Source organism: Dryobates pubescens, chromosome 2, assembly GCF_014839835.1.
Source record: "Dryobates pubescens isolate bDryPub1 chromosome 2, bDryPub1.pri, whole genome shotgun sequence".
In the NCBI taxonomy this organism is placed as follows: Eukaryota; Metazoa; Chordata; class Aves; order Piciformes; family Picidae; genus Dryobates; species Dryobates pubescens.
Genome location: NC_071613.1, coordinates 28,815,367 through 28,887,455, shown reverse-complemented (window position 1 = coordinate 28,887,455; position 72,089 = coordinate 28,815,367). Strand labels below are relative to the sequence as shown.

Genomic DNA, 72,089 nt, shown 5'->3' with positions numbered 1-72,089 from the left:
TGGGCAGCTGGCTGGCTTGTCAGAAACAAATCATCTTTCCCCAGTACTTGCTGACTTCCTCTGAAAGCTGTAACTGGTACTGTTTTGCAGTGATACTCTGACTAGGAAGAGCAACGTGCTGAATGGCTGTGTTCCAAGCACACGTGGTACTGGCTTTGTTAGGACCTATCTACACACTATATGAGGCAGTGTTTTCAATGTGCAGTAATGACTTTTATGAGACAAATGTAATTGGAAAACCAGTCAAGTTTTCTTCAAGTCTAGAATAAAAGCAGCTGAATTCAAAGCTAAGCACAGATTCAGAACAATTGGTGTGTATTTAATTTTCAAATGTCTGTAAGATTCTTTGTTTGAAGTTGTCTTAAGATTTGTGGCTCCCTAACAAAGAAGTAATTTAAGATCCAAATTTGAGTGTCTGCCTGATTTTTCTGCATGCAACAGTTTTGCTGCCTGACAGCTGCTTTAATCTACAGGCATTAGCCGTACATGTGATATGCTGTTTTATAAAGACTAGTTATTGTACAGCACTTAATGTATAAAATCTACTCAGCTGAAACAAGAGTACTATGGATCCAGCTCCAAAGAACTCAGGCATTTAAAAAACTTATTCCTTCCAGCCTATGGTTCTGAGTAAACTGTCTGTGTTAGCAGGGTTTGAGTTCAGGCTTGTTCCTCAAGCTAAGTGCTGTAGAAGCTATAGCTATAGCTTCTATAAAAGCTGCAGAAACAAGGCCAAACTGGAAGGAGCACAAACTAGAAAAGGAAAACCTCTTTCTTCCCCAGAGGGTGCCTGAAGTGCACTACCATGGAGAGTTCACTACTCTGTAAATACAGAAGTTTCAAAGAAGTTATGTATTGCCCTGAGTTACTGGAAACCCATTCTAAAGCAAAAGAGTCATCCATTCTAAAAACATTAACACTGGCAGATCCCGTCCAAGTTCTTTGATCAAATAGTGTCAGCCCAAAATATTACTCTGAGTGATGCCAGCTCTATCCTGCACTTCAAGGGAACAGAAAAGCACCATTATTTGAATTACACATTTGGTCCCCAGGCCACATTAAGCTCTTAGAAAAAGGCTCTTAACTTCATATCTCTAAAAGCAGTAGATAAAGAGAAATATGAAGCACAGGGGAAAGAAGAGTGCTCTACCAATTGAGAAAAAGAGTATTAGACTTTGTTTCTCCTGAAAATGCTGTCAGGTTGGTATAAAATGAGGGTGTTCAAACACAGATCCACTCATTTACAAACCTCAAACCTCATGTAGTAACAGCTGTAGGATCCAGAAGTGAGGCAAGATCCATTTGTAATAATTCTGCTTATCATAAGTCCTATATTGTATTACATCAAGACTTTCTGTAGATGCTGCAAGGACAAGGAAGCAACAAAAATAATGGAGAAAGGAGGCCTTAGAACTTTAAAAACTGTGTTGAGCAACTTCTGCTTTTACTACAGTCTTCCGCACCCACAGTCACTCTTCTGCACGCACAGTCACTTGTCTTCCTTGTCTCTCATGAGTCAAAGACTAGATCAGATTCAGCCAGAAGGTGGCCTAATTAGATTGCTTTTATATTTAAGGTAGCACCACCTGGAGTCACTAACACTATGAGTTATGGGAGTTCTCTCATGATAGAGCATTACAGTCCTTGACGAATAGGAGAAGGCAGACCTGAGTAGCTTTAGAAATCAAACAGAAGGAATAAGATGAGCATGGAAGGCTTCTGGGGCTGCATCTCAGTGGGTTTTATGAAACAACATTGTGTATGAAGCATAAGAGGATGACTTAGACAACAGAAAATATCGTCATGGGTAGTGTTTATGCTTCATGGAGCTGGCATCAAGTTTTAGGCTCTAAATGTGCTTCCATTTTCAAAACAGAAGGGAAAAATAAAACAAAATGTATTTTGAATACAAAGTAACACTGCTATATAGGTATCTTATCAAAATGCCCAGGCCACATGTAGTCCCTTGTTCCTCAGTTGTTTAAAAAACTTCCAGTATGACACAGGAGCAGAGAAGGCAGATACAGAGTCTTTGGTTGTTATCGCTGCTCTTTAGAGGTATGGAAGCACAAAGATGTCACACAGCAAACCCCTCTGCAGGTGATAAGGCATGGACATTTTTTTTCATGATCTGATTTTAAAAATACCCTGGCATTTAAAAAGACATGAAAATATGGCCTTGTTTTGATGCATCTACAAATGCACCTTGAAATCAAGCCACTATTCAAACACATCCTTGCCGGGAACATTATTCACAAAGAGCTTATGCAAAGCACAACTCTTAGAAGTCTGGCATCTAACAGATGTGCATATTAGCCAGTCCATATATGAACTGGTTATCAACTAGATAGAAAACTGAGGTAGCTACAGAACAGCATAAGAAAGATAGAGAAAGGCACAAATGTAGGAATGGGTCTGAGGATGGAATGGAAAATACCTAGCCAAATAACTTTAACTGGTATGTTTTTATTAGAAAGCCAGCACAGCTACAGATAGAGAACTGAGACTCCATATACAGGATATTATTTGCATCACTGAAGTTTCCAAATGATGGAAGTATGGGATTATTTAAGATTGACAAGAACTGTGTGACCCTGCTACACCTTCAGTCATGTAGCAGATAATCATTCATCATCCCAGGCAAGAAGAGACTTCTGGGATTTTTTTTTTTTTTTGCAGTGTGGGAGCAGTTTATTTGAATGCCTGGGGGGAGAAAAAATAAATAACACTTGGGATCCACTTTCAACATGAAGTAGCTCTTTTTCACATAACACTAGTGGCCATGGAGATGACACTGAAGGCCAAACTGTGAACCCTGTCCATACTGGAACACAGCAGTGAGATGAAGAATGTCCCAGAGGTGAATTTGAGAAAAAAAAGAGGCATTTTTGATGCAATCAGTCTTCCCATACAGTAAATGATGTGGTCATTTTGAAAATTGTTATTAAAGAAAATGGTGCAGATTAGCTCTTTTGGTATTTTTCTTTTAATTCCATTTCCCTTTCATTTCCACTGCTAAATGTTATATAGTTTGAAATAAATAATAGCCAGTTCCAGTGTGCTCACCAAAGGTATTGCAAAGCACAGAAGGGTTGTCATGGAGACAGAATTTCTTAAACGAAGCACTCGAATCCCTAAAATATTTAAGCAACACTTACTCTGCAGGACAAACAAAGAAGAATATTTGTGACAAGAAGCTAGGTTAGAATTTCTTATGTTGAAGTTGATGAAGAAAATAAACCAAAATCCATCTTGGGAAATAAAACCAAGTGGCTGCTAACTGTGTTTAAATGAGAAAAAAATGTGCACAGACTTGTCTACACAAGAACAAGTCAACTCATTGCAGAAAAAGAAATAAGCACAGCTACATCTTTGATTTTCACCTGCTTCGTGGCTGAAGTGGTGTGATGTGTCTTTTCTGATGGGGAAAGCAGGTTTCTCTAGGTGGCTCAAACTGTCAAGAGGAATGAGCTGTGTTTTCATTTTGTCTGCTGTTATTTCTTGAGTGATTGCTTAACCTACTGGGTTTACGTAGTCAGTTGGTGATATATAAAGGCACATGTGTCTTGTGAGAACCTTTTTCAGACCTGAAACAACACAAAGAGCAGCTGCCAAAGGCAATCTGTTGATTGCCTTTTCCATCACACTTAATTAAGATAGCTTAGACTTGGTAATTACATCTACACGCAAAAGCCATGTTTTGTGGGACAAAAACTGGATAGCTGAAGTGCACCCACCAAAGTGTCTCTGTCCAGCGCTGCTAAGAATAATTAAGAAATTATTTTTGGCCAAGTTTGCAGTCCTTCCCATTACTATGGGTCCTTATTGCTCCTTTCAGGCAGGTTTCTTTTTCTTTTGCCTTTGCATTGTCTAGAATTTCCTCTCCTCACTTTGCACTAAGTAGCAAAGGGAGAATAACAAGGAATCAGAGGCAAGGAGCAAGATACTGGCTGAAAAGAAAAAAAAACAGAAATGGAAATCTGAACTGATTTCTCAAGCAAAACCCCCATGGACCTTTACTGGGATATCTGCCCAAGTAAGGGAGTATTGGGAGGACAGGAAACAGTTTAGAGAGATCTTTAAAATACTGCAAACCTTGTAGTTAATTCAGATCAAGCGTTCCTGGGGACAGTTTGTGGTAATGAGAAGAATGTACTGAAGGTGTAGGAGGTTAAATAATCATAGTTTCTGCAATATTGCTGCTTTCCCAGGCTCTCACAAGTCTGCAGTTTTCAGAGTTGTATGGAGAGCCTGGGGGAACACCACCTGGAAAATGAAAAGGTTTGGTGTGAGACAATTATTGCAGCCAGATAACACAAATTTATCCATTTTGCCTTGTAATAATTCACCCCACCCTCCCTGTCCCCTGATTGATGCAACCTCCTAAAGTTACTAATAAATGAGCCCTATATTCCCTCAAAGCACTGAATGGTTAAGGTGCTGCAACACTGACAGCTGATGTTCTCATAATATAAATGCCTCACCACCTCCTGTTGCTGACTTACAGATAAAAGGAGGAGATGGGCAGTAAGTAAGCATTCCTCATCTGATAGCTGGTCTACTCCCACATTAACCATCAATAGCTGATACTTGTCACCCAGTGCAGGGAAATATGGAACCCGGAACTTGTCACACCTCAGCACCCTCACAGTAAGTTTGTGTCCTCTCTTAATTCTAGCTTCCTACTTCCATTCCCTTTTGCAGCCAGCTCAAACTTCCTCTCCTTGTTTTCATGATTCTGAATGTTTCAAACTTTGCTCCTCTCTTTTTCCTTTTTAATTCCTCCAGGTCTTTCAAACAATGTCTTTTTTAGCACCAATGTTTATACCTACTGGTGGCAACTTGGTCTTCTTCTTCACATGCTGAACTTCTAACTCATCTGAATGCTTATTCTGCTTGACAGTGTCTTTTTGACAAAGCATTTGCAACAATGCTGCTCCCCTAAAATACAATGCCTTGGCACTCATTCTGTTGTTTTGTAGAAGGCTCTTAAGAATTTGGAAATCAATGGTTCTCTCACACAACTCAGGGAGCTGATAGCTTTTTAAAGTGCTGAGTTCTGTATGTGTGCAGATTTAATGCAAGGATCCACTTCCAGAGCCATGCACAACCAGGGTTCCAGGGGAAAAGTGAGCAGTTACATAGTGTCTTCACTAGTGTACCAATACTATGAGTCCTCTGGGATACTCAAGTAGTCCAGAGTAATCAGTGCATTGTATTCTGGGTACAAAGGCCTTCCACTTCCAGGCACTCCTGAGGCTGTTCTTGTGCTCTGGGGGTAGTGTGACAGACCAGCAGAATCACCCTCTTCACCATCAGCCTTTATGTATGAGGTTAGCCTTGAATGGTGGCTATGAGGTACCTCATCTGTCGGACACGCAGCACTCAGAATTGGGGGTCTGGATTTCAAAACTCACATGAGTTTCTGCAGGCCTTACCCAGGCTTAAAGCCAATGGAGCTTCTGGGCAGGGTCATACTTTGAGCTAGCCTGAGCACAAATATGGCACTATTTAAACAGTTATACCAATAATAAAAACTTTTGGTTAGTTACCCACCTAGGCAACACATCCACATCCCACAAAGCACTCTCTTCTCCTCTACACATCTAACCACTGAAATTTTTGTATTATGTTGATTCAGTAATGGATCACTCAGTAACCATTCACTAACAGAAACACTCATGTCCAAAAGCAGCATAGTATCTCATCTCTGCACCTTTAGAAACTCTCAAGAGATGATTAAAAAGCCCCAACTGCTCATAAATGTCAGTCTGGTAATCCCTTTGTTTTAAAGGGAACTAAAGATAAATAATTTCCCTGAAATCCTCAGCTTGTTCTGAATGTCTGGTTAAATCAAATACAGATATGCTCTATTCTTTTGGCAAAGCTGTTTGCTTGCTCAGAGACAAAGGACATTGCAACATATGTGCATGCAAATCTTCATATAAAACAAACCCCACATCCAGATCTGTGACCAGTTGATTGTCCCAGGGGATGAGGGAGTGTTTTAACAATGCTGTAGCTGATTGGAAGATAAAGGAGAGGAAGTGGAGAAGGCATGGGGCGGTAGAAAAGGGAGAACAGATTTTTCATTATAAGGATGACATTTACAAATGCCGTCCCCTTTGGGTGAGGTTACATTCAAGCTAGACAGTTCAGACAATATTAAAACTCAGATGAGGCTTCATTTCTGAAGTGCTTTTCTTCTGAGGAACCTGAAACACTTTCAGAGAAGTATGAATTAAGTCTCGTATGTAAGTGGTATGAAGCAATGATTATTCTTCGTTTAGTAGATGGGGTATAAAAATGAAAAGAGGTCACATGAGCAGTTCAAGGGCATACAGGAAGTCTGTGGCACAGTACAGAAATAGAATCCAGACCTCTTGACTCCTAGGCTTGTACTTAAACCACAAACTAATCCTTCTTCCCTTAAATATTCAAGAAGGTGAAAACTACACAGCATCAGCAAGTTGAAGATGTGAATGATGCTTGCCTTACATAATATAAGTATGTACCTAAAATAGTATATGCATAGACAGGAAGAGACAGTCACACAGGGCATTACGTAGTAAGTATAGCATGAATGATAAATTTGTTTTATTCCTTAGTGTGCTGCTGGAGTAGAACTTCCTGAGTTCATTCTTGCTCCCAGCTGGGACAGGATTTCAGGAAATGGAGTAGGGAGAGGACGGTTAGTGCCTGTTTGTTGGCCTGGACCTTTCTTACTTCAATCAATGACATTTTTACAACAAATGTAAATAAATATGCATGAGTCTTTTGTGCCCTGATAAAGATGATGCTATAAGGAGAATGCAGCAACAAAGGATGAGCATTTTTATCTGTAGTAAAAGCTTCTATAGGGTTTTTAAAAAATTGTGAAATTATAACAGAAAGAAACAACAAATAAGCCTGGAATGATTACTGCTTATTGTCATGTTTGAATGGAGGTATGGCAGCAAAGATCATCTGTTTCTAAAGTGTAATTCTTCAGTGCTAAATAGGAAAGGCCACTCTGAAAAGTTGCTTGTGTTTTCACTGGTTAATGCTTAAAATATGTGTTCTAGGTTCAGTGCATCAACTTAAAACATCACACAAAGAAAGCCAGTTTAGACAAGTCTAACCTTCCCTCATGACTATGGGAAAAATGTCCAGTCATGTTTTCCAGTATTTGGTCATGGCACAGGTTTGTGTGGCAGTGGCTATTTACTTTTGGTATGAAACGAGGCCCTTCACAGAGACTGGTCTGTGCTCTTTACTGACATATCTTTGAATTCCAAGACACAGCTGCATCTACAGCACTTTTTGTTTGCTCAGAAAGCATTAATCTCAAAACCAGGGAGAGACAGAAAATATTTGCGTCCTCAAAGTGGTTAGTCTTGGGTAAGGACTAGTAACAGTAAATGAAAATGGAGAGGAAAAGGAGAGAGCTCTTGCTTCTCTTTTCAGTTTTGTCTTAACTTTTAGCTTTGACATTTAAGGCCTATTTGTCTAAATGCATTTGTGTTCTGAGTCTTGATTTCTAGCCTCACTGTTTTACACTGGTACTTTGAAAAAGAAGTAATAGATTCCTTTTAATTGCTTGGCTCCCTTAGTGCAGGCTATTGCACTCAGTAATTGAAACATCAAATTAAACAAGACATCAATGCTTCAAAAGGAGTCCTCCAGCTCAGGGATATGCAGGAAAAATGCTAATTTCTGTGCAGCTCATTGGACCTGGAAAAACTGCTTTTTATACAGTGTTAAAGACGAGCCAGAGGAGAGAAGATGTGTGGCTGGCTGGTGTTGGGAGTCTAGTACAAGCATATTGTCTCTATGCCGGCATTCTCCTGACACTGAAGCAGTTACTGGTTTTGTCTATACATATATGCAGCAAAATATGTATCAACAAATGTGCTGGAAAGATAAACAGCCCAAGACCAAGCCATCAGAATAGCCACATCCGTTAGACACCTCCCTGGGGCAGAACTGCCACCCTTCATTAAGCTGTGGCTATCACTTGCTGCTAAGTTTATCTTGCTTCACTGGGGTTTTCCAGCTGTACAAGTACACAGTGTCTAAGGATTTGCTGGGGGATGGGGGAGACTAACTTTCACATCAAAATTAATCTATGCTAGTCAGACAGGCAATTGAGAATAATTTATATTAAAGAGAAAATGCACTGTCAGATACATTCAGGTAGCAGCCAACAAAATTAAAACTCATACATCACTGACTTCTGAAGTTTTGTCCATTTCTAAAGCCCCATCTTGATGCTACCCTAGCTATACCCTAGTTGTGCTTCATCTGTAGGCTACAGGTTAGAAAATTGTGCCTATTTGCTGCTCAGTCACTCACACCTTCAAGCTTGCTGTTCATTATAGTCCTGCAAGTAGGTGAAGCTCTAAGCTAGGACCCCTTGCAGTCTAATGGCAACATGAATTACTGGATTTACTAATGAGATGTTACAGGAAACTGATAGAGAAAATTTGTACAGAGAAGTAATCTGCACAGCTAAAAAGACTTGTGGGGTTGAATATTTGAACAAAACTCATTGCAAACCTGGAACAAGGTTTTTGTCACACATTATCTGTTTTTAATTAGAAGAAAATACATTGGCGATTTTCTAAATAGTGTGCATTTGTCTCTGTCTTACAGATAAAATTCTGTGGCTCCAAAATGGACTAGAATTTTACAAACCTCAGATGACAATAAGAAAGAGACTAAAGACATGCAAAGAATGGTCTATGGTCACAGGGTTAAAGAATATTCTTTGCTGTTTTGTTGCTGTTGTTCAAATCACTAAGGTGCAGAAAAGCCAAGGGGACTCTGGATGCATGTGTCTGCACTTGCACCAAGAGAATTATGATATTGTACTGTGACACATTAGTGTACTCAGAGGTCACATCAAATAGTAAGAAAAGGTTATGCTGTATCTGATTTAAACCTGGTAGAAAACAGTACCTTGAAGATCCCTGCTACACTCAGCAGATAGGGGCTGAATAAGTGCACAGAACACAACAGAAGTCTGACAAGCATTCATTCCTTTGTTAAAGTTATTGCAGTTTTTTGGTGCAGTACCAAAAAGACTGAAAGAAGGCTGATCTTTTCCTGTGGGATTTTATTAATTTTTTTTAATAGCACAATTTATCCTTTCTAAAGTAATTAGATTAATTAACTTTGCAGGTAAAAGCCAATGAATGATATTTCATCTATGCCTTGCAGATTTGACTATCATTTTCCTTACATTAGTCACTGAGAAAACTCTTCCTTGATATTGCCACTGGGTAATGTTTCCATATAGTTTCTGTAAGTTGCAGAATAGCTAAAATACATCTGTTACCCATGATATCTCGAATGTGTCCTATTACTTCTATTGTAATCATATTTAGGTGACCTGTTGCAGATTGTGTTCATAGATTCACAGATTGCATTGGCTTGGAAGGGACCCTTAAAGGCCATCTTTTCCAACCCCTCTGCAGTCAGCTGGGACACCTCCAACTAGATTAGGGTGCCCAGGGTGACTTCAAGTCTGATCCTGAATGTGTCCAGTGATAGGACCTCAACTACATCCCTGGGCAATCTGTGCTCCTCTGGGCTAGCAATTTCTCAACACAGAAATATCCTTGCCTGAAGAGTTGTGAGAAATAGAAGAATGAAGAAGGCCACTGAGACTTTGGGGCCTAGCTCCTCAGACTTTTCCTTACTGTAAAATAACACAGAAGTATTTTCCCTTGTTACCATGGCATTCTGCAAACAACTCCAGCACACTAGAAATTAAGCGGGAAAACCTCTAAAAATTTGGCAGTTTGAATAAACATCTGCAAGGAGCTGGCTGGACATGGGGACACACTGTCCTTTGCAAAAGAAACCACAGAAATTGGCAGAGATGCATTCCTTTTTCTAAGGGCCTCTGCAGAGTCTAGAGAAAAGGGTATGAGGCAAATTAATATCTATATCCAGAAAAGAAGAGAGACAGGATAGTGGCTGGAAAAATGTGTCCCATGGTGAGGAACACTACAGTGCAGAAAGATTGAAGGGATTATAAAACAAACAGATGAATGGAGGATATCAGAGAGGGGTGATCTCTATTCCATAAAGAAGAGCAGGATGCATATTGCAGACAGCAACTGTGATGACTAACGTATCATGTGTGATCCCATAGTCATGGGCATCTTTTGGGGAACCTCTCAGAAGGCTCCCAGGCCTGTGGGAGAAGGGCAAGTTGTCCTGAAGAACATTACCAGCCACAAGAGATGTGGAGAAAACATAGCTGTAAGCCGAAGACCTGCAGTCTGGGCAAAATATCAGAGTTCATTTAGGAAACCACTGGAGGCAGAGAGAGGCCTGCTGGAGTTGTCTGGCTTTCCCAAGGCTATTCTTATTTCTATTCCTAAAACTGAATATCACAGGCTATGTGAAAGTTTAAGTCAGTCTTTTGGGTTGGGAAGGGCATTTTTTTCCTGAATGAGCACTGCATATAACATTTATTGTTTCAGGTAGTGCCTCCCTTTCCTGGAAGAAGTGCTGCTCAGTGCTACCAGTGATAGTAGGGCCATTGGCTTCATCTCCTGGGTGACTTGGCTGAATGTGGCTGTGTCAGATGCCTCATCTGTGCACTTCCATTCTTGTACTGTTATGTACACATCCTGGTCTCAGCTGAGGTTGTAAGCAGGAATAACCCAAAATACCAAACACAGCTGTTTTGTTGGATTTTGTGGAACTAAAACCCAGGAGTACTGGAAATCTTCAAATAAAGCTTTCTCCCATAAAAGAAACTTCCGGATGTACAAGCTCTAAGTGTTTTTAAACAAGCAATGTTTGGCTAGTAACATTGCTCTTTTGATGTCTGCAACTTGCTGTTTGATTTATAATAAATATGTAGTAACTTGCTGAATACCACAGTAACTCAGGAAAACATTACTGCCTGATTTGATGGTAAGCGGGTGTATAATTTCATTGGAAGCTCACCATCAACCTGACAGCATACTTCACCAAGGTTTCCTTACTTGGATAGATTGTGTTTGAGTAAAACATTCCAAAACTTGAAGCAGTACTTACTAAAAACTTGCATGGGTTTGACAAACCAGTGAGCAAACTACATGTAATGTGTAGTATGTGTAGTATGTTAATTTCACCAGAGAGTCAAGGAAGCTCTTTTTATATGAAGTATTTCAAAGGAAGCCAGGTCATTTGTTCCACAGGTGGCAGGATGCTGTGTGCAAATACTCTCCTTATATTTAAGATCTTTGAGTAAGGCAAAGAGGCTTCATCTACAGAAGGTTCACAAAGCTTTACAAGTGATGTATCTGCTCACTGTGATGTGCTATATACTTCCAATTGGCTATAGAACAAGGGGCATGAGGGGATCATGACCCTAAGCAGGATTTGTAAGCCACCTAAACCAATGAAGATGGATGACTAACCTGTTGAAAGCCACCAGCACTAGAATAGTCACTGTGGTCAGTGTTCTCCTCTGCTTGGGTAGTTACCTTTAGAAGCTTTTCCTAATGCTGAAGTGTCTCTTGCTGCAGTGAAATACCATCACACCCTGCCCTACCTATGACAAATACAGAGGACACTTGATTCTTTCTTCTTTGCCCAAAGCATTTTGTGTCTTCAAGGACTGTTATCCTCCACTCAGTCCCTTCTTCTTTATTGAACACACCTTCTTCAATGCTTTCCAAATTTCTGATTGATCTTGCTGCATTCCTTTCACCTCTCTCCAGCCAGGCACAGCTTTCTGGCTACATAGTACTCCAACCATCACGTGCTAGTCTAAGTCACTACTGATGTAGAACCAATTTAAGGACAACTTCACATAACTTTCAGTCCAATGTGGGGTTTTTTTTTGCTTTTTCATGATATTAGTGATTCATATTTAGCCTGTAATCTATGGATGGGTCCTCATGGATTATTTTTCTTCTGCAGAGCTGCTGTCTCACTTGTTCCTCACTGTATAATCATGCTGCACACTGAACCTTGTACTCTATGGTATTTGTGTAAGGCCAGTCCTAATTTTTTTTTCAGATTTTACTATTTGAATCCTATCCTCACACATGCCTATAGTCCTTCCCACCCCAAGCTGTGTGAAGATTTGAAAATCAGACTCTATTAATCATCCAAGTCATTAATGAACATAATGAACAGTGCCAGGCCAGACCAGACTCCTGGGGAGCTCAGAACTGAAGAGCTCAGTTTATCTTTCTATTTTGACAGCAAATTGTCTGTAGCTACTGAGCCTTGTTTCCAATCAGTTTGATACTCAGTTTTCATCTGGTTATATTTCTCTTCCTTGCTTATATAAAGCTCTGCCAAATGCCTTATGAAAATTGAGATATATGGCATTTAGTGCTTTTCCCTGTCAGCATGGTAAGGCTTACCTCATCCAATGATGAAATTAGATGGTTTGACATGGGCTGTTCTTTGGAAAGCTGTACTTTTCCTTTTTTCCTCTAGGTACTTATGAATAATGTATTTTTCCTGCATTTTTGCAGGAACTGAAAGAAACTCTCCGTAATGCTCTGTCTCTTCTTTCTCACTTTTTAAAAAGAGAAGCATTACATTTGCCCTCTTCCTTTCTTTGATGTTTCACCTTTCTTGACAGAACTACAAATAGTTCTGAAATCATATCAGGTAATTCTCCAAGTAGTCTGGGCTATAATTCATAAAACTCAGTTAATTTGAATACAGTTGGCTTCTTAATGCCCTCTTCAAACCATTCACTCCTTATCCTATGTGCAGATCATACTACTTGCCATGGTGTCAGTTATGTTTACCTGCCTGCAGCTGGCTCCTGAAGCCTCTGAGGCAAAGACACCACACTTTCTTAGTAACGTTTATCTTTTCTGTTCAAAATTAGCCATTTCCTTTAATTTCATTTTTGTTTTCTCTGACCATGCCTGCAGAAGTGTTTCTTGTTACCCTTTAGGGAATTTGCTCAGGTTACCTCATTTTGTGCTCTTGCTTTTGTGTTTCAACCCTATATACAAGTATATAGGGCTGTATATTCATCCTCAGTAATCTTCTAGTTTCTTACTATCCATCTTCTCTTTCTTAGTAGCCTTTCCCTTGTAGGTCTCTAGAGTAGGATCCTCCCAAATAAGTCTCCAAGTGCTTTAAAATGTACCATCTTGAGGTCTATACACCTGATTTTTCTGTTTCCCTTCTTCAATTTCCAAAAGAAGGCCATGGAAGCTGGAAGTAGTTCACTCCTCTGAAAAGAAGACTTTAACTGTGTTTTTATTATTTTGTTCACAAGACCAGCATATTAACTGTACAGCAAGTAGAGCTCTAGTTCTCCTGTTTCATCAGCATTATTGCTAAAACATTTTCTGCCAGACTGCATTACAGTGCGGATGCCTCTCAAGCTTTCTTATCTGAGCCTGGCATCTGATGCAAGGTGCACAGAGCTCTTTGTGAAAGTGTTCAAAAAAATGGTAGTGTTCCAAGCTGATGAAGTCTCTTGTGCTTTTAGTCCCCTTCAGGAGAAAACAGTCTCTTATCATCAAGGTTTTCACAAATGCTGTGCAGAGGGCTGATTATGCCATCCCCAGACACTTCTGGCCTTGCTGGGAAACAAACCTCATGGGCTTTTAGCTACATCCCTTAAAGTGCATTTACCTAGGTGTAAATGACCTATGCAGACTGCCTGCAATGCAGCACAACCACATCTTTCTGAAGTCAAGTTCTATTTGAATACATTTGCTACCTTATAGCAAAGATAGCTTTGAAAATTAAGATGACAAACTAGAGAAGACATCTGCATGTGTTCTTTGGTGAGAGGGCACACTTAGAAGGCTTTATGGTGTCAAGAGCCAAATTTAGGATATTTTTCAAGTTCTGAACCATTTGGATTGGAAACTGATCTCAAGCCTTTCAACTGGTTCCTACACTTATGAAATGTAAGATTATGTCTGAAAGACATCAAAATTAAGCCCATGTCTTCCTTACTTGAATAACAGCAATGCTGACAGAACAACCAAAAATGAAATAACTAACCAACCAGCTAATCCACATCCTTCCAGCATCACTTCCTAAAATGGGATGTAGTCACATAAGCATACCGCAGCCTATAGCTTGCATGCCTCACACAAAACCTGAGCACCTGCAAAAATTAGGGAGCATAGATCTAAAGTCAAAATCTGCAGCTTTACATTAACTGAAGAATACATACAACTCTTACCTTGCCATTGTGTTGTGTCCAGAACTAGAAACAGGATTATTTATTATTCCAAGACCAGGATGGGATATAGCTGAAACCAAAATGTGGGGAAGCAGTCTTCTCACATGTTCCACAGTTTAGGCTTACCAGTTTAACAGAATTCAACAGGTCAAAAATTGAGCTGGTATGAAATCCTGGCCCAGTGAAACCCATGGCAAAACTCCCACTGATTTTTCTCAGGCCAGGATTTAAGTTTAGCCAAACTGTGTCCAGATGTTGACCTTATTTAAAAAGCAGCAAATGTCACACATTGGTTTGTGCATGAATGTATTCCTATTTAGGCAAACTGGAATGTTTTTGCACAAGAAAATATATGGGGGATGACTTTGCTGTCAGGTTGAAATGGGGTCTGGATGGCACTACTTCCACTGTAGATGAAAGGAATACTCTGCAGTGCAGGTGGGTAGTAGCCAAGCAGGGTGTTCTGTGGATTTTGGTATGAGAGCCCCTGACTCCCTAGATCCTTGAGTTTTATATTCAGCAAGATGCAATGAGATGAAATGCTTCTCAGCAACCCAAGAGGATCCCTGTCATGCAGATTCACAGAGGCTGGTGCTGTTTGGAAGAGATGAGTCAAGTCTTCTGAAACTCTGACACAGCGCCTGGGCCCCAGATAAGTTTTCCCAACTGCTTATCCCATGTTCACTTCTCTCTTTCAGTGGATGGGACAACAACAAACAGTATGGCTGCAACCTGAGTTCTGACTGTGGAGTTGTTCCTTCTGTTTTGAAATCTATACTGCTGTCTTAAACCAATATTTTACCACTTCAACTGCACCTTAGACTGTCTGTTTGTGCCTGACTTGTGTATGATGTGTGCTTTTCTCACTTCATATCAGTGTTTACAACCAGGTTGCAGCAGGAATTTGAGTGCTCCTGTGCTATCTCTTGCCCCCCACACCTTTGGAGGCTTCTGCCTGTCTAAAACTGATGTTGATTTTAGTACTCTGATATTAGCTTAGGTTCAACAGATTATTTTGAGCTAATGAACAAAGAAAAATGAACATAACCTACCCCCAGGGACAAAAAGAAGAGCCAAGAGCAGGTGTTGAAATATCAAAGTGATGTCAGTTAAACCTCTTCACAAAACAGTCAAGTGGAAACACTGAAAAGGAAGGTTGCATTTTTCCTCCAATAAAGGTCAAATAAGCAGCTAAACAATCCTCCTCTATCCCATCATTGCAGTACTACTAGAGATTGTGCTTTTCCAAGTAGTTTCCCTGATACAATCTAAAATTTTGCCTTCTTTATGTGAGTTTACTGCCCTCACACTGTTAATCCTCTTTAGGCAGAAAAAGAAGAATGTATTTCCACAATGCAATTTTCCCAGACCCAGAGATGAATGAATTGTTTATGGTAGAAAGTAATTTGTTTAATTTAGTCCATTTTTTCTACTTATGATTTGACCATCACATGATCCTGACTTCTCTGTTTGTAAAATTAACTGTAAATATTCATCAAACTGATTATACAAATACATTTCAATTGGTGAATTACTTGCAGACCGGTGTCTTTGAAGATACTCAGTTTGTTTTTTACCCCCAAGGGTATGCAGCTGTTTGCCTAATTCACATGCCATAATTTCTGACAGAGAAACTAAAACTATTAAAACAGGAGGAGAATAATGGTGGAAGTGTTTCAATTATTCAACAAATAATAATAACATTCCTGTATGATGACCATCCAGCTTAATATTAATCCGTGTTACAAATTATTTACAAAATGTTTAGGACTGACAAATAATTTGCTAAACTAACAGCTTAAATACACATTCCTGTAAACCAGGAGGGAGATCTGATCATGAGAATAGTCAAGAATCACTTCACTTCTGTTTCCAAATGCCCTGCTCCTCACTGATTTCTCGTTCGTCCTGCAGAGCTGCTCTGTGAAAACCTACTGCAGGATACTGCACGTAATACAGAACCCACATGCAACTGCTCATGGAATTTGACTAATTAAAGGAAATTTGATCAAACAGACAAAATGCTATATAGAATAATTTGTTTTATAAAAAACATTTACAAAATTACTTTGGATTATGAAAGGAGGATTGAATTAATGGTCATCTTTTTTATGTTCCACATGGACACTTTGGAGACTTATGGTATTATTTCTTACTAAAGAGAGTGTGAAAATACCCAAAGATGTAGAATAGGGCTAATGGAGTCATCAACAGTAATCTGCTGAATCCAAGGAAAATTTAATCGCATACTCCACTGTTATCATGAAACCTTAGTATGCCTGGCTACAAAAAAATGGACTTTAATACACTCTCAGATCATCCTGAAATCAGCAAAACCAGAGTTTTTACATCACTTTTAATAACTTCCAAAGCGTAGTGAGATATTAAATTTTGATTTTATTTTAATATCATCTAAAAGTTTAACCTGATAGCTGCAGTAAGCAATATGTAGTTTGACCTCTAGAGGGTCAAACTCTATGTATAAGGAAAAGACGAGATTATTCTGGTTTTATTAGAAAAGAACCCACAGGTATATGAGGCAGCAACAACATGAAGTGGAAGTCTGTACCTAGATTTCTAATCTTAATAGTTGCCTGCTGGCTTACATACAAGTTTTCTAGGTAGTTCTGGCACATGGTATTTGGTTAGCACTCTGTTTGGGGATAATCTCTGGTTTAAATGCCAAGTTTAGTCTGTAAAACAATACACCCAATCTACAGTCTGCTCTCTCCCATGAGCCCTTTAGTGGTGGTCATGCAGGTCAGCCATGCAATATGTCTGCCAAAGGACAGCAAAACGCCTGTTCACATTAACAGTGTGCACATGCCTGTTGGTTCATGTGGGCAGAAATAAGTCTGTGTCATTACATGCCATTGGTGTGTCTGGGGAACCAGACATACTTGCTGTCTGTGTCCTAAGATACATTAGAGGAGACATCTAAACATTCAGTACCTAGGCAGCTTCCTAATGGACTTTGTGGCTTGCACCATTAGACAGAGGGGACACCTCTGAAATAAAACATGGAATTTTTTTCTGCTTCTTTTGTGGATGTGTCTTCTAATACACCATCATATAATCTTCTATCTTTCTTTAAAATAGCAAGGATTCCTATGCCCTGAACCTACTAAGGTCTTTGTAAACAGCAAAATGGTTATTTTACATTTCCCATTTAAAGGAATGCTGACATGTGGAATAAAAGCAGGATTTCTTTTCTAAGGAAAAATCCATTATAAAATGGATCATCACAATTCATATGCATATCCAAATGCACAAGGAGATGGGTGATTTGATAAATGCTTCCTCCTGCTTTGGGCACTTTTTGCAGCTAAGAGTCAGGAATTTTGCCCCTAGTTCCTTTGTGGAATATTTGAAACTCCCTCTAATATATTTATGATGTTTTCCTATGTTGTCCAGCACAAACATTTCCAGTGTGCTATGACTCAGTACTTTTTTTGAAGTGGCAGAAATACAATGAAAAGCCTGTTTTCCATGGCATTTTGGCAGAAAACAACACTGTGGGCTGGTGCTGGCAACACCACAGTCTAAGAATAGGCCACTTCTTAGGCAGAAGGTTGTTGAATTTAGACATAAGCTAGATTTGCTTGGGCGTAAATAAGCCACTGTCTACAGGGAAAGGAGTCATTTGAAATGCTTATTCTACAAGCTAGAGTGCATTAGTGTCTACCAAAATAATTATTTCCTGTGAGGGCTACTCAGAATTAAGTAATCTCAAAGAATATATTCCGTTGTACAAGTGAGGCTGCTGGGCAGCCCCTTTGACACTTCCTCAAAAGGGCTCTCATTGTATGGAACACTCTCTTCTAGTTTCAATTGTTCATAAACATGAGTAATGCTTCCTTCCCAGTTTGTGTAAATGGGAAGAACTGTAAATGGATGGTGGTTTACTGTACAAAAATGGGCCTGATCATGACAACCTGCTGAACCCAGTGGAGGTGCTAGTGCTTTCTCTAGCTAATGGTCTACCCATAAATACAGGCTATGCAGACTGTTCTCTACATCTAAGGGCAAGGTAGATGATTTCCTAGAGACCTCACCTACAGCATCCCCTTACTACAGGTAACATTTGCCAAGAGACTTAAGTGTCTACACCACCAGTTTGATTTCGTATGTATTTCACCCCAGGGCTCTGGTTTCCTGATTATCCATACTGTTCACATCATGACTTTGGCAGCAATAATTTTGGTCAATTATTTCTCTCCAAAAGGAAATGCTGGCACCGTTGACAGACCAACCAGCTCCAGGCAGATCACACTGGATATGTATCTTCCATGCTTGGAATCCTGCTCTGTGTGACTGTCATTCAGCTTTCCTCTCTCAGCAGCCCTCTAACAGACTCTCACACCTTGCAGGACCTGTGATACTCCACCTTCCCCTTGGCTAAGAAAGCATAGCCCTAGCAGACAGAAATCTTGTAAGTGATGTTTAGGAATCTATGCAACTTCTTTGGACAAGCTGTGGATGGCTGGAAGCTGTCTTTTTGCACAAAGCTGAATTCTGAATTTGTCTGCTCAGGATTTCTAGGCCCTAAGTTCTTTGGAAGATGCTTCTTCTTACTTAAAATAGCTTGTAATATTCCTGCAGAGCTCATTCAAATCTTTTGTTTTCAGCAGGTTAAAAGAGGGGGAAAGAAATTCATTCTTAAAGAATTCTGAACTACCTCATATGTAGGCAATGCTGCTTTATTGTCATGTCTTCATGTCTTTAATGGCCATTTTCCAACTTTTCCCATACCCCTCTCCTTAGGGAGGACAGAAGATCATTAGCTTGTCCTTCACTGGAGAAATGGAAGAGCTAGCCCAGCTCCCTTCAACTGCCTGGCAGCAGCTCTAAAACAGAGACTGAGAAAATCTAAGGATTTATTTCCCAGCAAGCATTTACTCTAGCAAGGGACAATGTACAAGCATACAATACAAGTAGAATAAAGCCCATCCAGGCTACTCACTCGTGGTCTGTGTTATGATTCCTCACGGAAGGGAAGAAAGAGGAATATTCCCGCAGACAACTGTAAAATTTAATCTTTGAATGGAATTGTGGGATAGTCCAGGGACTTAAAAATCAATTTTCTATATTGGTTAAATGGGAATATTAGTGACCTAATATGCACCTACTAGACTGGAGTCCTCAGGAATAAGTGCATGATAGTATATTGTTGCAATTGTTCTTCTAGTGTGCATGTACATTTTTATTTGCCTGAAAACAGGAATAAGTGATGTGATCAATTATGGCACTATACAACTTCCAGTGATTGAAAGGAGACTTAATTTATTTTAAAAGTATCTTCTAAACTATCCACTTGTTCAGTCATACCAAATTTGGAATGTCTTTCTTAACAGCTGAATATTTGGCTCAGGATATGTGGGTCATTACTTCCTCAACTTTTAACACAAAGGCAAAGTGATAGCCTGCTTCGGACATCTTAGGACTTTTTAAAAGATATCCAGATAATCCTCTGAGAAACCATACTAGATCACGTTGCATTTCCCTAAAACTCAGGTCATAGCCCCTGTCAGTGCTTGATTTTCTAATAGTAGGCATGAAAAGCCATGATCAAATACCTGGACTGTCATTTTATTTATATGTTGTGACGCAAAAAAAAAGCTCAAGCCTATACTATATGTTATTGTATACTCTGAAAACCCATGTACTTCTCCTGAAATTTCAGTCATTTTATGATGGGATGGAAACATTCTATTTTTTTTTTCCCCCCCAAACACATCCAAATTGCATTTTTAGCTCTTTGAGTGTTCTCACAGCTCTAGCTCCACTGATATGACGTTAGTGTGGATTTCTATCACTGTGACAGCAAGCGGAGCCTGCCGGCTAGCATACAGACAGACTCAACAGACAGAAATCTGAATGGAAAATAGGGTAAGAATAGGAGTGAATGGTGACTGAATTAATGACACTGCAGAACACTGTTGGGTAATGCTCAGAATATAGAAGGAAGGACAGAGATGAAAAATCAAGAATACGGGCACATTAGGGCACATTTTCTTTTTTTCCCCCCTAGATAAGCTTTCACAGTATCACAGTATAACTAAGGTTGAAAGAGACCCCAAGGATCATCGAGTCCAACCTGTCTCCACAGACCTAATAATGAGTAGACCATGGCATCAAGTGCCACATCCAATCTCCTCTTGAACACCTCCAGGGACGGTGACTCCACCACCTCCCTGGGCAGCCCATTCCAATGACAAACGACTCGCTCAGTGAAGAACTTTCTCCTCACTTCGAGTCTAAACCTCCCCTGGTACAGCTTGAGACTGTGTCCCCTTGTTCTGGTGCTGGTCGCCTGGTAGAAGAGACCAACCCCTTCCCGGCCACAGCCACCTTTCAGGTAGCTGTAGAGGGCAATGAGGTCACCCCTGAGCCTTCTCTTCTCCAGGCTAAACAATCCCAGTTCCCTCAGCCTCTCCTCACAGGTCGTGTGCTCAAGGCCTCTCACCAGCCTTGTTGCCCTTCTTTTACATGGTTTGTCCGAAGATGCAGGATAGCTTGCTGAAAGCTCTACCTTCTTCCCCAACCCTCATGATAACTTTGACAACAGAAAAAGAGCAGATAGGTGAAGTGACAAAGACAAGTATCTAAGTGCTCAGAAATGAACTGTTTAAATAAGAGGAAGAGATGCAATTTAGAGAAGTAGAAGAGCCATACGCTAGGGAACACAACAATTATTTGTGCCCTTTAAAATTTCTAGAAAACAAAGAAGTGCAGATGAGCCAAGAGCCTTTTTATGGGGGGTGGGGGGTGGGGGGGTGGTGGTAGTGCAAAAGCCTTTCCTTATGCCAGCGTTCAAACAAGAAACCATTAGGCAAAACTGAAGTCATGACCAGAGGCTCTGGGAAACCTGGTACTGCTGTTCATTGGCGCAAAGAGAAATGATACACCACAGCTTGGTCTCTAGGGCACAGTGGGTAATTTCTCAGTGGCCCCTCTTCTGTCCCTCTTCTATTCTATCATCAGTCCTGTCACTGTCTGCAGCCAGTGCCTTGGTCTGTCTTCACCATGGGAGGGACAAAAGAGGAGCAACAAAGGATGGAAGGGAATAAATGGGTCCATGGCCACAGGAAAGATAGTGCACACTGTTCCCTCTTGGTTTCAGTTGGTAGTATTCCTAGACAGAGTCTTTTCCTATACAACTGTTTCCACAACCAGTTTTCCATTTGAATGGTGCCCTTTTGCTAACATATGCCAGTGAAATTAATGGAATATATTCTGCTAATCCTGTGATGAGGGGAGAATATACTCTCTGTCCATTTCCAGTCCATATCTCGGATACAAAAAGAATCTAACAGCCATGATGCAGAATTGTGCAGCAGGCTTTATAAATGTTGTGTGGGTCCAGTTCCTGGAGGCAGAAGATGTGGCAATAGTAGTTTTCATCTCCAGGATGAGGTTGTTCAGCAAAAAGTTACTGAATTTTATAACTCTATTTGAAATTATTACTTCAAGTTAAACTGAGACTGTTTAATTGATAGCTGCTTGTAGACTCATATGACTCAAAAAAATATTTCCATATATTTCTCTAGAAGCCACAAAATGGACTAGGAAAGTCTTGTTTCTTTTCTTTGTAAGTATAAAGAAGTTCCAGAACTTTCCATATTGCTGGAAATTTACACCAATTATAATACAATTACAATACAAATAATATTGTTAAAATGTATAAATTTCAAATGGAATATACCAGCTAAAGTTGTTCTCAAATTGCATACACAGTACAATACATGACCTAAAGATCTCAAATACTAAGCAAAAAAGAACAGGTCATGGCTTTTCATCCCCTTCTACAATGAACCAATTTTCTTCAAAGCCTTCCTGCTAAACACCTCTTCTTTTCTCTCAGGTAAATCACAGATAATGACAGGCATTGATACATTTAAATATTTCTGATTTGGCAGACAGAAGTAATTAGTTAATAACCAGATCACTATTTCTTGCACTGTTTGTTCTGCATTTAAGGGGCAAACTTCTGCAGAAAAATGAAAAGAACAAGCCTAGATCCTTTGCTGCCCAAAAATGTCAGTGTGCTCAGGAGCTGAGAGAGCAGGCAAGAGGAAAGCCAGCAGGCTAAGAAATCAAGGTTTCTGCTCCTGGGAGTGAGGAGAGATGGAACGTTCTGAGCATGTAACCTCCTGAGGAGCCAAGTTTGGCCACCAGGAACCTGAAAACTGCTGTTTTCTTCTGCCATGATGATGGTAACAGCATATGTCTGTATGTACACTTGGTAAAGAAATAGCACTCCACCTCCAGGAAAGTTCTTTGCTCCCTAATAGGAGCAACACTGAAGGTTCCCAAACACAAGTGTGCATCTCACAATACAGGCACAAGAGTCCCTGTTTTGACAGCTGGGCTTCCACTACATTTTAGGTGCTGCTGAACTTTGCAGAGGCAACTTCCTAAGGCTAAAGTCATCACAATTTGACTTCCTCTTCAAGCATTGCCATTAGAGTGGTTTCAGTTGGCTGTGTATCATGTGCTGTGGAGGGAGGAGAGAAGTTGTGAGAGCAACTGAAAGTGCAGCCTAGCCTGATAGGGAAGGGAGGAAGGCTGGTGGCACGGGCACCTGGAAGACGTGACAGTGCCTGGAGGGGGTGGGGACAAGGTATTGGGCCCACCATTACCACCATGCTCCTGGGGATCCTCGTGGTGCTCTGCTTCATCCCCATTGCTGATGTAACAGGTAACAACTACCCCCTTCCCCTTTTCAATATTTTCCATTGTTTTTCCTCACTTTGATCATCAGAAGGAAGAAGGTCTACCATAGCACTGAATTAATTTTGCACAAATTATCCTACATTTTGATGAAAGGAGAGAGAGAAGAAATGCTTCTGTGCATAGATCGACTTTACATAAGAGGCTGATTTTTTCCCTGCCACAAGTATCCCTCCAAGATGAGACTCAAGAGCTTTTTTTGAATTTGACTTCTCTTTAGATGCATTTGGTAACTGAATGCATAGATAGAGGGAGGTTATTACACCTGCCCCTCTCGCTTTACAAATGTCACTCACAAGTGCAAAGCAGAGGAGTGAGGAGAACAGGAGCTGAACAGACCTGATGCAAATGCCTGTCTTATGAGCTCAAAGATAGGAAGGTGTGAATTGTTGAGTTTCTGATTATTATTTTTTTGCATTAATACTTTATTGATACTTACTAGATACCTAACTTCTTTCTGAAAATATCTTCAACTTTAAAAAAAAAAAGTCTATTTGCAATATTATAAACCTGAGTCTTGGTGAATATTTCTGAATTTCCAGTTGTGGTTGAGAGTATTGTTGATTGTCCTGTTGATGCAGTGCTCCTGTGTTCAGAGTTAATGTGACTTTCCAAGAGGTACATCAAAATGCAAACCAAGGCAAGGGATGATAGCTTTTGCTAGGATTTTGAGACAGATAATTTTTCAACCCACTGGCCTGTGAACTGTTGTTATTGGGTCTTCTCCAAGCATCAGTGTTTTGTGTTTTACAGGCAAGTTGCAGACGTTTTCCAATGTAAAACGTTTCACGTACAGAACATCTTTAAAGAACTGCCTTTTTTCCATTAGAAGAGATAAAATTGAATTTATTTTTACCTTATTTTTCCATAATTATTTTTCTTAGTGAAGGCATTGTAATTTGCATGACACCATGATCTCTGTTTTTTTAAGAGATCATAGGTTTTTTCCTTCCTTGTTGTTTTCCTATGTTTTTAATTCTGTGTTTGCAATATCACAATAATTTCCACAGTGGGTCCCTGGGTTGTCAGAGAAGACACTGATTGAAGAGGGGATAAGTATCAGCAGTGGGTTAGCAGTTTTAAAAACATTTTCATGAGATGTGAGCAGCTTTTAAGCAACCCTTTTCAATGGCAACAAAAGAAAATAAAGTTTATGGGGGTCGTTCCCTGATGCCATAGACATTTTTACACTTGCTTTGCATGAAAAACTCGAGTCTCTCAAACAGCTTAACTAAGACTGTTCAACTACTTAAAGAAAAGCATGAGGTCACTTGCTTCTCAGGGTTCTCCTCTCTTTTTTTTCCTTCTTTTTTTTTCCATTTTTTTTTTCTATATATCTTTTTTTGCACCTTTCATTCATCTCGGTTGAGATTATTGATCCTTAGTACATGGAAAACATTAAGGCAGGTCAAAACTGTGATGGACTTCCTCAAGCCACAAAGTTATAGGCCTCAGTCAGGTATTTCATTTTGGGGAAGACAACAGAATCTGTTCTGTTTTGCTGTTACTACACTGCACCAGTGAGTGCTGTAAGTCGAATCTGAAACATGGAAAGGGACTCAAAAGGTCACTTTATTCATTTTCCCTTTCGCAGAAACATTAACATTTACAAAGTTTGTCCTCCACATCTTTTTGCCAGCTAAATAATTACTTAGCTTTGGTCTGTCAGAGAGGCAGGTAGATTAAGTTGCCTGTCCTGTGTATTTTGTGAAATATACAATATAAGTGGGTTCCCACTGCAGCATACCGAAAATGACCTAATCTTTTTACTACATGCATAGCCTTCTGGCTTACAGTCTCTGGGTGTTAAAAACAACTTTTAGCCTGTTAAGGTTACCAGAATGCAAAGATGTATGAAGCAAAGTTAGCTGAGATAACAACATCAACAAATCCTTTTAACACAATAAATAAATAAAGTCACAAACTGACAAGAAGAAACCCCTGTGTTCATGCTGGGTTTCATTAAAGCAAGAGTGTCACCTGAGCTTTATGCAGTACAATGCCTCCTGCAGTACTCACACCAAAGTGGAAAACATTAGTACAAAACAAGTCTGTAACGGCTTGAAGGGGCAGATCCCTCCAGCTGCACATTATATGCACAGCTGGGTGGCCTAAAACCAAAGTAAAAGACAAAGATTTTTGTACTTGGGAAAAAAGAGTAAAGGTGCAACAGACCAGCAGCAGCAAAAAGGGAATTGTTTATAACATAAATGTACGTCTTTCCGTTTGGGGATTAAATAAATTCCTTTCACGTTTTCCCCTCTCCCCTCAGGGTTTTAAGAGGCCTGTTTCATTACTGTGCTTATAGATATTTCAACTTATCCCAGATTCCTTGATCTGGTAAACAGCTTCTTCAAGTCAACTGGCATAGGAAAGAAAGAGAGTACAAAATATTTTTAGCAGAATATTTTTTTTCCAATAGCTGATGATGATTCATGGAAAGTTCTGGAAAAAAAACCCTCAAAATAGTTATTTTCCGTACTTTGTCATCCCTACTTCACTTTCTTGGCAAATAAGTAAGAAAAACGCCTTCAATGAAGTTTTGCTTGCATCAGAGGTCCATGATTACAGAATCAGTATTCCATGGGTATTATATATGGATGGGTGTTTTTTCAATGATGCAGAAAACATCAGGTATGATTACAACAAATGTCTAGAATGAGAAATAAGATGTAAAAAAGCTTAACAAACATTTAGGGGAGAAAGGTTATATCCTGTGCATGCTGATTTAAATGATTTCACATTTTTAGAATTCATTGCTTTTTGAATCTGTACACACAATTTCGTAACTGCCATTTTCTTGGCTATGCACAATGACACAGTTCTGGAAATGGCAATGATAACCCTGTTTAAGGGAAAGCATACACTAATGGAAACACATATTAAATGTTTCAGAGTTTTGCCATTTTAACAAACTCAAAGAGATCTTACGAGAATAACTGCCTCTGTGAAGCCAAAAGCAGACTCAGCACATATTTGCTCATGATGATCCAAATGCTACTGAGAATATAATCTAATCCTATTCAGAATACAAGTGAAGTAAAGGATGTCTGGCCTTACTATGTTTTCCCCATGAAACAAATACACACTTTTGATGATTGACTTTCTTCAATTAAAAAAAAACATTCCAAGTCCAGCGGAGAAGGATGACAGCACACCTCTCTAACACAACTCAGGGTAAGCCTGCCTTGCCCCTGCTGGAATTACAGCCCAATCAATTCACATAGTGCAGATTAGTTCCTATAAATGAAAACCAAAAGATCTCCCTCAATCACTTTAGATTTAAACTAGTAGAGCCACTTGGTGAAAACAGATTTAGGTGCTTAGTTTATATGACACAGGAGTAGTCTTCGTTTAATAATCCACAAATAACCTTCCCACTGCTCAGCTACCCTGTATTCCAACATCAGCAGCAGGGAGCTGAGTTATCAACATCCAGCCTTCATGTCATGGCAAACAGATCAGACAATGAATCCAGGAGGTGGAAATAAGTTGAAGGAACTTAATTTTATTTTTTTGAAGTGGTTGCATCAGAAGAGACTGGTTACCAGTTTGCAAAATAGCATGGCAGGGACATAGATCGTCCAAGTCTGTAGTTAAATGGTGGAGCTCAAGGCATGAAGCTATGTACTAAACATCAGGAATCTGGATGACATTAGCTTAATATAGCAAAGGGTGGGGATAAGTCACTGGAGTCTGCAGATGAGTCTAACTAACAATTTGAAGATGGTCCCTCAGTGATGAGATTTTCAGTTTTCTTTATTTTTCCTCTCTCCATAGCAAAAAAAACTGATCAGGCTGAGCAATAAACATCCAATAATTTTCTGTGAGTACTTGCAGTGAAAACAGGCAAATATTTTTCTGAAGTGTAATGCTTCTGCAAATGTCTGTTCAAGTATGCCTGTTTTGGCTGCAAACTCTAAGACAGAAGAGATCTTTTCTAGTGTATTCAGTCCCTGTGACAATCAAGGTTGTCATGGTGGGCACTCTGTGAGATGTGTGGAATTCTGCTGTGCTAAAGGTAGAACAAGTCTACCACAGACTGGCACATTGCCACTTAGGCAAAATATGATCAAATACCTTGTCTAAAGGGGTGGAATCCAAACCTCGGCCCTTACTAGAATGCCTTATAAGCTTATGAGAGAGCTTTTGTTGGAAAATGCTGACTTAATGAAACTGAAATGTTTTGCTGAAATGTCTTCATTTCAGAGCTAATTCACCATGTGCAGCACCTCAGCTAGAAATCTGCCTTGTCTGCTATTAATCACAGAATCACAGAATCACCAAGGTTGGAAGAGACCTCAAAGATCATCAAGTCCAACCTGTCACCACAGACCCCATGACTAAACCATGGCACCAAGTGCCATGTCCAGACCCCTTGAACACCTCCAGGGATGGTGACTCCACCACCTCCCTGGGCAGCCCATTCCAATGGAGAATGACTCTCTCAGTGAAGAACTTTTCCTCACCTCAAGCCTAAACTTCCCCTGGTGCAGCTTGAGACTGTGTCCTCTTGTTCTGGTGCTGGTTGCTTGAGAGAAGAGACCAACCCACCTCCCTTCAGGTGGTTGTAGACAGCAATAAGGTTACCCCTGAGCCTCCTCTTCTCCAGGCTAAACAATCCCAGCTCCCTCAGCCTCTCCTCACAGGGCGTGTGCTCAAGGCCTCTCACCAGCCTTGTTGTCCTTCTCTGGACACATTCAAGTGTCTCAACGTCCTTCTTAAACTGAGGGGCCCAGAACTGGACACAGGACTCAAGATGTGGCCTAACCAGTTCAGAGTACAGGGGCACAATGACTTCCTTGCTCCTGCTGGCCACACTATTCTTGATGCAGGCCAGGATGCCATTGGCCCTCTTGGCCACCTGGGCACACTGCTGGCTCATATTTAGGTGGCTGTCAATCAGCACCCCCAGGTCCCTCTCTGTTTGGCAGCTCTCCAGCCACTGCGACCCCAGCCTGTAGCTCTGCATGGGGTTGCCATGGCCAAAGTGCAGCACCTGGCACTTGGATTTGTTGAATGCCATCCTGTTGGACTCTGCCCATCTGTACAGTCGGTCAAGGTCCCTCTGCAGAGCCCTTCTGCCCTCTAACAGATCAACATCTGCTCCCAACTTGGTGTCATCTGCAAATTTGCTGATGACTGATTCAATCCCCTCATCCAGATCATCAATGAAGATACTGGGGAGTGGTGTGGCTCAGTTGGTAGCACATAAGACCTTTAATGGGGAAGGTCGTGAGTTCAAGCCTGCAGTGGGCACTAGTGTCCTCCCTACTCTAGTCATGAGGTCTGTGGTGACAGGTTGGACTCGATGATCTTTGAGGTCTCTTCCAACCTTAGTGATACTGATACTGATATTAAAGAGGATGGGGCCCAGCACTGATCCCTGGGGGACATCTTTGTCTCTGTCTGCTGGAAAGGCTGGACATGCTAATCTTTCATCAAAACAAAAAGTTTCACAGTGTTTGGGTTCCATGCAAACAAGGGATTTCAGAGTTGTGAGCTCTACCCTTTATGCTATATTTACAAAGGGATGCTATATTGAACAAAGAGATGCAAGACTTTTTTTTAATAAAGACAAGACCACAGGGCATTAACTGTCTCATGCCTTCCTTCTCTCATGAGAAGAAAAGGCTGGTAAGACTTTCAGTGAGAAAATGAACAACTTCAGCAGTTTCATGGGTTGGGCTGGTAAATTGAGAACCTGCTAGCCAGGAGCTGCTTTTACTGCCCACATCCTACACTAGTTCTGGCCACCTCATACATCTCCTTGTGTTCACTTTACTCCCTGGATCACCTTCGTCCCAAAGGAGTGTCCTAATCAAGAGGAGTTGGGGTATTCCATCTTCCTGTGGAGATGTGAACACACAAAATGTATTCATTTGGTCCTAAATATTGTTAAACACTGTGAAATACTTGTTTTGGGGGAGTTCTGGATCTTGCATTCTTTCCAACCACACCTTGCTTACTAGACTTTTTGAGTCTTATCGCATGGAGCAAGCAGAAAAGATATAGATTTTGCAACAGATTTTGAAGACATGAGGTATGATTTCCATCCCCAAACCTCAGCATTTCTCAGGGATCTATAAAAGGCTACTGTGGCATCATATGAGTTGAGCTTGCATGAAGACTTCTGCAGTCACATACACACAGAAAAGGGCTGTCCTTAGTTCTGGCAACCTCCATCCCCCTTCTTTTTACTTAATGGTCATCATTTGAAAAGTAGGGCCTCATTTGTATAGGATGTGTTTTCTTGGAAGTTGTCTTTCTGCATAGTCCTTGTAGTGTTTCATTGTTTGGCAGATGGTAGCACAGAGGTCAACATGGCAGAAAATGCTTCCTGTTTATGTATCAGTATGGTCAATTCAAATTGAATTATACCTCCATGTTACATCTTTTTCTGCAGACCATTCCAGTGCTAAGTACCATTGCAGTGTCAAATTAGTCAGCTTCTGACTCCTTTGAGAGATTAACAATCTACTGCAGCTGCTAGCTAGAGAAATAACTTATTTTAACTTAAAATTATCACAGTCCATGCTTTTAGTGCTCATTATCAAAGTTCAAACCCCTGAAATGGTTCAGCAAATTCCACCTGCAAAATCTTCAACTCTGTCCTTGGCTTTAAAAGCAAATGTGTAAACAATATTCTCTTATCCAACTGTTAAACTAAGCATTTAATTCACAGTATTTTCATTGCATAAATGTCCACTGGGAAACTGCTTGCTAAGGAAGGGATAGCCTAAGGTGGCCTTATATATATGCACATGGACACACAGGCAGAGTAGCCTTCTGAGCCCTGATGTTAAATCTTAATCACATGGGACACTTTTTGCTCTAGGGTTCTGCCTCTGAAGAAAAACACTCAACCTCACAGTCTCCCCTAGTGACTATGTAATTATTTACATAGAGGGAGATTGCAACAAGAGCTCCAGTGAGAAACTTTCTGCAGCTTGGTGGTTACACACTTCCTAGTAGGGAGTGTCCAGCAGGGGAGAGGAGAGACGGAGAAGAGCTGCACGGGAGGATGTGCAGTTCTGAAGTTGCACATTGTATTTTGTGAAAAAAGTGTTTTTCTCACTTTCTCCCCTCCCTTACAGAAAACAAGATTTTAGTGGCTCAGCGTCCTCTCCTCACCGTAGATAACAAAACTGCAACTCTGATCTGCAACTACTCATACAATGGAACAGGGGAGGAATTTCGAGCTTCACTGCACAAAGGGGCAAACAGTGCAGTGGAAGTTTGCTTTATTTCATGGAACACATCCAAAATTGTCAGCAATTTAAATAAAAAATCCAACTGCCAGGTGACTCATGATAAAGGAAAAGTCATCTTCAATCTTTGGAATATGAGTGCCAGCCAAACTGACATCTACTTCTGCAAAATTGAGGCCATGTATCCACCTCCATATGTCTGCAATGAGAAGAGCAACGGGACTGTCATTCATGTGAAAGGTAAGCTGGGAACACTCTTGGCCAGTATCCTCTCCCTACACACTGCTTGAAGCAGTTTCCTTGGAAAAAGAAAACCAAACCAACAGAAACACCAAAAAACCAGTTGGGTTGTCTGGTAAAACTACATTCTATTCCTGAAATCCTGAAAACAACACTTTAAAATGGTGCTTAATCTATATGTCAGGTTGGAACAATGAGAAAATAAGCAAAGATTGATGGGTTTGCGTTCATGAATTTAAAGTTTTCTTTGTTCTTTTCCCTAAAGAAGAGACACACGTCGAAATACAAGAGCCCCAGTCTGCAGTTTCTTTGTGGATTATTGTGGCAATGACTGGAATCCTTGCTTTGTACAGTATGCTAATAACGGCAGTTTTTATTAACTACTGGGTAAGAAACTCTTGTTTTCCTTTGCTCCATATGTTCTTTGTCCCTGGTTAATTTCTCAGGCTATACTTGCCATGTTTACCATGAACACACTGATACCTCTCACTTCAGGGTTACAGTGCTTCTTCACTTCAGATCTAAACACACACCCATGCATTGCCCCAGAAGAGCCAAACACCAGACACTCTCTAGGTAAAGAAGTCAGGTCTCTGCAGTAGAGTTATAAAGGAAATAGTAATGCTATAGCAGTGGCAGTGCCCTGCACACCAGCAATACTGGGACACATACTCTAGCTCTGCCAATTGTCCCTGATAGGGAAATCTAACACTATAAGCATTCCTGGCAAAACCATTTGAGACTATGCTGGTAGAAGGAGCCCTCCTACAGTAAAACAATCTGTAAGGAACTCTCAGGGTTGCCAAGGCCATCGACACTGATGTTGTGTGTCTACCCAGTAGTTCCCTCGAGTATCCACTATTTGTGTCAGCTTGACTACAAGCGAATACGAGCATGGGGACTTCAGTAGACCCTGTCTGCCTGTGTACATTAACCCTATGAAAGCTGAGACAGTCTTATAGCTCATTACTTTTGCTTTCCAATCATTCTGCAGGGTTGTCTGACCCAAGTCACACCCAGCTCTGCCTGCTGGAGTAAAGAGAGAGTGAGGCCTGATGCAGTGGCAGCAGAAGGACATCTTTCTGGACAAGTATTAGGATTTTGATGTCCCAGAGCTGATTTACACAAAATACTCCATGTGGGAAAGCTTTAAACAATGACTGTCAGGAGTTCTGTTCCTTGCACTTTGCCTTTCCCCTCTATCATGTCCTTAGATAGTGATTTTTAGCACACTACAGGGTTGCTTGTATAAAGGACCCAGAATCCCTGACTGTTTAATATTGCATATATACAGAAAACTTCTCTCAGTGCTATCTAAAGCTTGAAATATCTAATTTAACAAAAATATACTTGCTCAATACATGGCTATTTCTAATGGAAAATAATCAATGGGGCATTGCCATAAGGAAACACAAAGGCAGGTTCCATGGTTAGGTGGTCCTTCAGTGTGCTTTATTGTAGAGGCTGACTCCTAAGAAAGCTGAGAGAATTACAGCAAACAGCTGCTGGTGTTAAATCAGAGCTGCTGTGGTCTGATGAGACACTGTAGCTTCAAAATCATCCTTTCAATCTGAAAGACTTTCTGTCTGCTCTACTGGTTTGGTACTACTGTCTACACATTGTGCTACTAACATACCTGCCCCCAGCAAGAGTGACAAGGCCGCAATGCAATGTGTGCCGTTTGCTGCATCGGTTTTTACCTGCTGCTACTCCTGCTGTTGGTATTCTCCTGATACTGTACTGGTACTCTGACTGTGAATTATTTATAGTGTTGCTGTATATAAATACAGCTACCTAGAAGATACAGTGAATTGTAAAAAAAAATTTAAAAGGTCCTAAAATATAATACTTGTCAGCCATGGCAAGTCTGTTTCACTTGAGTTCCTGAAAGCAGCTAAAGATTTGTCTATTTTCATACATTTCTGCCTTTCCTGGAGGAAAACTGCTTTTCTGTCTAAAATTACCAGTCTTTGATCCTCTAACAGTCCAACATTCACTCATGCTAGCATCTTTCTTGCACGCAAAATTACCTCTCAGGTGAATTACAAACATCCTGTATAACAGAGATGAACATATAGAGGTAAAGATTTTGCATCTAATGATTTCCCTACGTTGACTGCATTGCATGGCTTAAGCAGTACATAACTGACATTTGACACCTTGCATATATATATGACACTGATATAAAAATAGCTTAAATTGCTTCAAAGTAAAGAGCCCTGCTCTACACGTGCAGCTTAATTCAGCCATCAGACTTTCTAAAGCAAGCATCCTCAAGTTTCACATCACAGGTGTACTGCAGCATCTGCAAATATTTATGTATACAGGGAGAAAATTTCAGTAAAAAGGAAATTACAAAAGAAGATATGAGCAGTATTAAGGAAAAAACATGGAAGCACTTTACCTGGGCCCTGATCAATAAAGCCTTAAGCTATGCAAAAACATCAACCTTGTGCACAGCCTGCAGCACTAAGTGGTTTAAATGCTGCTGTAGCCACAAACTTCCTCTCTAAGCAAATTATTTCACTTGTCTTCTGCTGCTCTTATTTCTGAAAGAGACAATGCCTCCTTTGTCTCTCAGGGTCATTATAAGGCAGTAATTCAACAGTGGAAATGAGATTTTGGGGGCCCAGATGGTGAGACAGATAAAAGACTAATATCAGCTCTGATTATTTTACCCCATGAAGGAAGGCTCGGAAGAGCATACACATCATGTGTTGCTGCTGTAAATGGTACAAAAACCATGATACACATAGCTTGGGATGATTTTTTCCTGTTCTTATTCAGTTTGAGTTAAGCTAATTCCTTTTTTTCTTCCTCCTAAAAAATGAGGACAACCTTCAATGCTAAAACTGTATTGCTTCTGCTGAGTCATTCAACAGCTGAGAATTCATGCTGAGAGGCATCTGTTTGTATCCTTGGTTTGCAGCACTCCTTTACCTGGAGAACTACCACTGTAAATATCTCAGCAGATAAGCTGGAGTCTTGTATGAAGGCTGGGCAAATTCCATAGATTATTCTATGAGATTGTGTCCTAATTCTTCTGTATATGTATTGAAACCTGTTTGTTTCCATGAACCAGGACCTAGGGCCAGAAATCTCAGCAGTCAGTAAGACAGCTGGGTAAGACAATTTGTTAATTCAAAGAAGGAAAAATTAATCAAATTCATTATTAAGTTTTCTCAGTCAAACCCCCTCTGTTCAAAGGACCCCTGTTCTTCTCCTGTTTTGAATATTCAGCCCAGGTGGAACAAACTAATTAATTGCAAAAATGTTGTCATACTTCACCCTTCTCCCACAGCAAAAATCCAAGAAGAATTTGTACCATCAGAATGACTACATGAACATGACTCCCCGGCATCCACAATACCAGAAGAAGAAAGGTTACCCATCCTACGCTCCAACACGAGACTACACTGCATATCGGTCCTGGCAACCATGATACTAATCAGCTGGCAAGCCAGTAGCCTCATGTGTTTCTAGGCAGTCACTTGCTCTCGGACATGGAAGGACAGCCTCTCATTTCTCATAATGTTTGTTGTTACTGATTATGGATACCCACACCACAGCAAGTATTGGCTAAGCTTTAATACAATGTACTAAAAGAAAATTAAACAAGCATGAGGGAGAAGGGTGAAGCATGGGGGGATGGGTGAGCAGGACAAAAAAATTGTGCTCCATGATAGCTGAAAATAAGATAGAACTTGTGTTGAGAATCGTAGGTGGGTAAGACAGAAAGATGGCATTAGACCTTAGATTTGGTCTTCTAACTCTTGTGGTTTTGCTCAGCTATTGGGAGAACCTGACCTTTCCCAATAACTGATGCCTTAGATTTAACTATTAACTTACTTTCCTGTATGTCCAATCCTCAGAAACCTTTTTTTGCTGTTAAACATGGCAATATGAATTTTAATTATTTTTTTCCCCCTACAAGACCAGTGCACAGTTTGCAATTCAAAACACATGCTTGAAAGAAAGAGGGGAAAATTCAGCCACAAGGCATCCTGGTAAATGGGCTGCCAGGGCAAATCAGGCTGATAGAAAACTACTAAACGATGTACATGTGAGCCCTTAGGTTGGACAATTTCTAAATGTTCATAAGGCCATCTGAAGTTATGAACAAGCTACTCCACAGAGTGAAAAAGTAATCAATCTGAAGACAAAATGAAGACAAGCAAGAGAGGAAGAGAGATGCGTTGTCATCATGAAGAACACCACTTCAATTTTGTTTGCCTCCTAGTATGAGGGAATATGAATTTATATGGGAAGCATTAGAAGACAGAGAGATCAGATTTTGAGAAGACCTTTACTTTCATTTTTTAATTTTTGTTCCTATCCACAAGGCATTTTGCTGAGTCCTCCTCAGATATTTGTGTACATCTTCTGCCTTCTAGGCTGTACCAGAACACTTCTGAAAATCAAAGTCCAGTTATAAGCAACTAAAGATCATGTGATTGTTTTTTTTCCTGTAAGCACCAAATATTTAGGGTGTTAGAGTGTTCTTCATTTCCACAATTATGATTTGGACCTGCAACTGCTCACCCACCTGCAGGGACTGCTCTGAGTACTTCAACAAGTTTTGCATTGTCTGGAGGTTACCTTCCCATCTGAAGATGTTCTTCAGAAATGCTGTGTGCTGGAATAAGACAATGTCTTCAGCAAAACCTGTTTCCTGTTTTTCAGTTAAGCATGTTTACATTAACAGGACATCCTACAGGGTAATGGGGGCTGTCTTGGACTAAAATTCATTTTCATACTGAGGAGATGAGGTTTGAGATTTATTTTATAGGAACTACTGAATAAACAATTAAATGAAAAATAAATCCATATTCCCACCTTGAAATAAAATTTGGATTGTAGAACATTGACTTTCTTCCAAGTTAAAAAAATTCTTTCTCTCTTTGAGAGGAACATGACAAAAGTAGAAGTGTGGAAGGGTCACACCAATCTGCTTTGACACCTCAGCCCAAGGAATAACTTTGGCACTTCCAAATTGGGAGTTTTATTTGAGTTTGCTGACTGGGCCCCAAACCATTCATTCTGAGTCATGCTGACACAAAGCATGTTCCTGAAGTGTTCTGTGCCCCCTTGCCACGGCAGGGCACAAAGCCCACAATGGCAATGGTAAGCAAGGCCTGAACCCCTGATGCCATGTGGCAGAGCTGTGCAGTTAGCACAGTGCCACAGTCGTGGACCCAACATGTCCTGAAAGCTTTGCTCTGACTCAGTTCAGCAAATCCAAAAGCTTATTATTGGGTTGAAGAACATAAAATCTTTTTACTTATTTCTTCCCCTTTCCTCTCACCACATGCATAAATCCCCCAAGGCTGACATTTTTTCATGTAATTTTTCACTCTTCCTGAAAAACCCCTTACCACAACTTTGTACTGCAGCAAGGGGCACATGCAAGGAGTGGAGGGAAAGGAGCCAGTCAGCACCCATGGCAGTTTCTATATGGTCCTAGTTTGGTCCTCCTTGTTGGTATTGACTGTGGGGGATGCTAATGCCTTGCTGTCTCCCTCTTGACATAGAGGGGAGAAAGGACATCCAGCCACTCCTGGTACAGAACAGCAGGCTAGACACAGTCCTCCACCAGTGTATGGCACTGTCTTGCCATGCTCCATGCGATCTACCAGACTTGTCATTGTATAACACAACCTTAACAAGTGCTCTCATTACAATGCACTGTGAAAAATCACATCTTCTAGTGCAAATGTAAGATGAGATAGCAAATGTGCATCAGAAGTGGAAAACACAGTAAACATTCTTTGTTTAAACTGCATATGCTTGTACATATATATATATATAAAAATAGATATTGATATATCTGTTTAATTTTATTTCTATTCCTTAGAGTTTTATATTTGTGCAATCACCTTAAAAATCATTAAATGGATACAGTAAATTAAATCCTGAAGAAATGCATGGAGCCTGAGGCTAGTCAGAGGAAAGTACTACTTTCTAAAGCAAATGTTGGTATAATTTGATTTCCTTCCCCCAATACTGATAACTCCCAGGACATAACACTAGTAAGTAAGTCCTGGAGTACCTGGAGGAATTATGAATTCATTTGATCAGAAAAGAAAGGGAGATGCAGGGAAACATCCTGAACATAAAAAAAGAATGAGGAGAACAAGGAAAGGAGAATACTGAGCAATGTCTTAAAATTGACTCTGTCATTATGTTAAAGCACTGTAGGGACAGGAATTACAGACTGCTGGAGATGAGATACCAGGAAATACCTTTTACCCACCACTGCAAGTGACTAAAAGAAATGTTTGCAGAGGAGCAAGCTAGTTGAGCCTGGAGTCTGACTCTGCATATGTGGATTAGCATATATAACAAACAAAGCAATCCTAATTTGTTCCATCTGTATTTAAGCAATACATAACATACCAGGACAGCCCTGACCCTCCCTGGCCCTTCCTTTGGGGTCTATATCCTGTTTACAGGATGATGTAAAGAGAAACCTCCCTCTGTTGCTGCTCTGATCTTGGAAATTGGCCCTCAAGGAGAGCAGTGAGAGATCAGTAAGGAAGATTTTTTTTCTCTTGTACACAGGACTTAATTCAAATGCAAATATAATCCTGGTGAACAATGACTTAATTTTTCATTCTCCTTTCCCCCACTTTTGGATTCCAGTGTCAAATGAACATCTAATCTGCAGTCATCATATCTGAATGGCAATCAACATATGTTGCAAGGGGTCAAACAAGGGTTGTGCAGCTCCAGTCCCCTGCATGCTGCCAGCACAGCACAAAACTTCCAGGAACCAAGCCCATAGGAGATTAGAGGAGGTATCTTGTGTTATCTTTGTAGTATCTTATACCTTCACCATTGGGGTTTTCAGGTTTAGTAAAGCCACAAGGCTTCAGATGTTCTTTCTAATTTGAATCCCTCAAATTCCAATATCCTCCTCCTGTATCAGATTATTTCAAAATGCCTCTTCCTCTGAAGCTATAAACATGAATTCTGCATGTCTGTCACACAGTATCACATTTTCCTCTTTGGGTATCATCCCTTTTACTTTTGTTTCTGTGCCAGACTCAGCAGTTCAGGAGCACACCCAGTTTGTAAATCTCTAACATCATTGTGCAGCCTTCTATGTATAGCCCTGACTAGTCAGTTGTTTCACAAAGACTGTCTTGTATGCCACATTCCTCTTCAGTTTGGGGGAAAGAGTTGCCATAGAAGACTGGAGCCATGTGGTGATTGCATAGGTGCTTGTTTTCTATTTGAAGGACTTGGTGTTTTGCATCCCTCTGATTTTCCCCATCAGATTCAGATCTTATGCCATCCCAACCAACCAGGTAGGAATCCTACACATCATGTGCTTCCCACAGTACATTTAATTTCTGTATGCTTTGTTTCTTGTGCATAGCAGGCCTCTGGCTAGTGCCAAGTTCATTATGCCTTCAGAAGCAGTCCAGTGATTGGTGGTATGTTTGATACTAATAAATACAAAAGCTTAGGAGCACACAGAGAGTTTTCAGTACTAAAGAACAAATCTTTCCACTTTCAGCAAGGCTTTTGCTGTGTGACTGGAAAAAACTTTGTTCAAGATGAATCACAGACCAAGATACAATTTTATTAGTCATGCACACTAACCAGAAAACAGGTTAGGGTAATGAATACAGTATCAGCCTTGGTAAGGTCCAGTGAAGACTGGCAAAGGCTGAAAACAGCACTAAGCAGTAATTTGTAGCCAAATCAGTGTCTGAAAGTGGTTGTGAGAGGGAAACAGTTTCTAGTTGTTTATCTTGATACAAATGGATTGTTCTTCACAATTAGGTGCTTTTGTTAGAGCATCACATTACAGCCCGGTACTATTCCAGCCTCTAGGGCATAGTCTGATGTGGCCAATTTGGCTGACAAAGCATTAAGAGGCTGCCAATTTCATACAAATCCATTTGCAAAAAGCTGAATGGCCTTAAATTCAGGCCATTGGTTGTTTATATTTTAAACAAGATCAAGGCACTGGTTCTTTTTTTTTTTTTTTTTTCCCCCTGCCCCACCCCTTGTTTGTTTTGTGAATAAAGACAAAATGTAATTTTATTTTCAGGACCTGGAAACTTGCTAGGAGCACTTCAGTTTTGAGGAGCTGGCTCCATCTCATTCATCTGACCATTGAAATGATCAGGAATTTTCAAGTGCCACACTTCTCCTAACCATTATATCACTATGTGGCTACATAATTCCTTTTCCTCACTGGCTTCTTATTCCTTTAAGAAAACTAACTATTCTGGATCAGGCTGAAATGGTCTCATGGGCTGGAACAACTCTAATTTTTCAGTCTGGAAAGATTACGCCCTAGGTAGTAGAAACAAAGACACAAACAAGCAACGTGTAACAGAAGAGTTCTGTGGGAATTAACACAGTGGTTTCACACTGGTAGGAGGATCAAATGGCCTTTGTACAATATAATTTTTCTCTAAAATAAAGCAGCTTGAAAAATTATATACCTTAAAAGAAAAGAGATCAGGTTGCAAAATTAGGAAACCAAAGGCAGGAAATGCCAGAAAGGACCTTTCTTACACAGCCTCTCTTCTGCCCCCTTGTGTGACCGGAGCAGCTCTTGTGCTACGACTGCATTTTTTCCCCTGCCTACAGGGACTTGGCCTTTTAGTCTGAGCATGCACTGCTAATAGATGTCTGCTTCCTTGCAGCAAGCCCAGGGCTGCAGTAATAGGCTCCAGGTATTGTCAGAGGAGGTGCTCAGCTGGTAGTATGGCGGGTACAGAATCCGAGTGGCATCTCAAGCCCCTCACATGGAGGGCTATAGCAAGACACAACCACCGATCAGACTAACTTAGATAACAGAGAAGTTAATGCTTGACAGCTTTGCCAGTGCCCCATTAAATTAGATCACTCTGTTGCGAGTCTGGATGAACCAATTTTCTTGCTGTGCTTGCTGCCTGTGACAACTCTTGGGCTACTTTAATTTTCAGATATCAGAGGTCAAGATTAGAGCTAAGGGTGTGTGGGTTTTTGTTTGTTTGTTTGTTCGGGTTTTGTTTGGTTGGTTGGTTTTGTGTTTTGTTTTGTTTTTCCCTCATGAAAATAATGAATGATGTATTTTTTCCCCTGGGCTCCTAATCCTTCCCCCGCCAAATTAAAACTGTCTGGAGAACGAAAACTGTTTCTCTGTTTGCATAGCTCAACAGCTCCTGATGCACAGGGACAGAGGCTGAAGTCCAGGCTTCAACGTTGTCTTTGGGAGCATTATCCCATACAGCCTTTTCTCTCTTTAGCAGAACCCTGGAGTGATGCCCGTGTTCTATCTTAACAACAACAAAACCGTGTAAGATTATGAAGATACACAATTGCACAGCAAGAGATTATACTTTCTTCCTGCTGCAGATACAAAGTTGACACTACTTTCAAGCCCAGCCGTGTGATGGAGCAATCCACCACTAAGGATGGGATAAGCAAAAGGAACTAAAGGAGAAACCACTCTTGAAACCGTTTCAGTGGACCAAACCCCCAGGGAATGGAAATGAGCAAACCAGCTGCAGGATGCACTACACAAAGCAGACTTCTGCCTGTCCCTGGCCATACACTACAAAAAATGGTATTAAAATCCCTCTAATCCTTCTCATCTCAGGAAGTAAATTTTACTGCATAGACTACTATGCATCAGTGAGAAACTAGCTGGTGGAAACCAGGTGAAGTCCTGTGCATGGACTTGAGCGTACTATTGGGTCCCAGAAAACTCTTGAGATGGAGGCAGCAAATTATATTCAAAGCACAATGGCTGGAAAGGAAGGATGGAAAGGTGGTATGGATGAATGTCTGACTGCAGGAAGAGTGGAATTAAGAGACTCCAGGGCTTGTCTCCAGCAGCAAAACTATACCATAGCAAACCAAACCAAACCAAACAAAAAAACCCTAACAACAAACTGCATTAGTTTGGACTGCAGCTCCAGTGGCTTCCTCCAATAAAAGTAGCCCTTGGAAGGATGAAATTTTTGTGGTTATTTCCTGAGATTTAAGTCAAAATAACCATGCATATACACTTTAAAAAAATGAATTGAAATTATCCTTATTTCTGCCTTTTCTCCTTTATGAACTACAGGATTGTTGAAAAAGCCTACATTTAACCCACTGTATAAGGCTCTACAATCAGAGTATTCCTTTGTTAAGGTGGTTTTATTATATCTTTAAAAATAATGTTTAGATTTTTAAAGGAGTTTCTGTGGTGATTCTGTAATCTGCTTTCAAAACACTGAGCCAGAAAGGCAAAATGACAACTGGGGTATAGGCAGAGGATCTATGTACTGCAGTTCAGCACTGTATGGCAGTACCCACACACTGTGAAAGGCAGCAAGCACAAAATGAAGTTCAAAGAGTCCATAGGTTATGTGAGCACCTTGGTAAAGAAATGTCAGTTATAAACGAGCAGCAGAAAACAGCTCTGTTTTCCTACTGCTGTGGCTTTGCTTGGTGACGATGGCTTACAAAGATTAAGTCTAACTGCATGAGCTCCAGTTGTTTATCTCCTTTAGTATCATCGCCAGTAAGTGAAGGAGTGTGGGTGTCACCTGTGAAAAAAGTAGTTGCATTTCTGAGAGAAAAATATCTGCAGATCAGAGAAGGCAAATTTCTGCATATCCAGTTTCCTTCCTGACACTAATCTGCAGCACTGAATTTAGTCCCCTGGATTTCCTTAACTTTGTTATGATGAGAGTGTAAAGGAGAGTGAGACAGAGGGAATTGAGCAACATCAAGGGCCCAGAATGATTGCAGATCACCAGGCTCATTTGTAAATCACTAAGACAGCCTGACTCCCAGGGCATGGAGTTTAATTTTTCCTTTCTTCTCCTCCCATCTGCTGAATTTTGGGGACTTGCAACAAGGAAAACTATCTGCTGTGCAATCCCTTCAGAGAAGAACATGTTGTTCAGGCTGCTATGGAGGGATGCTAGCAAAAACTAGAAGCCCTGGGTCACAACCCATGACTTCAGTGTTAGTGTTTGTGTAGAAGATGTAGAAGGTGTAGAAGATGTGATTCTTCTGTGCTTGCCTGTTGGTCTGTAATGGAGTGAATCTCTGAACACAGCTAAACACTGCTTGCTGCCAACACTGCATAGGTATCACTATTTAAAAAAGGTTTTAAAGCAAAGACATCTTCTACATTGGGAACTACCAAGGGATGCTTCATGTATGGACATGCAAACAACTGTGCAGATAAAAACTGCTGGGTTTATTCCCTCTTATTATGCATATCTGTAAAAATAAAATTAAACCACCAGTGAACATATGTCTTGGATTGCACATCAAGCACAGCACACTTGCTTGGTCTAAGATATATTTAGATTAATGATGTTTGACTTAGCTGTGTGCTGACTTGCCTGGATCAGTTCACCATCTTCTAAGATGTAAGAAGCATCAGGAAAAAAAGAAAACATATAAATTCAGAGTACCTGTGGTTTAAAATAAGACTTTCTTCCTGCTTCCAATTTGCTTTAATTTGCTCTGGCCTTGGATTTGAGATGTATTAAGATTCTCCCTTTTATCACTAAACCAAATGAAAACACTGAAGACCATCCCTTTGATCACAGGTTGCAGTGGATTCCCTGTGGTTCTGCTACAGCTGTTCTAATCACCAAGCAAGCGTGCATGTTGCAGTTTCTGCGCCCCAGCTATGGCCTGAGAGTACCAAGGATCTGACTAACCCTTCTCACCCAAGTGCCAATATAACATTCACTTTCCCCACTAAACAGACCTCTTTACAAAAATTAAACTCATTTGTCCCGAAAGCTGCCAGAATGAATGCTTGGTCAATAATGATTAATTTCTTGTTGAGCATAACAAGTTCTCAAGCCTGTAAACTGAGGGAAAGAATCCAGTTGATGTTAGCATTGTTATTTGTATGAGGAAGTTGCACATCTATGAAATTGTGGGAGTGTCTTCTTCCCTTGTGCAAATGATGGGTCACAATTAGTCAACAAACTGACGTTTATCACTTTTGCCTAGAGAACAGCATAAGAAAAATATCAGAAGAAAAGACCTGTGAAATTTGAGGCACTGACAATTAACAGTGCTGCCCCTTATTGAATGGCATGAGCACTAGTAGCTGTAGCTCTACCATTCTCAGATCAGTTAGGAGTGAGTTGGTATGTATTTTCTCCAAGTTTAGGATCTCAGACACACATAGACTGCAAATGCACAGCAAAATTCTAAAGATCCAAGCCAGTGGGGGAAATACAAGGAAGCCAGTGGGGGAAATGCAAGGAAGCAAGTTGTTTAACTTGCTAAAAGCAAACCGTTTATGTGGTGGGAACAGGAAACCAAGAGAGCACAAACAATGTTACATGTGTCAGAAGGGCCATCACTGTAGTTACTGTTCATACCTGGGTGACTCATAATCACTGTGAATGCTGGCTTGCACTCAAATGTCCCTCCTTCCCCCACATGGAGCCAGTGGGCTCAGCTTGCCTGCCCTCTCCATATGCCATCTTTGCTAGGGTATCACCTGAAGCACTTGGGCTGGCACTGTGCTGGGCTAGAATTTGCAGTTGGTACATACAGAGACATGTGACATACAAAGAAGTGATGTGCTGGTCCCTGCTTGAGGAGACTAAAAATGCAAGTAAGAAACAAAAGGGGAAACAGAAGCCTGATGCATATATATGAAGCTCAGCAGTAGTGAGAGCTCAAAGCACAACTGGGCCATTCTTCACATTGCTTCTAAATTCTATCCACTGACTCACATCACAGGTGTAAGTGCATCTTGTGAGGGACCCTCTACTCCACAGGAAAAAGAGGAACTAGGGGTTTGAGCTTGGAAAAGTCCTGTCTGGTCACAACTGCAGTTTCACTTCTACCCTTCTGCCACAGCTTAGACCTTCCAGTTGGGGGGCTTCCCAGAGAGAAGCTGCAGAGCATAATGACTGCTTTTATAGTCCATAGTAAGAAATATGGCAAACTTGTGGTGGGTTGAAATTCCACCCCCCCCCCCCCCATTAACTTTGCCAGACTAACTCATCTGGAAGCAAATGGAAGCTGTATTTACAAGCAAAACTACAATCTACAATGGAATGCAATGGATATGTACAAAATATACAGTATTTACAATTAACAAACAACACAAAAATCCCCCTGGTCAGAGACCAGGGAAACTGTCCCTCTGCCCCCCCTCCCCACCCCGTCCAAAAGGGAGAAAGGAGCAGAGAGAAAGTAGGGGTTAGTCTTAATCAAAATAATGCAGCCAAGGTCAGCAAAAGCAGATTAATCTCTCCTGAGCGAAGCAAGCACAGAAGAGAAGCCCCCAGATGAAGAAAGATTGTTTTGGTACACCCAATCTTATGGCATATATTTCTCCAATGAAATTGTTTAGAATTATCTTTAGTTTTCCTTTTTACAGCCAATAGTGATTTATTTATATTTTTCTACTTTTCTGCTCAAAATCTGTAACAAAATTTTAAAGGCATAGCCTAAAACTACAACAAAACTGAAGGCAGCAGAAAGTCAGAATTGTCTGTGCCACCAGGCTAGGGTCCCATAAGGATCAACTGTCCCATTGGTCTTCAAGATCAGGACTATATCCATTTACAAAGCGAAGTGCCAAGTGAAGGTGCATTTGGCTTGGGAGCAGGTGGTTCAAACTCACTTTCTTCATTTTTCATTAAGATTACAAAACTATTGACAGGGCATCCTCGTCATACATTCCCTCTGAAAACTGTGGAACTTGCTTTGCATACCAAGAATAAATTAGTCTGGAATTCAGTCTTGCACAGATTGAAGCATATTCATGTATAGCAAGAATAATGACCAAAACATTAAATAATATATGCCACTAAATGTATTAGCCTGCAACATATCTGCTACTCTCTTCCTGGAGATGCACTGAAACTTTTTGAATCTAGAAGCTGATTTAAGATACCTTCTGTCCCTATGACTAAAACATTTGGTGGCCAAGATCAACTGGGTTGAGGGGTCATCTGAAATATGTAGCAGAAGCAGTGCAATGTAGAGGTGACACACAGAAGCAGAGAAACACAAGCTTTGTCCTCAGTCATGCCTCTGAGCTTTCATTGGCACGTTTTATGTACGTTCCTTACTTAGATTGCAAGCTCTTTGAGTTATGTATAGCTTGTACAATATCTGGAACCCCATCTCTTGGTCAAGCTCCTCACATTGTAGCACAAAGGACAGTAATAACTTTAGAAGAAGATTGTCAACCCTTCCTCAGCACTAAAAGCCATGGAAGAGAAAGTATTATAAAAACAAACCTGCAAAGCTGTGGGGGCTGGGACTTTCCACACACTTGAGTTACTTTCTCACGGGCCTCTTATTTACTGCTTAGAACCTATCTGGCCGTAAGATCCACGGTCTTACCAGAGCTTATTTTCCACTTTATCACTTATTTATATGGCTACACAAGTCATCATCAAAGAGCAGCCAAGAAAGCAGTATCACCAGAGAGCTCTGTAAGTGATATTTCTCACCTCACAACCCAGAAACCACAGGTAATCCCCTCACACTGCAGTGAAGCACAGCACTGCTCTGAGGCAGTTCCACAGAAGGAGAGAATTGCTGCTGCTTGACTCGCAACAAATTTGCAAAATTACAGTACTGGGGGTGATAAAAAGGGGAAGGAATAGAGTACACTTCAAGCACATATACATAGAAGACAAATGATTTTTTTCTCAGAGGGCAGAAGGAAGCTTTTTTATGGTTCTCTCTCCCCACCTAATCTCCTCTAATTGGAACATTCTGAAAATGCTTCTCCCTGGGGGGGAGCATGTGTAAATGCTAGGGAGGGGATAAACATATACATATTCTATATATAGTTAGTACACAATGTTTCTTTTACAATTATGCCAGCTTTGTTCAGTGTAAAGTCGTGCACGTGGTTTATGCTACTCAGTGACTGCTGATTGCCCTGTTCTCTAGTTGGCAGTGTGACTTTTTCTAATGGAAAAAATTGTGGCTGGAGTAACTTGTTTGAGTCCACCAGTCAGCCCTCTTGCAAACCAGATCTTATTAAGTCTCTTGCCTCATCCTGGGGGACACAGAACTCCGGAGGCTTTTCACATGCATTTTGCATCAGGACAGAAACGCACAGACTTATGCTCCATCTGGCAATGGTGTCTTGTTTCCAGCAAACCTAGCTGCTCCAGTGGAAGATATTGAGCCTTTATAATGGACTAGCTTGTTCTGAAAGATATGTGTTTCTATCATTAGTTAGCAATTATCTCATGGTTTTAAACAGGAGTTTTGAGAAAAAATCTTTATGTTTTTCATTCTCTGCAACTGCAGTCATTGTGATCACAAATATACATGTATACTACAGTAATAACCAAAGATCTTATTTTTTCACACTCCACAAGCTGAAAAGTGATATTCCATGCCCTGAAGAGTTTAGAGGGTAAAAGCAAAACAGATGAGAAATGACTGGGAAACAGAATACAATAAAATGTAAGGAATTGCAATATGATTGGCATGTGTGGCTGTTTGCTTTTAAATTTGATGTACAACCAAGGAAAAGGGAATTAAAGGAAAGAAATATTTACTGTTACTGCCTTTCATGCTTAGCTGGCTTTGTTTTCAGTCAAGCATCAGTTTAATGCTTGAGAAGAGGAAAACATCGTTCCACTACACAACTGTGAACTGTCAGCAGTGACTGTTAGGGATGTACGCTGGTGCCAGAGTGTGAAATTTGGAAGTGGAATATATAACCTGCCACAGGCAGGAATTTGCAGAGGAGTGTCTCCAGTTTACGGCTAATTGGCTGAACAGTCTTTCTCTTCCTGGGCTCTGACACATTCCAGAAGTTCCTCTCTGCTCCCGTGTATCATTTGTAGAGAATTTTGGTAGGGTGTTTTCAGATGCATGTGAGGGAGAAATTTCTTTGCATTGCAAGAAAGAGATGATTCCATTTTCCTTTCCTGACAGACTATGGTGGTTTCTTCTGCCAGCATGTGATGGGCAGAACTGGGCTCTGCATTTTATGCCTTACATTGACCACAACTGCAGCATTGTAGCACTTCATTCATTAATGGCAACGGTTCTCTCTGCTGCAGGGGAGTAATAAACCTAATGGCGTCATGAACTGTTGACTCCAGCTCATGTTGTTATTCATTCTCTGAAAGCAGAGACTGCTCAGAAGAAAGGATTGTTGCTTAATTAACCTCCTTCTGCAGTGCAGAAGCCTTGGCAATTGGATCATGTTAATTTAGATTTTAACACTGATGCTCTGCTATCAAATAGCTTTCCTTGGATCAAAACAAATTTGTCATCTACAGCCCATTGGCCACCAGGTTCCATCTGAGCTTGAAAATATTAACCACAGGATAGGGAAACTGGTTATGGTGGTGCTGAATGAAAGTACTGTGTTCTCTTTGCAACATCAGCATGTGCTGGTTTTTATTTAGCAAATACAGAATCTTGCTGATGACATCAACTATAGGAAGAGATTACATTCCAGCAGGAATCTGATTCCCTAGGGAAATGGTAGGGCAACACATAAGGTGGTTTGAAGGACTAACACAAAAATAGTCAGAGGCTGTGATGATTCATTTGCCCTCGAACCTGGGGCCTCTGCTCCTGAAGCAGCTTAGTGAGTCCTATGAACAGAGAGGACAGCCATGTAAGGAAGAGTCTCTTAAAAGCTTCAGAAGAAATTTAGCCATCCACTTGGCAACAGCCTAGGTCCTGAGAAGGTGAAAAGTCTTGCTGTGAAGAGTGAGACACACATAGAATAGCTGTGTATTCAGAACAATCTTGTGTTAAAATAAGCAAAAGAAGGACAAACAGAAGCTCTTCAAGGAAACAAATACTCTGAATCAACAAAAGCATAAATCAATATGGAATCTCTGTTCCTCAAGGACAAGTATCTGAAAGTGATTTAAGTAAGTTAGGAACTCCTGAGCCATCAAATATGCAGAGACCAATTCAGGCACTACAAAGATGAACTATGCATACCACCTAAATAATCCATTAAGTTTTTAGGATATGGATTATTTTAAAAGCCTTTGCGTTCTCCATACATTTTGAAAAAGCCTCATATGAGGACAAAATGTCAGAACATCATATCTTTTCCCTGCTGAATAAAGCAAATAATTTAGCAAATATTTGCAGAACCTCTTACTTTTAAAAATTGGAGAGTTCAACTGTCAACATTTTATTTCTTTCACACAGCAAGGAGGATGGAGAGAATGTGGAAGTTGCTCCATTATCTCAAAGTTCAAATGGCAATCCTTAACTTAAAGTCTGCTATCTTTTCTATTGAGATGGTTTAGTTTATGAAGGGTTTAAGTCACCAGATGTAGCAACTCTAAAACTACAGGAAAAACTCCATGAGATCCTTTTAGCGGTGTCTATGTCCATGCAGTGTGATACATGTGCAAATCATACTGAACTATCTGATTAGAAAGTGTGAAAGAAAAAGGCAATCTGCAGTGAGAAAATGAGACCCTGTGTAAAATCCATCTGCCAACTACACAATTAGAAGGACTTTTTAGAACAGTAATGATTGTCACCTCTGCATGCCACTCAGTGGTCTATGATTTCCTCAAATAATACTCAAGCATTGCAGCACCTGGTGAAGACCATATGATCACCACTATGTAGCTCAGGTATTTAACAGTTGTGAAAGAGAGTAAAGGCTTACTCTCCACACAGAAAAAAGGCTTGCTTGTGTGTTTTTTATTTCCTGTAAATGTGTTTCTCAGAAGGTTTGCAGGCATGTATCTCCCTCCTCTGGTGCACAAAAGTAACACCCTGGTTGAAGACATGAGAAGCTTGTTGTAGCCAGAAAAAAAAACCTGGGAAAGAGTCCTCAGTGAAAGAGCATAAATATGTAATAAATCTTGTGGGAGGTAATATATTTCCTTTGCTTCTCCATTTCACTACACTATCATGATAAATAGAATAGCTGTTTTCTACATCTGGGCACCTTGTAGTCATGAATAGTTTGCCCTAGAAATAGTTCAGCCCTTGATTTGATGTCAGATCTCCAAGAAGATCCAAGAAAGCATAGCTCGCTCAGACGAGCAGGACTGGCAAGCTGAAAACAATGGCTATGGAGAAGGGCTAATATGCTCAACGACTTTTTTGCCACAGTGTTCACTAGTAATCTCTCTTTCCACATCTCTGGACTGCAAGGCAGGACATGGGCTTGGAGCAAATTCCCAGCCACTGTAAAGACATGGTCAGATTTGTGACCACCTGAGGAACCTGAACATACCCTAGTCGATAGGACCCAATGAGATGCATCCCAGAATCCTGAGGGGATTGGCTGACATAGTTGCCAAGCCACTCTCCATAATACTTGAAAAGTCATGGTAGTCAGGTGAAGTTCCTGGTGACTGGGAAAAAAATGACATATTTCACCCATTTTTAAAAGGGTAGAAAGGAGTATCTTGGGAACTACTAACCTGTCAGCCTCACCTCTGTGCCTAGGAAGATCATGGACTCAATACTCCTAGAAGCTATTCTGAAGGCACATGGAGGACAGGGAAGTGACTGGAAACAGCCAGCATGGCATCAGCAAAGGCAGGTCCTGCCTGACAAACCTAGTGGCTTTCTATGATGGCTACTACTACATCAGTAGTACCAGGACAAGGGAAGAGCTACATATGTTGTCTGCCTGGACTTTTGTAAAGTCTTTGACATGGTCCCCCACAACATTCTTCTCTGGAAATTGGATATGAATTTGATGAGTGGACTATTCAGTGATTAATGAAGTGAGTAGTGGTCAATGCCTCATTGTCCACAAGTGGTGTTATTCAGGGGTCTGTACTGGGGCCAGTACTGTTTAAAATCTTAATCAGTGATGTAGTGGGATTGAATGCACATTCAGCAAGTTTGCAAATGACATCAAGCTGAGTGACACCTAAGGGATGAGATGCCATTCAGAGGTACCTGAACAAGCTTGAGAAGTGATACTGTGCCTCTGGTGAGACCCCACATGGAGTACTGTGTCCAACTCTAGAGTGCTCAGCACAGGAAAGACACGTTGAAGTAGGTCCAGAGGAGGGCCAGAAAACTGATTAGAGGGCTGGAGAACTTCTACAAAGAAAATCTGAGAGAGTTGGGGTTGTGCAGCCTGGAGACCTTGATGTGGCCTTCCAGTACTTAAAGGGGGCCTATAAGAAAGATGGGGAACAATTATTTTAGCATAGCCTGTTGGAACAGGACATGGGGTAATTGTTTTAAACTAAAAGAGAGTAGATTTTATGCTAGCTATATGGAAGAAAATTTTTACAATAATGGTGGTGAAACACTAGCACAGGTTGCCCAGAGAGATGGTAGATGCCTCATGCCTGGAAACATTCAAGATCAGGCTGGATAGGGCTCTAAGAAACCTGATCTGCTCACAACCTGTCTCTGCTCACAACTGAGGGATTGAACTATATGGCCTTTAAATGTCCCTTCCAATCCAAACCACTCTATGATTCTCTGATCTTCTCTGAACTCCGGTCTTTCATTCCTACAGACTGATCTTGTTTCTCACCAGAACTGTGCAGAGACCCATTTCTCTGTTTGCCTAGTTGTTTTATTTATTCTCAGAAATGACATGATTGTGCATTTCCAGTCCACATGGTTAAAATTACTGTTATTTTGGTCATTTTATGTAGATCTGCACTTGACACTCACTCACAGCGAGATTTTTTACTTATTCTGACACTGATCTGTCTACATGCTAGACTAACAAGTGATAAAAAGAATAAACACATCACTATATAGTACTGAAAGAAGGCATTGACCCAAACGTACTTTAAAACAGGATAGGTTTGTGCCACCAGCTGGTGTTCTGAGCTGACCCTGGGCAGCAGCGGAGGTCCCTTGGAGTAAATTAAAGTTAAACCAACACCAAGTGGCTGATGAGTTTGGTTTATGCGAGCAAATGAAAATCCTAAGGAATAGAATGAAGTAGAGGAAAAATGTGAAGAAAAAGAAGAGGGAAAAGGAGAGAGAGAAAGAGTTAAGAAGTCAGGGAAAAAGAAACCTATCAACACTCCTTGGATCCAAAGTCCAAGTGCTTCAGTGTTGGGTGTACATCCCAGCACGGTCTTCTGTTGTAGATGCAACACCTGGACCCTGGAAGTTGCAGTTCTTCTTTAACCTTTCGGCGAGGGTGGGGTGTCTTCAAATCACAAAGAACTGTGCAGAGTGAGGTATGCACAGAGGTGAGCGCTCCAATGCAATGTATACCATTGGCCTTTCTATGGCGCTGTTGCAGTGGTTTTAAAATAAGGAAAGAGGGAATTCCCACTCCTACAGAAGTTATCTTCTCACTGTTCAGCCATTCTGCCAGGCCAGCAGCTCTCCTCCAGAGCTATTAAAGGCCATCAAAGCCATCGCCTTGTCTATTTAGATCAGGTATGTCACACATTGTTTTGAGACAAAAGCTCTCACAGTTAGTCAGTACCTCAGCTAAGAATTCCTACTGGATACTCATCTTGTAAGTACAGCAGCACATCTTCTCTGGTACAATGGCTGTGCATTTGTCTAACATGACTCCTTGCTAGACCAAACAGTCAGTCCTGTAAGCATTTGCACAACATAAACCAGGCAATTGTTTTAAAATTCTGAAACATTGAAATGATCTTTCTAGAGGGACTGATTCTGCCCTAATCGTTCATTGCCCTCTAAAGAAACATCTGCTGTAGACAGAGCTTGCTGTGTTGTCAATGATATTGTGACACATTCAACTAACATCAGGTACCACGTCCCGATTTGCAACACTGCTAGCAACGAGTCTCTGCTCCCTGGCTCTGGCCCACTGAAAAATGCCAGTCAATAGTAGCCCAACCTTATCCACCACTCTTAATTTCTGCCTAGAAAAATCCAGTGTTTCCTCTGCTCACTTAGAAGACAAGTCTAGAAAAAGAGGTAATGTTTGCTTCTTGAAGGTCATCTGCTTCTGGCTTCAGCAAAGCTATGCCACAGACACACAGCAAGAAAATCCTGACTCAGCCCTTCACACAGGCTGGTATGGTAGGGCTCAGGAATCTCAAAGACTTCATATATGGACTTAAGCAGACTACATGCAAGCCCACAGAGAAGAAAAACTGTGGGTTTGGGTGCTTGCTAAGAGAAAAATAATTAAAAGACTTTGTAATGTTCAGAGCTTCATGGAAGCAGGCAACTGCCAAATAGCTACTTAGCTCAAATGGTGTCACAAAACTCTCTGTCCCATGACTGCTCAGCTAACTGCGTCACTGACACAGTAGCTCATATATGGTAATTTAAGGGACAGGACTACACTGCTCATCTAAGACCAGCCATCCTCTAAGAGCTACAACACTCAAATGAACCTGAAGTATTGCCTGAAGTAATCATATACCACAGTGGGCAAGGCAGAAGCAACAATTTTATTTACTCTTTCAATTTTTATGTGCTGTCACAGAAAATCAGATTTTCACCTTAAACACAAGCAGATTCTAACCCTCAAAGCTTTAATAATTTCAGGCTAAAATGTTATCCACTCAGTATTCAAAGATTCACATCTGACTTGACCATGGTGTCGAAAGAGAGAAAACTTGGAATATTTGAATAATGACTCACCAGTGTACAGAGTAGGGGTTGCTAATCATGATGGAGAGGATGTGTACTAAAACTTCAGACACAATGGGGGTTTGCAGCACACCAGTGAGCTTTTTGCCTGCTAAGCAACTTGACAAACAACACAAAGCTAGAGACTGATATGGGGTTGGTATATTGTTGGTTAAAAATATATAAACATACAACTTCAACCAAAGCCTTCACAATAATAAACAAACTAAGCTTCTTTACATGGGCACCTTTGAGCTAGAAGATAAATAAAGCAGAAGTAAGAAATCAATCAGGAATTTAAAGGAGCATCTAATAATAGAGGAAATGAGAAAGTACAGAATATGATCCTGAAATTCAATACTCACCTATGCTTTTCCTGCTTTCAGAAAAAAAATGGCAACCATCCTCATTTAAAATAGATCACTGTGCACCCAAATACTTGGGAATTCAATTGCTTTCCTAACTGTAAGTGACATGTGTGCAAGGCAGAGCAATTTTAAATTACTGAAAGGACATTTAAAAATTCCCCATATATAATTACCCTGCCTTTAGATTTGTAGGGTTTGTACAGTACTTCACCCCAGGACTGAAAAAGAGGGATTCATCCTTACACAGGAGATTTTGACTCATGGATACTAAACATGAAAGGTTGTGTGATTGAAGTGATCGAGCTTTTTCTCTTCAAGATCTCCAGTGAGTGGATTCAGTATTTGTGGTAGGTCTGCTTGTGGGTGTGCTGATGGAAAAGCACTGGGCTTCAGCAGCTTCCAGAATTTCCAGAAAGCTGCATTCACACTGTCATCTCCTGTTAACCACACTGTGTACTCAGTCAGAGAACACAGGCTGACATGTGCACTGCCCTGAAGCTTGCGTGCATAAAGCCCTGCACGCTCCCACCACACACTCACACTTCCCCCTCCACCACTCTTTGCCTTCTGGTCTTTGCATGGGCACCATGACAGGGTTTTAGGGACTAAAGGGAAAGGAAACAGCACTTAAGAAGGAAAAATGGGAGTATGGAGGGCATGAGGGCACACCGGGAGTGGAATTCCTCCCAGAAAACTGTAAGGTGGTTTCTGCTGACAGAAATGATAATGAACTGTGGGCATGAATGTGGCATGTCCCCCCCACCCTCCACTGCTGCGGGTCCCACCACGGTGTCTGCAGAGGCTGTGGCATGGCCAGGTGAGCAGCCTGGACTGGGGCCCAGGTGTACCTGCCAGCCACTGCCAGCACCGAGCCCATGGGGCTGCTGCAGCACCTCAGGACAGGTGCCCTCCTGCCTCTATCCCTGCCAGGCTGGCTGGAGGAGGCAATGAACAACTCTTTGCAGCAAATTCCCTTGCCCCTGCCAGCATGCACTTTCCCCCAGCACAGCCTTTCTAGCCCAGGGCCACATCTGGCTCTCCTCACACTCACAGTGATCCACAACTCTTCAGCCACAAGCACTTGTGAGACATGAGGGCACAGCAAGGTAAGGTTCATGGTACCTCAGAGAATTGCATTTCTCCACCTGCTGATCCATTCAGATAAAAATTCTCCATTTGCCTTTAAAGGTCCACAGTAATGTATCTAACAGCACTGGATATGCTTCACCTCAGTTGTGGGCCTTGCATCTTACTGCACTGCTGCAAGAAGCAGAGGCTCAGGCTAAGCAGCTGGAGGAAAAAGCTGTCTGTCCCTTCTCATAGCTGGAGGGAATGCTGTGTCCCCCTTCTGGCAAACCACCTACCCCAGTGGGATGCTGAGCCCCACAGACTGCAGTCCTCAGTTCAACATGGGCAGCCTGAGGTGGGTTTTGGAAAACTGCAAGTGGCAAAAAGTTTGGAGGTATCTCTTCTGCTGAGATCCTATTCAGCCTCTCCCCAGGGTCCCAAGGAATTTGATGCATTTCCGAAAGGAAGAAATGTTCTTGCGAGCCATGACTTTAAGTGCTGAGTACCAGAGTCTCCCAGGCCTGGCTTGAACAGTTCCCACATGAGAGGATGTAGGAGGGGAGAAAAAGGTCAGAGGCCTGTTTGCTGATTCTTTCCCAGCCTGTTTGCTGATTCTTTCTCTCTGTGAACACAACATGAGGGAACTGGAGACTCCAGGAGGTTCAACATAGTTCTCACAACTGTTCAGTCCACAATCCTCACTTGCCTCAGTTAGTAAACAAAGTGCAATGATACAAAAACAGGAACAAGTTTTGCTTGATCTAGTCAGCTGTTCCTGGTTTAAACTTGTGCTTCCCATTTAAACCTGTGCATTCCAGGAAAACAGGAAATACTCCTCACATTCCCCATAGGTTCTCAAACTACTGATAAAATTTGAGCTTGAGCTTCTCCCATTAACATCCACATGCAGTGAATTTCCTTCAGGCCCGTAAAGATTCTGACAACAGGAACATCAAGCAATGCATGGTGATGATTAAATGCTCCATGGCTGGAGAATTAGCCTCTGCACAAACATGTTCAAAGGATTTCCACTGTTTTATTCTTGTGTGGTGTTCTCACCAGAACAGCCACCAGGATGCTACACTCACAATACCTCACATCTTGAAAGGAGGTTGTAGACAGGTGGGCTTGGTCTCCCAGGCAACCAGTGACAGAATGAGAGGACACAGTCTCAAGCTGTGCCAGGGGAACTTTAGGCTTGAGGTGAGGATTCTTCACAGAAAGAGTAATCAGACAGTGGAATGGGCTGCCCAGGGAGATGGTGGAGTCACCATCCCTGGAGGTGTTCAAAAGAGATTGGATGTGACACTTGGAGCCATGGTTTACTTGTCAGGTGGTGTTGGGTGATAGGCTGGACTTGATGATCTCTGAGGTCTTTTCCAACCAGGTTGATTCTGTGATTGGGGAATGGTGCTGTATTGAGTGATGTGAATGGTGCTGTGCAGTGAAGAACAAGCTCAAAGGACTGGATTTGCCCAAGCTCTGGGCTGGACCCTTCTGATATTGATAGTACCTTTTTCTTATCTTACGCAGCATCTGACATAATATACCTTCTCTGGGGCCATGTGAATAGACCTCAGTGCAAATGACTCTGTCACCTGCAGGAAGGCACTGAGCTTTCAGCTGCGGTCAGCATGACCAGGAGTGATAGAGTTGAAAAAGCAGGGAGGATGCTCCCTTCTTATGGACATCTGATAGGAGGACCCAGCTGTTCTAGACAACCATTCATCATGAAGCCAAAGACCAGCAGGAGGAGTGCACGAAAGGGAAGACTGGGCTCACGCATGTTTCATAGTCACTCTGGCTACTTCGTCATTCCTGCCGAGGGTGCGGTATTGCTCGTTCTGAGAATGCAGCAGGCCAAATGACATTTGGCTGTGGTAGACCTGTTTTACAATGACGCTTTACACAAACCCACAGCTCTCAAACAGAAAAGGGGGAGGGCTTGCAAGAAATGAACTCTTCAGGAAGACATGGCAGATGCTTTTCTAAGAATACACCACATGGTCACACGTGAGACTCTTACAGAAGGGGAATGGCAAAAGGGTATATATTGTTGAGGTCTGAATTTAGAGAGATTAAACTGAGAATCACTCACCTCCTCATTTTCCCTCCCCTTTTGGGCTGGCAAGTTACAGAGGTCAGCAACTGTCTTTTTTTGCCACAAGGGCAATCAAAGCCCCATTTAGGAGAACTAGATACAACATTACAAAACCTGACCCTAAGGCAATGGTGAGGATGACCACACCATAAAAGTGGAACGTGTATGTGTGGGTGTGTTTAAAGGAAGGGGAAAAGCTAGCAATGCTTTTAAGATTTGAGGTCCACTCTTTCATGTAAAAGGTATGTTCTTCTGAGAAAGGGGGAACATTATGAGTTACTTATAAAGCTTCAGGATGCCAAACCCCAGAGTTACAGGAACATCTGCTCAAAAAGTTTGTAGAAAAGTTCCCTTTGCACTATTTTCCTGGGACAAAAACTTGCTTTGGATTGTATGACTTGTCTCTGTTAGTAAAAAATAAATGGGTCTTGGGAAAACCTCCCAGCCTCCAAAGCTGCATGGCTGCACCCAGACTGCTTAACTGGAGCTGGTACTGGGACATCCTTGCTCCACACGTGTGAGGCTTTTCAGTGAGAGCACCTGCCAGCTCACCCCTGCTCTGGGGTAACCCTGGCAGCACCACAAGATGGTAACTAACACTTGATCTTTGAATTTAAATACCTTAAAACACTCAGGCACAGCTGCTGGAGAATGCATGTGGGTGCAGCCAGGGTATTTCTGAAGCTCACAGCCATTCATTCCAGAAAAAAGTACCTTATGGCAAACACCCAAATCAGTGTCCACTGCTTGCACAGGCATGTAGCAAGAGTTCCTCACATCTTCCTCATTCATATGGCTGTAACTGATACAGCAGGATCTACCTTATAAATGCAGAGAGCTGCAGTGATATTTTGGGCACTCGGGACTCCTTTTCCCCAAACTCCCTCTTGAGGTCCCCAACGTGCCCAGATATGCCTCATCTTTTGGAGATCTCAGCCATGCTTGTTTGTCTCTGAAATGAACTGTGCATATCTGCCTCTGGAAGATATTGCCCTGCCCGAACTCACAGAACTCATTCAATCAGCCCCTTCTCCAGCTCTTTCAATCACGGCAAATGTGGCATTTTAAGACTTTACTACTGCAGTCACTGCTTGGGGCCTTTGAGGTCAAAGCTGAGTAAACCTCAAGTGCCACACCAGGCAGATTCATTCTATTGATTCATTCCCTGAGCTGACTCTGCTCACAGACTCACCCATATTGCAGGACACGTTTTTAGGATTTAATTAGTGTTGCTACATAGTAAATATACTAGATATGGTGTGCTGGAGGATCAAGACTCAGAAAGATTTAAACACAAAAGAAAGCCTAGAGGATTTCGCTAGCTCTATCTTAACTGTCCAGAGAGTTTTATGCCAGGTAGGACATTTTAGGACATGGTTTTATGATCTGCTTTACCTGATCTCCATCAACATCACCAAGAAAAGGCAGCACCATTCAGACCGCCCCTCTGACCTCCAGCTGCACCACCCCAATTAGCACTTGAGCTCAGTTTGACTGTGGGATGAACTGAAGCAGAGAAAGAATTTAGCTTGTACAGCTGCACAACGGCTAGTGCTGCTACAAGGAGGAGGGAACAATGGGACCATGGATTTTGGAAGCAGTTGCTCTTCCATGGGGTCAGGCTGCTGGTGAAATCACACCTGCAGGACAGGGTGTGATCTCATCTCTGTGTGAAGAGATAATCAAGGCACTGACAGTCTTCTCACTCAGATACCAGTAACAAATACAGTAAAACTCCACAACTTTAATAGATTAAAAGATGGCAAGTTTGCCCTGCCTGAGGCAAATGCCGAGTTAGGACAGCTGCTTTAGCTTAAGAGATAAGAACTGAGCCCTGCAAGGGCACACACCACCACCGATCCTCCCTTGGCAGGGAAGGCTCAGTACTTCATTGAAGCTGCTGTCACAACAGGAATCTTTTAGCAGTACAAAAGCAGCACAGAAGTGCCTACACCAAATGCGTGCCCGCAGTGTAACAGCAGAGGTGGCTGTGTTGTTGGTAAATAATGCTGCTCCTTGAAGAGGATTTCCTCTTGGAGGCTGATGATTGCCAATGCAAATTGAGCTGCCTGCAGCTGAAGAGCACAAGGAAAAACTTTTTGTCATGTCTTCAGCAGAAGTCAAGCCACATGAAAGACGATTTCCCACAAAGACATGTTGGTCGTCTGAACCTTCAGATGTCCCTAAAATGAGCACAAACAACTTGGAAGACAATGTGCCATCAGCTAAGCTCAGCAAGGATTGGAGCTCTTGGTGGCCCTGGAATTAAAGAACTGATCGGTCCTTGATAAAAAACCCCAAACCTTAGTATATGTCTGCTGTTTCTTGCTAAAGAAATGATGGTTGCTGTAGGCAGCCACTCTTACAGAAAACTTCAGCTTTCAAGTGGCAAAAATGTCCAACAATTATGCAAACAACTATGGCAGGCACTTACACACTTTGGAGTGTACAAACTCTAGATGTGGCCTCTATGACATTTGCTATTAAATCAGATTACTGGGCAAAAGTCCTGAAGAAGCTCTGGGCACTTAATCAAGGTTACAAAGTGGATCCCAAGAACAGCAAATGGAAGTTAGCTAAAAATGTAGCGAAGCCCTACAAGAGCAGAGTGAATGAGTTACAATGTGGATGGTGTGCACACATCTGCTGTCCATTTTAGTGCAAACAGTGGTGACAGGTGCTCAGCTGGGCCAGCCAGGACACCACCCTGGGACTCCACTGGCCCTGTGCATGAGTGGGACATGCAGGAAAAAGACCACAGCACTTGTGCAAATTGCAAGCAGCAATACTAAAAGCAAGAGGCAGGTGTGTTCTTCTTTAAGGTCAGCTGAAGGGCCTGGTAGTGTGTAGGTGAATGGGCTAGGGTCCTAATTCAGAGAGGCTGCTGGGGAAGGAGAGACTGTGATTCACTTCAGGAGAGAGATCAAAGCTTCTTCCTTTCCTCACTCTGCTTCTAGCCCCTCAGTTAGAGCTTCTGTGTCTTATTTGTGCTGTGTTTCTCCGTGTTTGTTTTCCCTAGGGAACACTTGCTAGGCCAGACTTCTGTGAGGAGAACACCTTCCTTCCTGTGCCAAACAAGAATGTCTACTCTGCTGGAGATCTTGAGCTAGGCCTGCCATCCCCCACCAACACATCAAAGTAGTGACAAATTTTACAAGTAACTTCATAAGTTAAATCATGTAACCATTTCTGTTATCCTAGCTGCATTTGCCTCACAGGATGCCAGCATTTGATACCTCAAAAGACTAAGAATATTAGAGAAAATTGGTGGTGGTATTGGGGGAAAATGAGCTGAAAACCATAGACAAGGCAAAATCAGATGAGTGAGTAGGGCTATAGTGTGCAAGTGAAGAGGTATTGAGTCACATTGCAAGCTTGCACCATAAAATGGTCTACAGCTATTTCCCAGAAGGTGATTAATTTGCATAATTCACAAGTTTTATGAAAGGTATTCATTGGAACTTAATGAATAATTAATTTTTTTTTTTGGTTTCCTTGGCAAATTTGGAAACTCAAGACAACTCATTTCAATCAGAATGGAAAGCAAAAAACGGATTTTTTGGAGAGTTGAAAAATAAAATAAATAATAATTTGGAGGATTCAAATGATATTTTTTCCCTAAAATTGTAATGCTTCCTTTTGGTGATGACTCTATAAATATGGTTTGAGTATTTTAAAATAATAAGGATTTCTGAAAGAGAATGTTGCTCTGAGCAAGAAAAATTAAATCACTGAAAGCTATTTCACTGGAAATCCTGATTTTTTTTTCTGTGTTTGTTTGCTTTAATATTAATTGCCAAGTTCCTGAATTTTTGGCTTCAGAAATTTGTTTCAAAAGCAAAAGCCCCATGCCCAGGCTCGTCAATTTATCATTCAAATCCAAATATCTTAAAACTGCAGAGCCTGCAGCTCTGTGTGTCTCTACCTCTTCAGTGACCCAGGAACTGAACAAGTCACAGCAAAGTCACAGACAGAAATCATACCTACACTACTTCTAGAGCCTGCATTCACCAGCTCAGTGTGTTATGACCTAATACACAGTCTACTATTAAATAGCTTGCAGATAAAATTACTCTGTTTCAGGATGTGGTATTAAAAAAGCAACAACAAAGCAACTCTTACAGAGCATTTGGTCTTAAATCCATCTGGCATGGGTGGAGCTATGGAAGGAACAGAGGAATGGGAACCAAGGGAGATCGAGTCCTGCCTAACCCCTCTAGCCCAAAGACCTTGGCACAGAGATATCATATATTTTCATTGACTCTTGACCTTCCGTACTAACCTAACAGCTGAAGTATCAGGCAGGTAAGATTGCAGCAATGTCACTGACAAGACTGGGGCAGCAAAATTTTTTGATGCAGTTAGGTCCTTAGAGTAATGGAAACCAGGCCTTCTGCTTTACACTTTTTCTTTTACGAGACTTAAGTTAGTTGCTGACATTTGAAAATCATGAAAAGTGGGTTAATACAATAGCCATTTAAATGAGCAAACGTAGCAAAAAACCTTAGGAAGTGAAACTTTCTCAAGAAAGTTCTGCTTAACTACAGTTGCTCTTGCTGCAAAGGGCTCCCCTCATATTTTTCTCATTTCAGCCAGTACTGGTTCTAGGCAGAAAATAAGACAAAATTGCATTTTGCTGTCGTGCAAGACACTTGTTTTCTTTGAAAAAGACCTGATGATTTTAAAATGCAAAATGTTGGTGATGAGGTCTCAAAAAAAGCTTTAGGAAAAGATGTACATGCATTTTCTCAAAATTTCCCCCTTTCCTTCAACATTTCATCAAAATTATAAAACTCAAAACATTTCCTCTCATTTTATGTAGGGCTTGATTTTCATTGGACCACATCCAACAGACTTGTTTTCTTTGTATGTACCAGATACAATCTCACTGCTATTGAAAAGAAAATTTCCCCAAGTGATGTGTTACCCACAAGTCCATCCTCCTCTTTATCCCCTCTTAACAACTTGACAGCCCTTTTTCATAATCTCTTTCCTCTCTAGAAGCACATTTGCAAACCTTCTTGATTCTCTCCTTCATCTCTAGTACACAGACCAACCAAATTGCCCACTATCATAGTATCTGGTTTCCCTGAGGCCAAAACATTAAGAATTCTTCTCTGTGCCAGATATGAATTTTAAAATTTAGGATTTACTATTAGAAAAGGGGTCAGGGCAATCCTCAGTATGGATGCACTTGGTCTTGTTGAACCTCGTGAGGTTGTCATGGGCCCAACTCTCCTGCCTGGCAAGGTCCCTCTGGATGCCACCCCTTCCCTCCAGTGTGTCTGCTGCACCACACAGCTTGGTGTTGTCAGAAAACCTGCTGAGGGTGCAGTCAATGCCACTGTCCATTTCACCAACAAAGATGTTAAACAAGACTGGTCCCAGTACTGATTCCTGAGGGACTCCACTTGTCACTGGTCTCCACTTGGACATGGACCCATTGACAGCCACCCTTTGGGCCAGTTCTTTATCCACTGAATGGTCCATCCATCAAACTCATTCTGCACCAGCTTGGAGACCAGGATATAGTGTGGGACAGTGTTGAAGGCTTTGCTCAGGTCCAGATAAATAACATCAGGTACTCAGCCTTCATCTATTAATGTTGTGACCTTGTCATAGAAGGCCACTAGCTTTGTCAGGCAGGATTTGCCCTTGGTGAAGCCATGCTGATTGTACCCAGTCACCTCTTTATTATTCTTCTGCCTCCAGGAGGATCTGCTCCATGATCTTACAGGGCACAGAGGTGAGACTGACTGGCCTATAGTTCCCTGGGTCATCCCTCTTTCCCTTTTTGAAAATGGGGGTTATGTTTCCCTTTTCTCATCAGTGGGGACCTCCCCAGACGGCCAGGACTTTTGGAATATAACAAAGAGCAATTTAGCAACCTCATCTGCCAGCTCCCTCAGCACCTCTGGGTATCATCAGGTCCCATGGACTTGAATACTTTCAGGTTCTTTGGATGGTCACAAACCTGATCTTCACTCACCATGGGCAGTTCCTTCTTCCAGTCCCTGCCATTATCTTCCATTATCCTGGGAGTACAGCTGGAGCCCTTGCCAGTGAGGACTGAGGGTAAAGAAGTCATTGAGAACCTCAGCCTTCTCCACGACACTTGTCACCAGCTCGCCTGTTTCCTTTCTGAGGGGGCCCACACCTTCCCTAGTCTTCCTTTTACCATTAATATATCTAGAGAAATTTTTACTGTTTCCCTTGATCTCCCTGGCTAGATATAATTCTACCTGAGCTTTAGCTTTTCTAATCAGGTCTCTTGCTGCTCAGGCAGCTTCCTTATATGCCCCCATTCCAGCTGTTCTTTCTTCTGCTCCTTGTAGAATTTCTTTTTGTGTAACAGTGTGTCCAGGAGCTTCTTGCTTATCCAGGCAGGTCTCCTAGCATTCTTTCCTGCTTTCCTCTTTGTGGGTACACTGTGGTCCTGGGCGCGGAGAAGGTGATCCTTGAACACTGACCAGCTGTCCTGGGCCCCTCTTCCCTTTGCCCCACGAGACTTTGGCCAGCAGATCCCTGAAGCGATCAAAATCTGCATGCCTAAAATCCAGGGTTGCAAGCTTGGGATACATCCTCCTAGTTGCCCTGAGGATCTTAAATTCTATTGCTTCATGGTCACTGCAGCCAAGGCTATCCCTGAGCCTCACATTGGTGACCAGCCCTTCCCTATTGGTGAGAACAAGGTCCAGCATAGCATCTTTTCTCATTGGTTCCTCTACCATTTGGAGGAGGAAGTTGTCATCTATGCACTCCAGGGACATCCTGGAATGCTGTTGTCCCTCCAGCAGATGTCAGGGTGGTTGAAATCCCCCATGAGGACCAGGGCTTGTGAATGTGAAGCCTCTTCTGTTTGCCTGTGGAGGGACTCATCTGCTTGGTTCTGCTGGTCAGGTGGCCTGTAGCAGACCCCTACAGTAACATCACCTTCCTCTTTATTCTCTTTAATCTTCACCCATGTGCTGTCAACCAGTTCATCATCCTTTCCCACATGGAGCTCCACTGGTTCTAGCTGGTCACTGATATAGAGAGCAACACCTTCTCTCCTGCCTGTCCTTCCTAAAGAGCTTGTACCCATCTAACCCTATGTTCCAGTCATGGGAATCATCTGACCAAGTTTTAGTAACAGCCACTATGTCATAGCATTCCAGCATTCCAATCTGATGAAGTTGAAAATGTCCCTGGATTGCTCCTGGGGCAGTTGGACTAGATGACCTTTAAAGGTCCCGTCCAGGCCAAAATATCCTGATTCTATGGTTCAATGACTCTATGAGTCTCTCTGGGTTTTCAGGTGATGATAATGGGAGGAGGCAGCTGGAGCTGAGAAGCACATCAGCTGGGTGCTCACTGCAGTCAGAGGCTCTATCAGTGCTCAACTCAAATAACCAGGAGAGCAAGCTGGCCACATTGACATGTTCAAGTTAATCTTCTTAGAGTTGCTATAGACACGATTGCCTAAAAATATGAGAAAGATAAAGCTTGTAGGGAGTGGTAACAGTTGTCAGCAAACAAGTATAGTAGGAAATAGCTTCTGAACATAGGAGTAGAAGCTTGTCACCTTTTTAAAACTATCACTTTAGCTAATGAAAGACTTGGCCACCCCTTGCACTTCTGGCCTCTCTGGTATTTCAGGGATTTGTTTTCATACTACCCCTGGTAGGAACTTTGGGAAAGGGGAATTGTTAAGTCATAGAAATGTGTAAACTAGGGAAGACAAAGGATGTTTGAGTCATCATTAATGCAAGGCTAAGTCTTTGCACATGAGATCACATTCTGTGGTGAAGAGTTGGTTGAACGACAAATCCTGCACTTGATATATTTTTGGAAGGTACGAGGCCTGCTTTTCATGGGCTGGATCATGTGATGCTAGCCACAAACCCAGTGCTTGGCTACAGCATTCCATCTGCAGAGAGGTCTGGGTTATGGGGTGACAATTTTTTTTGCAACTGCTACACTTGAAAAGCAAGAAGACTCTTGCAATATTTGGAATTTACTCTACAATTGTCTGCCAGAAATTCCTTATCTTTGTTTTCTAGAGGCACCAGCCTATGATTTAATACATATTGTAATGCAAACTCACAGTCCTTGAAACACATCACTGTAAACTTTCAGTAACGTGAGGGCTCATCCTTCAGTGCTGTGATTCCATAGCATCTTGTTCTATCATGCCAATTTTAAAGAGCATTATTGACAGGGATGCAGGCAGTACGCTACATGGATTTTACTAAAATGTGTTTTCATTGTGGCTGCTGGGCAGATGTTGTCAGCCTAAGAGTGACATGTGAAAGTGCTGAAAAGCTACATCCACTCTTGATGAATCCAGCCATTGACATTTCTGCCCTAAACATCCTTTCCTGTCTTGGTAGTCTCATTTCCCTGTCTCCATTTAATCATGGGCCCTCTGAGTGTTCCATACAGACATTTCCCTAAGATGTTGAAAGCTTGTGGCTTCTGGTCCCAAACTTGATGTGCCCCTGGGAAGGGGTACATACCTGTGCTGTAGTTCTCAGATCCAGTCCCCACACAGGCAAATCAAAATGAGTGGAAATGTGGTTGAATACGACAAAACGCCTTCAGAACCCTTAGCTCATGATTGCTATTCATCTCAACTGTGGAAACATTCTCTTCTCTGGCCTCCACAAACTTTGTCTTGCTGTTATGTATTCAAATGTTACTGTGAATCTGTCAATTTGAACACCTTGCCATTCTTTTTGTGTGTCTGCTGACTTTCCCCTTCTGCTGTGTAACATTCATTTCATTTAATTTCATTTTCTAACCCATCCAACTATCAGCTCTCATTCACTCTTCAGAAATAGCTTCAAGACTTTTATTGACAAATAAAGCAGATGTTTGTTACCAACTTGTCATCAGCTCAAAGAGGTGCTTTAGAATATGTTCTGTGCTATCCCTTGGATGAACTTCCACTCTAAGCTCAGGAAAATGCCTTTCCTTGTCAGGTATCCTGTTTTTTGAATATTTCAATCCTCTGTATGCCCACTAAGATGGAGCATTATCTCCTTTACACAAACGTCTCTGAGTTCTTTGCTTTGTGAATGTTCAATATAATGGTTTAATTATAGGTTTTCCATGAGTCCTGCTTTGATGTTGCAGTTTGAAATCTCATCTATTTTTTATTTTTTTTTGAAACATCAGGGACTTGGTTAGGCCTGTGAGAACTGGGAGCAGGCTCTTAAGCTATGTATCATGCAAAAATTATGCTCTTTACATTAAAAATATTTCTTATGCATCTCATTTTTGAGGACAACAGTATTCTTTATGTGTTCAGCAAAGATTTGTTCTTGTACGCCTTGTTAAATGCAAACTGCTGTACTGTTGGAGCCATAGAATGTCAGAAAGACAGCTACTTTGGGGGATGCTTAGATTTTTTTGCAATGCTTTATGAAAAAAAGGGTAGCAGAAGTAAAAGCTTTCTCCAGTACATCATGTCTTCACAGCTGCAGCTTGTCACAAGGTACACTTAACTGCTTATTTTTACACTTGGGGGATTCCTTTGATTCTATTTTTGCTTATTGGTGAAAAGAGACCAGCTTTCAGTCACAGTGTCTGCTTTATTTTGTATTCACTCATAAGTGATTTGCCTATTAACAAGAGATTTATGATCCTCTGCTTTGGAAAGCTCCTTCCTTAAAGCACCTTCTCTGTGGAGGAGGACCTGGGAGTCCTGGTGGACAAATTCATGAATATCTACTTGTGGCCAAGAAGGTCAATAGAATTCTGAGGTGCATTAAGAAGACTGTGGCCAGAGGATTGAGGGAGGTTCTCTTCCCGCTCTGTTCTGGTGAGGCCCCACCTGAAGTTCTGGGCTCCCTAGTTCAAGACGGATAGGGAACTTCTGGACAGAGGCCAATTGAGGGCCACAAAGATGATTAGGGTATCAGAGCGCCTCTCTCACAAAAAGAGGCTGAGAGATCTGGGGCTCTTTAGTCTGGAAAGGAGAAGACTGAGAGGGAATCTTATAAATGCACGTAAATATCTAAAGTGTGATAGTCATGAGGATGGGGCTGTGCTCTTTCTAGTGGTGGCCAGTGATAGGAGAAAGGGCAGTGGATACAAAGTAGAACACAGAAGATTTCACTTGAATTTAAGAAGAAAATTCTTTACTTTGAGGGTGAATGAAACAGAGAGGTTATAGAATCTCCTTTTCTGGAGACTTTCAAACCCCATCTGGACATGGTCCTGTGCAACTTGATCTTACCTGTGTTAGAAAGGGGCTTGGACTAGATCTCCAGATGTCCTTTCCAACCCCTACCATTCTATTATTCTATGATTTCTTAACATCTGCCAAGGTACTTGAGGGTCTGTGTTCAAATTTTGCCTAAAATCTCTTCCTTACCACAACCTGGAAACTGGAGAACAGTAAGGAAGCTGGCGTACAAAACCTTTTGCCTGTGCTCTTTCTCAGTCCTGTCTATTTATTCCACTGAATCACAGAACATTAGAGGTTGGAAGGGAGAGCCAGAGATCACCCAGTCCAACCCCCCTGCCAAAGCAGGATCACTTAGGGTAGTCTGCACAGGAATGCATCCAGGTGGGTTTTGAATGTCTCCAGAGGAGGAGACTCCACAGCCTCTCTGGGCAGCACTTTCCAGTGCTCCATCAGCCTCACTGTACAGAAGTTTCTCTCATGTTGAAGTGAGATCTTCTATGTTCAAGTTTACAGCCCTTGTTCTTTGTCTTACTATTGTATACCACTGAAAAGAGCTTGGCCCCCTCCTCTTGACACCCACCCCTCAGATATTTATAGACATTGATCAGATCCCCTCTCAGTCTTCTCAAGAATAAACAGCCCCAGGTCTCTCAGTCTCTCTTCATAAGGGATGTGCTGAAGTCCCCTAATCATCCTCATGGCTCTCTGTTGGATTCTCTCCAGCAGGTTCCTGTCTCTCTTGAAATGGGGAGCCCAAAACTGACACAGTATTCCAGGTGTTGTCTCACTAGGGCAGCGTGGAGGGGGAGAAGAACCTCCCTAGACCTGCTGGACACACTTTTCTTGGTGCACCCCAGGATACCATTGACTCTCTTGGCCACAAAGGCACATTGCTGTCCCATGGAGAACTTGCTGTCCACCAGAACTTCAAGGTCTTTCTTCATGGAGCTGCTTTTCAGCAGGGCAGCCACAAACCTGTACTTGTGCCTGCTGTTATTCTTCCCCAGATGCAGGACCCTGCACTTGTCCTTATTGAACTTCATGAGGTTTATCTTCACCCAGCTCTCCAGCCTGTCCAGATCTCATTGGATGGCTGCACAGCCTGATGGGGTGTCAGCCACCCTTCCCCCCTCCCCACCTGTTCACCCCCCCAGTTTTGTATCGTCAGCAAATTTGCTGAGGATACACTCAATCCCCTCATCCAGGTCATTTAAAAAGGTATTGAACAAAACTGGACCCAGTACTGATCCCTGGGAACACCACTGGCTACGGGCTTCCAAGATGACTCTGTGCCACTGATGACAATGCCCTGAACTCCGTTGTTGAGGCGGTTTGCAATCCACCTCACAGACCAATGGTCTATGCCATGTTTCCTGAGCTTCTTACTTCCTCTTACTTCTGTCTGGATCACTTTCCATACAGTCTCAGATGTTACATTTTGACCGTAAGCTGCATGGGGAGGGTGCAATACAATTACATAGGTAAGGATCCTGGTTGCTACTAGGACTTGTATGGAGTATTACAGTGTGCAGCAATCCAGTGGGGAAAGAGGTACAATGCCGACCTTCAAGACTAACTGCAAATTGTTAGTATGAAATGTTGGGAGGCACTTTTCCCTCTGTATTAGACAACTACAGATGCCTTGAATTTCAGGAAAGCCTGTTGAATATATATATATGAATATATATATAACTTTACCTTAGGGGAAACAAACCCTTGACTCTAAAAAAGACATACTGACACCTGTAGCACAACAAGGACTCTCATATGTCCATCCACACCTCCAGTTTTTCTACAGCAAAAATGCACAAGAAGACAAATCCTGTGTGCTCCAAAATGTAGTGGAACACGAATTCCTCAGCCAGTGCTCTCCTTGCCTCTGCAGGTTTAGGACTAGAGAGCAGCATCTGTGAATCCAGCTGACAGAAAGGCCACATTTCTGAGAGATTTAAAAATCAGTGGGATTGTGATATGAATTGTGGTTCCTTCAAGAACCAGGACTGATCCACCGAACTTGGGCATATCTAGGCCTTTACGTACACTAATCAGGTTTTAGTCCTTTAATGGTAACGAAACAGTATTTTTCCAGTCACCGTGTTATTTCCTTTTCTCTTTACCTATTGTTTTGTAGAAAAAAGTTTTCTTTAGCCATATCACTTAGAGGACTGGATTTTTTTTTCAAATGACAGTGCATTTCAAAACCTCAGTAGGTCTGTGGCATGTTAAAAATGTGAACTGCTTAACATAATAAGACATGATCTCACATTCTGAGTTTAACAAAATACCCTGAAACCAGATACTTATGCAAATGATAAGCTTCTCTCCATTACATCTCGAGCAATTCACCAACCAAGTTCCTGTCACAGAAGAAAAAAACATGGGCAGCATGAGACAGACTTTAAAGTATTTTAAAAAATTTGTGGATAGTAACATTTTGCAATGGGATTCTGACAGACTCTCAGCAGGAAGGTTTGCCCTAGCAAGTGCTCAATGAAGAAAAGCAATTTGAATCACTAAAATGTCAGTGACTAACCCAAAATGAGATCTTACACGAGAAACCTAATTACTTAATTTACTAGCAATCTGACTAATCCCGGTAATGTAGCCCAGTGTTCAGTGTAAGTCCTGTGTCCCTTTCAGATCTAAGTTCAAAGAGGCCATCAGACTTGAACCACTCCTAAGCTGATTCCACAGCTGAAGGCTCTGCAGCTTAGCTCTGCAAGGCCTTCAGTCCTCTCCCCTGCTTTTGCACTTTGCTGTGTTAGCACATGTAAAGTATAAAGGTTTCCTGTGACCTGGGGATTAGTATTTCCCCTAAGAATAAATGTATATATATATATAAAATAAAATAAGCACTTGCATTAAAGGGAAGATTCATCTTACATTGAGCTTTTGGACACAGAAAGTACAAAGCACAGGCTGTTGGAGACAGCTTAAGGGATATTCTTCCTGAAAGACCTTCTGAATATCAGAGGAGGGCTCTTCTTTCACCTGCTCCCTTGCCCTGGGCCTAGGCCATTATTTAAGGTTCCAGTAATGAGGAAAGGGTAGAAGAAAAGTTTTCAAGATGAGGAAGTCAGGGGAAGAAGATACCAGACTATAAAGGTAAGGTGGCACAGTAACTGGGTAAGAAAGGCCCTATGGCTGTAGTCCACAAAGCATGGCTGTGATATACAGGGAAGGTGGACCAAGAAGGAGCTCAGAGACTCTTCATCAGCTGAAGAGTAGTTAGAAAGGCACAGCAGAGAGCAAAAGCATCCCCAGTGATTCTTGTGGATCTTATTTTAGTCAGGAACTCATTCAGTTACCAAGACTTTTTTCCATTCCATAACTGAGTTGAAATGGGTGGGAGGAGCAGTGAAGAAGAGATCTTTTTGAGAACATCATCCATCTGCTGTCTGTATACCCTGACTCAAGATCAGAAGTCTGATTAGCAAGGATAAGAGGGCACCACTGCAAGGTGACTTCTGTGCAATGGAAGGAGGATACTTTGAATTCACGTCAGGTTGTCCTGGCAGCTGCAGTCAGTTACATTATGGTTGATGAGGCTCAAATGCATTATTTGTTTAACTGCATACAAAACCCAAGGCCAAAAGATGCACAGGACAGGTAATTTGTTTACTGCTCTGGATATGAAAATGTCAGGCATAACCCAGTAATTCCATGCCATAAATCTCACTGATATTCTGATACATGATATAGTAACAGCATTTATATAATATTAAAATTTATTTAAGCCTGTCTAATTAAGAATACAATATGGTTCTGGCTCATTATTAAGGTGCAGCTTTCATTTTCCCAGAGCTGTATTTTTATTTATCATCAGTTCTATTTTGAATGTTAGTTAAGATCAAATTGACTATTAATTTGTCATTGCAAACTGTTGCATCACCTAAGTATGAAAGCAGTAAATTTATTTAAATCATTAGATATTTATATGTTTAAAGATCAAGTATTTATCCTGTATCTTTGCATTGGGCATCCTCCTGTTCAAAATGTGATGCTGTTAAGTTTTTCTAGGTCACAACTTAAAAGTAGGTCTTTGCAGTCTGTGAGATCTACATACATGTTGTGGTTTAAGCCTAGCTGGTAATAGAGCACCACATGGCTACCTGCTCACTCCTTCTGTACCCTGGTGGGACAGGGGTGAAAATTGGGAGAAAAGGAAAACCTCTGTGGTTTGAGATAAGGACAGTTTAATAGGACAACACTAGTAGAGAAGAAACAATAAAGGCAATAATACTAATAAAAGAATATATAAACCAAGTGATGCACAATGCAATTGCTCACCACTTGGAACCCTACACTGAGCCTGCTGCTGAGCCATGATTCCTGCTCCCACTCGTCCAGCTCCTCCAGTTATATACTGAGCATGAACTCATATGGTATCAAATATCCACTTGGCTAGTTTGGGTCAGCTGTCTTTGTTACGCTCCTCCTCAGCTTCCTGTGAATATTAACTCTACCACATCCAAACTCAGGACAATACATGAATGATGAAGCACCTTCTAGAAGCATTTCTCTAAGTGTGAGACAAAACCAGAATGGTGACCTCAGTGCAACTGAAGTATAACTTCATTTTTGTGAAACTCTTTAGGCAACAATTCATGGATGTGACAGTCTAGCACATAAAAAAAGCAAAGTGATTTTCAGACCTTACATAGCTTTTAAAAGGTCAGTGGGTGAAAACTGTTTCACTGAGATTTGAAATGATGCAGGTGCTCTAAGCAGAGATTGCAGTAATCAAAGATCCTGCCGTGTTTTTCATCTGCTGATGTACTTACATAGGAAGGTCTGTAGGTAGGAAAAGTTCTTTATAGATGTGGAAGTCATTAGCTCTAAACCTAGATTTTTTTTCCTTGGAAGCAGAAAAGCTTAAAGAAGATGGGTTATGATTCAAGTCACATTATTGATATGAAAAGATGAAGCCATTGATAGTGTAATCAGTATTTTGAAAGGGGCAGCAATTTTTAAGCATCAAAAGCATTAACATTAAAGCAGGGAAAGAAACTGAGGGCGGAGGGAAATCCTCCATAAAACAGCTAGCTTGCACTGATTCATCATGCTACATTAGGCAGAGGTATAGTGCTCTATGTGTTGTCCTAATAGGAAATACCTGATGATTGCTAAAATATTAAGTGCTATGATGGTACAAGTTGGCAGCACCACTAGGCCTGAACTGCTCTATTGGATGATTTTGTCTCCTCCCCCAATTCTTAAACCAGAATGGATGGCAGTTTCAGATTGAATACATATTTTCCATCTGCTGAATAGTTGTTTTTGTTCATGCTGTTTGAGGTTAACTGTGCACGTATTAATCAAACCCACTACTTCCTTTCTCGTAAAACCAAAACAAAGCTTTGTATTACTTTCAGGTACAGCATCTGGGATCAAAGCTATATATATACACAAGGTGTGTGGGTTCAAACACTTCGAAGATTCAGTATCCTGAAAGGTGTCATTTTTTTCCAGTCCTGAGAGTTCCAGTTTGTCTTAAAGTCTGAAGGCATCAGCCACCTTCAGCCCCTTCAGCATCTCTCCCTGCACAGGAATGCTCTCAATATTGGTCACCGTGGGCTTTCTCTGCACAGCCACTGCCATTGCTGAAGGTGGGTAGATGAAGGAGGCAGGGTAGATGAAGGAGGCAGGGTAGGTGAAGGAGGCAGGGTAGCTGGGGGCATCTACATTTTCTTGGTTTCACATCTTTGCAGAAGATGAACTGGGTATAACAGGGAGAGGGAAGCAACATGGACACCTTCATAAGACATTTTGGGAACAAGCTCTTGGGGCACTGCAAAGTATCTGGAAAAACAGACAGACTTCAGGGCAGTAGCCTCTATAGATGGATGCTACTGCTCTAAAGATTCAGAGCAAGATTCAGAGCTTCAGAGGTTTTGAACAGCCAGACCCTGTGAGTGAAGTTGTTAGCAGCTGACAACATGGGTATAGAGGTTTGAATGGACAGAAATTCTGCTCCTCTTTGTCCCAAATTCTTGCACAGCAGAACTGAGGAAGATAAGTCTTGACCCAAAAAGAACTGAAATAAACCAAAATTGAACACACAGTACTGTCTTCACAGCCTAGTAAAGCAAAAGTTACTGCCTTCCTATTGTGTAGCAGCATAGAGTATAGAAGTTGTAAAAGGCAGACAGTGGGGACATACATGTTACACAAGTTTCCTCTTAAGATTTGCAATTACTTTTTGCAATGTATTTACCAGGTTGTGCTAGACTGTGGCTTGGGGTATACACCATTGCTGTACTGTGGCTTGGGAACAGCTGGTTAAAAATGAGGAGCAACCAGATCAAACAAAAAAAAAGAAAAAGCAAACAGGTTTTCCATGCAGTTTTACTGTTGCCATAATGGTTCTGTTCCATGTTCATGCCTGATGTTAACTTGTTTGTTTTTCAGTGTAAATATGCTTATTTCTACTGAAGTATATTTTTTGCTTTCTTATGTATATTAAAAAGTTTGTGTTGAAGGAAATGGAAGGATGCAGGTTGGTCCTCCAGTAAGTGGGTCAGAT

General features: G+C 41.4%; 2 protein-coding genes across 2 annotated transcripts in view; both read left to right on the top strand.

Annotated features, from left to right (window-relative positions):
- The first annotated feature begins 22,798 nt into the window (after positions 1–22,798).
- On the top strand, positions 22,799–33,793 carry CD28 (CD28 molecule). Its single transcript, XM_054168385.1, has 4 exons — positions 22,799–22,862; positions 29,992–30,345; positions 30,614–30,732; positions 33,647–33,793. Exons 1-4 carry the CDS (start codon positions 22,808–22,810, stop codon positions 33,785–33,787), a joined length of 669 nt encoding a protein of 222 aa, XP_054024360.1. The 5' UTR covers positions 22,799–22,807; the 3' UTR covers positions 33,788–33,793.
- A 37,321-nt stretch (positions 33,794–71,114) lies between these two features.
- Positions 71,115–72,089, top strand: part of CTLA4 (cytotoxic T-lymphocyte associated protein 4) — a 3,211-nt gene continuing 2,236 nt past the window's right edge. The window contains exon 1 of the mRNA XM_009899062.2: positions 71,115–71,172. Within this exon, the coding sequence (XP_009897364.1) occupies positions 71,115–71,172 (58 nt within the window). The remainder of the gene's footprint in view (positions 71,173–72,089) is intronic.

What these genes read in the sequence shown, in the direction of transcription:
- CD28 (XM_054168385.1), top strand. Translation starts at nt 22,808, where the DNA reads ATGCTCCTGGGGATCCTCGTGGTGCTCTGCTTCATCCCCATTGCTGAT. An exon ending in CCCCATTGCTGATGTAACAG is followed by an intron (nt 22,863 to 29,991) that starts GTAACAACTACC and finishes CCTCCCTTACAG; the next exon opens with AAAACAAGATTTTAGTGGCT. An exon ending in CAGTTTTTATTAACTACTGG is followed by an intron (nt 30,733 to 33,646) that starts GTAAGAAACTCT and finishes CTTCTCCCACAG; the next exon opens with CAAAAATCCAAGAAGAATTT.